At 46.1% G+C, this 71733-nt stretch overlaps 3 protein-coding genes and 3 non-coding genes across 6 annotated transcripts; 2 read left to right on the top strand and 4 right to left on the bottom strand.

Annotated features, from left to right (window-relative positions):
• Nucleotides 1-1491: 1491 nt before the first annotated feature.
• On the bottom strand, nucleotides 1492-3825 carry LOC135384319 (uncharacterized). The gene is made up of 5 exons (XM_064613525.1): nucleotides 3817-3825; nucleotides 3154-3310; nucleotides 2252-2693; nucleotides 2037-2120; nucleotides 1492-1786 (listed from the first exon to the last, which is right to left on the bottom strand). The coding sequence occupies exons 1-5, from the start codon at nucleotides 3823-3825 to the stop codon at nucleotides 1492-1494; spliced, it is 987 nt and encodes a 328-aa protein (XP_064469595.1).
• Nucleotides 3826-31644: 27819 nt separating this feature from the next.
• LOC135384318 (uncharacterized protein K02A2.6-like) lies at nucleotides 31645-32619 on the bottom strand. Its single transcript, XM_064613524.1, has one exon. The coding sequence runs from the start codon at nucleotides 32617-32619 to the stop codon at nucleotides 31645-31647; it is 975 nt and encodes a 324-aa protein (XP_064469594.1).
• A 14095-nt stretch (nucleotides 32620-46714) lies between these two features.
• Trnas-gga (transfer RNA serine (anticodon GGA)) lies at nucleotides 46715-46785 on the bottom strand. The gene has a single exon. It is a non-coding gene; the product is annotated as a tRNA-Ser (tRNA).
• A 324-nt stretch (nucleotides 46786-47109) lies between these two features.
• On the top strand, nucleotides 47110-47180 carry Trnas-gga (transfer RNA serine (anticodon GGA)). The gene has a single exon. It is a non-coding gene; the product is annotated as a tRNA-Ser (tRNA).
• Nucleotides 47181-47420: 240 nt separating this feature from the next.
• Trnas-gga (transfer RNA serine (anticodon GGA)) lies at nucleotides 47421-47491 on the top strand. Its single transcript has one exon. It is a non-coding gene; the product is annotated as a tRNA-Ser (tRNA).
• Nucleotides 47492-54461: 6970 nt separating this feature from the next.
• LOC135384317 (neprilysin-1-like) lies at nucleotides 54462-58726 on the bottom strand. The gene is made up of 3 exons (XM_064613523.1): nucleotides 58547-58726; nucleotides 57715-58017; nucleotides 54462-56454 (listed from the first exon to the last, which is right to left on the bottom strand). Exons 1-3 carry the CDS (start codon nucleotides 58724-58726, stop codon nucleotides 54493-54495), a joined length of 2445 nt encoding a protein of 814 aa, XP_064469593.1. The 3' UTR covers nucleotides 54462-54492.
• Between the last annotated feature and the right edge of the window lie 13007 nt (nucleotides 58727-71733).

The raw sequence follows: 71733 nt of genomic DNA, 5'->3' as shown, positions 1-71733 counted from the left end.
GGTTTTTTTCGACTCCGACAGTGATGACGAGGATGACCACATCGTTTTATTAGGGATGGTATGCGAGGCTTTGAACCGGCACAAGCGCAACCGTGTTCATGGATATTATGAGTCGGTAGTAAACAGTTACTACGGCTTTGAGTTCATACGGATGTTTCGGATGTCACGCGGACGTGTGGCAGAACTGTCCCATCGCTTCGAAACATCTGTGCACTTTCCAAAGTCAACTGTCGGCCGCCCAAGAGTGCCAGCAGAAAAGACGTTCCTGATCGCTTTAGCATACCTGGGCTCGCGGACACCATTCGTGCAAGTGGCAGATAAGTTCAATGTCACTGAGTCGGCAGCTCACAAGTGTGTCCTGCGGGTCTTACATTTCCTGGAGGATGTAAGTGGACATGTCATTACTTGGCCGGAGGAAACGACACGCCGCCAGCAGACTGCGGCAAATGAAATAGGCAAAAGGATACCAAATGTAATAGGTGCCATAGACGGGTCGCATATCCCGATCAAAACTCCCCAGGAGTCTCCGGACTCATACTACAATAGAAAGAAATATCACTCTATTGTGCTGCAGGGCATCTGCAATGAAGAAAAAAAAATCATCGACGTTTTTGTCGGATGCCCTGGAAGGTCCCACGATGCGAACGTACTTAGACAGAGTTTCTTTTACCAAGTGGCATCTACTAAATGCGAAGGTGACCGAATATCATACAGCCGCACTACTTTTAATTCTGGGAGATATTGAAAATACAGCAACTTTTGGAAGATACTTCATGTAATGCAAGTTCTTCTGATAACATTGTTTTAGTGCAGGGTATTTTGCTTACATTTGAGGGCATCTGAGGTTGATAATATACCTTCATATCACACAGGGAATCTAATGAACGTGGTGGTCATATTTCAGGTGGGTACCTGCTTGGAGACGCAGCCTACCCGTTGCTTCCTTGGTTGCTGACCCCCTACAAAGCGTCGGGACAAGCATTGCCGCAGTGGAAGAAGACGTATAATTATATCCACAGCAGACAACGTGTCATTATTGAAAACACTTTCGGTCTTCTGAAGCAACGTTTCAGAAGACTGTATGGTGTCGATGCGGACACCATAAAGAAATCATGTCTGATCATACTGGCATGTTGCGTTTTGCACAACCTGTGCAGTGCTGAGGATGACTTGACAGCCTTCCAATCGCTCTCCACGAATGAGGAAGATGAAAGTGAAGCGCCCCTCCCTGTGAGCAATGCTGCTGTGCATCGTGCTGCGGAGGAGATCAGGAAGCAAATAGCTGAGGCTCTATTGTAAAATGGTGTTATGTTCATTGCAGAGATAATTCTATTTATTAAATTCATTAGCTACTTTTCTCTCGTGTATTCAGTACAGGTGAATGCCTCCAGTATATTTTGCGAAGTTTGCCTGCAATTCGATGGAATACATGACAAGAGCCGTCTGCACTTTGTATAAAAAAGTTAAGAACGTTTATGAGACTAAGGGGTTTTATAATGTTGTTCTTTTTGAGCTACATTCAGTACAAACTGATGCTGCCACAAATCTCTCAAGTAGTGCAATCTTCTCTTCATGACGCTTCTGCCTGGCTTCCTCGATCGTTTTCAGTTGATTAACAAGCTCCCGCAGAACTTCTGTTGCACTCTCCCTGGGTGCTCTGCGCCTCCTGTGTCTGGTGACTGGTGTTTCCGACGTCTCCTCCTCCCCCTCCTCCTCGGGTAGTGGTAGCTGAGGCGGCGGAGACTGCGTCGTGCTGTGGCTCGTGGCCTTGGCTATTTTTGTGGACCTGCTGACCAGAATGTACAGGTGGAAGCATTGTAGCAGGTCAACAAAAACTTACTTTTGATTGATTGACTGGTAAAAGCTATTATATGGAATGGTTATGCACATTGCCCCTTTGTCTTTTTGATACTGCATGTATGTGCATGCAAAACAACTTTTCGTTTTTTTTTTCTGTGATGCTACCAGAGTATACTGGACGTGCAGCTAAGTATACTTTTACACAGCTGCAGTAGAGGTTGCCCTGTTTTGCTTACCCACGTTTGATCACGGTTTTGCCAGGTGCCATCAGCACTACAGGAGAGATGTGATGCTGGCTCTCCAAGATGTCATGCAGTTCTCTGAACACAAGAGACCCACCATGTGAATAAACCCATTGCACTGCGCATGCTGAACAAGAACAAAATAGGTCTGGTCGGTCTGGCTGGTATATGTAATTTATCACATATGTCAATTTGTGCTCATTACTTACTCTTCATATTCAAATACCACTGTGCCACTCCCAGAGGTATTGTTCTTCTTCTTCGCATTTTTGTATGCCCTTTCTAAGGACTTCCATCGGTTCTCAACTTGAGTGGCAGTAAAGTTCTCCTTGAACTCTTCGTTCAGGCGGTCTGCCATGGTGGCCCACAGCATCTTTTTTGTCCTGTATCCACCCTTCTTTCCAATTTGGAGTCTGTGTTCTTTAAAACAGTTTATAAAAAAGCGAGTTCTGCTCGCACTCCAGAGTTTTTCTTCTGTCCCATCCTTCATTGTCTCTCGTTGTAGTTGTGGTGTAGCTCCTTTGATTTGTGAGGCTTCACCTTCATCCACAGTCAGCGGCGGAGCTGGCGAGAGTGACGTCCGCACCTCATGTGAATCTTGCTGTTGGTGGATCGTCACCACCGCAGACGGCATGTAAATGCGGTCCCCAGCTGGTGAACAAATAAATGAGTAAATAATTATATGCCTATAGGACGCATGACGGATAACGGTATGCGCGGTGTAGTTATATTTATTTCAGTCGCTAGGAACTATATCGCAAGTTAGAGCTCGGATGTCGTCATACAGAAATATTTTACAGAAAGAGATGGATTGATTAAAAAATAAAAGATATATAGAGATAAAGAAAGAAAACGAAATATAAACCCCGTTTTCCGATCAAACCCCGCCGCCCCGCCCGTTCAATAGCGCATGTGATTGAACTCGTCCAGTTACCGCTGCTATGCACAGCACATACAAACGTGCATTTTTACGTTCAGAACTTCTACAAGTTACTGCCGTGCGTAAAACAGGGCTGCGCGAACTGCTTTTGATGGGCACTCCGCGAGTTAAACGAACATTTTCCCCAACGTCAGTTTTTCCAACAAGATTATTACATCAAAGTTTACTTACTGGACGTCATATACAAATACTCCCCGTCATTCATTATATGTTCACCGGTATCTGATAAAACAGGCCAGGCGATCATCGTACTAGCTGCGGTAGCCATACCGTCGTCTGCTAACTCGCGCCCCGCACTTTCTGCGACACAACAGCCACCTGCCATCACCTTTTTCCAACAGAGTTATTAGATAAACGTTTACTTAGTTGATGCCATGTACAAAATACCCCCGTCATTCATTACATATTCTCTAGTGTCTAATAGAACAGTCCAGGCAATCATCGTGACTTAGCAGACGACGTTGTTGTATGGTTGTTGCGAAGTGCTCTCCGCCATCTTGTCGTCTGCTACTTTGCACCCTTCCCTTGCACGACCAGGATACGTCGTGCAAGGAAATCGAGAACTAGTGCAGAACCAGGTCAGCACTTCCCCAAAAAGAATGGGGACGTGCAGGTGCAGTGCGAGTGCCTGGCAAAAAGAATGCGACAGTGTTGCACTCTCTGCACTAGTTCAGGAGGTGCAGGTAAAAAGAATGGACCTAGTGTCTGTCCAAAGGGGACTACCTCCATAGGTAGCTCTCCTGCTTGATGACAATACACACACATCAAACGGTGGTCGGGGCAGCATCGCTTGTGTTGCTGTTTGCGGAAGATTTTCCTACTCCCCACACATACCTTATTCATGGTATGGTAACGTTATATTCACGGTATGTTCACAACTCTATGTTTGATATGTGATATGCAGGGAAACGTTCGCTTGTCCCATCCTACAGTTGGCAATACCAAGATTCTTAAAAGTATTTTCGTAAAAATACTGTCTGCTCTTAAAAATCCAAAAATTACTATTTTTGTAACAGAGAGCCTATGTCTGCCTCGACAAGGGTTTTTTGTCTGCCTTGGTGGAGCGCGTCTTGGAATACGTCTGTACGGTCGCGGCGCAGTATTGCTTGCAGTACTGCTTCTGTTGAGCTCTCATCACTGTAGGTAGGTCCCCTTCTTGATGACAATACACCTCAGGATTGCTCGCCTGGTATGGCGACGTGCAAAAACAATCTACCCTTGGCAGCGTTATTTTCCACTATGATAGAGTTTCCGTCAGTGTAAAGCGGACAACATCCATAGGTAGTTATTCTAAGACAATACACACTTATATGAATATGGCCTCGAGAAAGAAGAAGAATACCAAGGGTAAGGTCGCGCTTTCTCTGTGCTCCGGATTAGATTCAAAATTGATAGGCTTAAGCGAATTTGGTGTTATCCTTTCCGTTTTCATTTTTTATTTTTTGAAAGGAGGAGTCGAACGTTTCACAGACGTCCTCCGTAGTTTGCATAGGCAGATGGAGGCGAACGGAGATCGCACAACACCGATCGCGGAGAAGTCCATCAAGGCAGATTACACACACTTACGCCAGTGTGACATAACCAACAGGCCTGAGGAGACAGTTACCATGATCAGCGACGGATGAGGTGCCTTCTCTGGGACTCTTCTCTGCGGTACTCGCGGCACTTAAGGCAATTGTCTCTGCATTTTCTGGTGCGTCGCAACTGCCCGAGGTTCAAGCGTTTCCTGCAGTGCAGCCTTATCTTTGCCTCAGCACGAAGGCATTGTATAGAAACGCCATAGCGATGCAGTGGAATCCACGAAGCCTGCGTAACAAGCTGCCTCATTTTAAATCACGTCTACAACAGTAAAAGTTCCTTTTCATAGCTGTATCCGAACATGGCATGGATGCTGCACATCGTTAATGTATAAATAATCTATCAGTCTCACCAATCCTCTGAGTCAATCCACAATCCTCGAATTTTGCACTGGAAGCAATGGAAAGTTCCGGTTCATCCGCACCCCTAGTGACAGATGTGTTAATGGCTTATACCACCTTGTGTACGAAGCTGGGTACAAGGTGGTTCTCGAGTGGGTTCCAGCCCATTGTGGTGTCGTGGGGAATGAAGAGGCCGAAAGTGTTTGCAGTACTCCTCCTGGAAAGATTGTTCTTAGTCTTTCACCACCATAGGTGGGTTCCCTTCTTGACGACAACACACTTTTGGATTGTTCACCTGGTAAAATAATCTCCCCTGGGGAGCGTTATTTTCCATACTATGAATTTCCGTCTGTGTCATGGGAACAACTGGAAGAAGAAGAACAGTCTCTGTTCGAAATATCGGCGGCTTCTGTCCTGAGGCAACTCCCTTCCAACTTCCATAGGTAGTTCTCCTGCTTTATGACAATGCACACTAATATGCATTTTCCTTAATCGGATATGGCGGCGACCTCTACCTGATGACAATACACGTGGGTGAGCCCATCCTACGGTATACTACAGGGTGTCCCACCGAAAAAAGGCCAGCGGCTAAAGAAAAAACGGAGTGCTCTACACAAATGGAACCAACTGTACGTGCTTGGCAGTTGTATCGTATATCCAAATTTTTTTTTTCATCGCACCTTGTCAATTTTTAGCGGTAATTAATTTTCAAACTTTTGATTATCGGTTTTAGCTCTCAAATGTCAGTGAGGAAGTTGTAGTACATGCCGAAAAAGACAACTGAAGTGGTTCGAGGTCGCTATGGCTTGTGGTTTCGTTTTTTCCCAGGTTTAAAAGCTTGTTGCAGATGCCGGGCGGACCGCAGATCGCTGCCCACAGTCCGGCACCCGCGCGCGTCGATTCCAGCGCCTCCGGCGTACGTTGACCTTGAGATTTACGCTTGGAGTCCATCCTTGGACCAGGTCACACAATAGGAAGATATTTCACCTGTTTCACGGCACACCTATCAGTGTGCACTGCAATCGTCGCGCGCAGGCGCCAAATTATGGGGAGCACTCTGTGGTGCGCGCGGCTTCCGAAACCAATTTTTAAATCCGGGAAAAACTAAATCACAAGCCATAGCAACCTCGAACCACTTCAGTTGCGTCTTCTCCACATGTACTACAACTTCCTTATTGACATCTGAGAGCTAAGACCGTTAATTAAAAAGTTAGAAAATTAATTGCCGCTAATTAATTGACAAGGGGCGATGAAAAAAAATATTTTTGAATAGACCACACAACTGCCAAACACGTACAGTTGGTTCCATTTGTGTAGAGCACTCCGTTTTTTCTTTAGCCCCTGGCCCTTTTTCGGTGGGACACAATGTATACTAGGGGACCACCTCCACAGGTTGGTTCCCTTGTTGACGACAATACACGATCTTAATTTGTCTCATACAGGACGAACCAAACCTTGGACACATAGAGATCAATCACTGAAGCGTCGTAAACCTGACAAGCAACAAGAAATAAACGCCTATTTACTCAAATGGACTATCGCATCAGGAAAACGTTTAATGACTCTCAAATTAGACAAACATTTATTTAGGAGTGACACGCTTATCCTGGATATTCATGATATCAGCACAGGAGTGACAAGCATTATTCTTCCACTGATATAATGAGCGTAGAACCTGATGTGTTTGTAGGATATGAATAGGTTTCGGAAAAAATCGGAGAAACAGACATGGAAACAAAACTCATCAAGTAGAACACATCAAACATCCAAAAGAGAAGACATCAATAATTGAACCACGGCAATGACGTCTCTACTCTCAAAAAGTTAGACAAGTACAGGTTACACAAGCGCAACATCAATATCGGACAGTATCACCTTTAGCTCAGGGAAAGAAATCCGTTCTATGTCAATGTTGAGACCATGCAGATAGTTAAGAAGACGGGGCACGACTACCTCTAATCTCTGCAAGCCATAGTTAGACCGAGAATAGGGTACGTGGAATATATCTGAATTGCGAAATGTGTAGCACCTCGTAATCTCTCGCACCAGAGCTAGCATGGAAAGATCGTTTGGTTTTCTCAGACGAAATGTATATTGACGAAAAATCGGTAGAACACTGTGCTTACGAAAAAGCGGCTCAGTAGTTGCATCAAAAGCAACCCCCTCGATGACACGAAGAGCTTTTTTTTGTAGAAGATGAAGTTGTTGGAGCAGGGTTCTGGAAGCTGTACACCATACTAAGCTGCAGTAGTTTAGGTGCGACTGAACAAGCGTTTGGTAAAGTAATCGCTTGCTCCAGGTTGGAAGCATATATTTATGCTTTTGGAGTAAACCAATAGTTTTGCTAATTTGAGATGCAACATAAGAAATATGATTATGCCACAGTAGTTTGTTATCGAAAATAACTCCTAAAATCTTGATGTGGTCAACTAACTTGATCTTTGAATTACCGATAAACAAATCATGAGTGAGAGTAAAGTTAGGGCCACGAGGGGCAAAAAGAGTGCCAACAGTCTTCTGAACATTAATATTTAGCTGATTGTGAGATTCCCAAGTGGCTACGCTGGAAAGCACAGCATTGGCATCGCGAAACAAGGCATCGATAGATGACCCAATGACCAAAAGTGACAGTTCATCAGCATAAAGCACAATTTCAGGATGTCGTGTAACTATATCGTTGATGAACAGCAGGAAAAGTAAGGGGTCTAAAATGCTGCCTTGTGGGACTCCGTAATAAATGGGGAGTGTAGCCAAAGTGGTAGCTTCATCTAAGTAGACGTATTGACGGCGATTAGATAAATATGATTCAAAGAAAAAAAGGCTTTGTCCACGAATACCCTAGTGACCTAACTTGGCCAGCAGCAGAAAGTGGTTCAGGCTGTCAAAGGCCTTTGCAAAATCAATGTAAATACCCAGGCTAATTTTCTTGGCTTTAAAGTTGCTCAGTATAAGATCCTTCTGCCGTAAAAGGGCTAATTCCGTGGATTTTCCTTGTCTAACGCCGTACTGTCTTTGCGAGATAATCGCGTGTTTATCGAGGTAGCTAAGCAACCTATTACGGATAATTTTCTCAAATACATTTGAAAAGTGATGTGGAATAGATATCGGTCTGTAGTTTGACAGTATAGCGCGATCACCTTTCCTGAAAACGGGAATGAGCGCGCAATTTTCATCTGCTCAGGGGATGAAGAATGTGCGATGCTAATATTAATAATATGCGACAGTATAGGGGCAATTATGTTGGCAACGTGTTTAGTACTCTTCATGTCCAGTCCAAACGGATCTAGAGCATTACTCTTTTTCATGGACAGAATGATCGAGGAAACCTCATCTGCGTCGGCGGGCCTCAGAAACAAGGAGGACGTTGGGGATTCATCATAAAATATGGGCATACTGAGGTTATTACCGTGGCGTATTGCACCGACAAAATGGTCATTAAATGCATTCGCCTGGTCTGCACCACTGCGCTCCTCACCACTGATGACCAATGACGAGCTGTTATTCTGAGGGCCGCTCCTTTCTAGTAAAAAATTCAGATTCTTCCACAACGACCCTCTGTTTTCAATGTTGAGCTTCGCATTGATATAAGCTAGCTTACTAGAACGTAGTTCACGATTCAGCGCGTACGGAAGTCCTTGTATTTCTTCCAGTTCTCATCCGTGCGGTGCTTAAGAAACTGGGAATAAAGCATATTACGCTTCCCTATCTTGCGTATGTGTATTGGAAGCATCCAAGGTTTAAGTGCACGCTTGCGCATTTTATATGTTTTAACAGGAAAAAATAGTTCATGCGCCTCTTTATAGCGGCAAAGAATTGCTTCAAAAGCAGCGTCTGGATCGTGTGGCGTAAATACGTTGCTCCAACCGGTATGGGCAAGGTAATGCTCAAAGTTAGTCAAGTCTGCGTCCGATATCACTTTTCTCGAAATCGTGGGATTAATCTTACGGTGAAGTCCCCTTAGTTTGACACACAAGAAAACGGGAAAATGACCACTTATGTCAGCTCTGATTGTACCAGCAGAAGCTGTAGACACTCCGCAGTTAGTTATTACAAGGTCAAGTAGAGTAGCAGTGTTTTGTGTTATTCTTGTTGGAGAGTTGATGGTGTTTGTGAATCCGTAACTTAGGAGCAACTTAAGGAGTCTGCAACAGTTGATTGTATTTGCAAGAACGTCGACATTCAGATCACCACGGATAACAGCATTGAGCTTATTGTCACCACAGTATGACAATAACCCTTCTAAGCAGTCAAGAAAGCTTTGCATGTTCCCGGAAGGCGGGCGGTACAGAGCAACGAATAAGAAGTGCATACCCTTAATGGTAAGCACTTTACAATCTGTCGTTGAGGGGGTTCATTCCTGTCACCTCTGGCAAGCATTCCGGTACGAGAATTTCAAGGCCACCCCCAAGTTTATCGTGTCGATTTAGGAAGAAATGCGAATAGCCTGGTAATCTATAACATTCCTCATCTGTAGTGAACCAAGCTTCACTAAACACGAGAATAGTAAACTTAAATTCAAGTGATTGAAATGTGTCGAGATCATGTTTATTACGCAGAGAACGAGTCATATTCAGCATGTTGCACTGCGTTCAAAGAAACAAGGGCATTCTGCACCGTGAATGCGGAACCTAGATATGTCTGCATGTTTTTCATGAGACTAGTCATGAATAGGACAAGCACAGACGGAAATGTGTCAAAGGACCTTTCCGAGATCTGCGATGCTATTAATACTAAATATTTTATCTGCCTCGCTCCTCCTCATGAAAACTGTGCTATGTTTGTGCCAGACAAATTTAAAATGAAATTGTTTACCAAGCATACGTGCTCTGTAAAACAGATTTCTGTTGGTAGCAGTCAGGTTTTCATCGATATCCACGTCTAGGTTATTGATCTTCTGAGATCTAAGCCTAGATTTGTGTGCGAGCCGTTGTTCACAGATCACACGGTTAGTGAACCTGGCAATTATGACTGGTGTCTTTCCGGGTCTGAATGGAAGACGATGCATTGCATCGATATAACTTTTTTCCGGTTTAGTTACCTCAAGAGCTGTTGCAATTTGATCAAGAATGTCGGATAGATTCTCGTTCTCTGAATACGGGATGCCATGTATCTGAAGGTTATTCCGTCTTCCGTATTGTTCAAGATTATTCAGGTCAGGACTGATGCTAACAACTTTGTCAGCCTGTACGGCGACCCTTCGAACCTTTCAACTCGCATCCGTAGATTGTGCAGATTCTTGCATCTGGGAGGAAAGTTCTGCAGGTACCTCGTCGTACTTGTCTGACATCATCTGGAGCGAATTTTCCAGTTGTACAAGCGTTTCATTCATGGTATTTACTCGTTCCGTTAGGGGCGTAAGGTTTGTAGGCATGTGAAAAATTTTGTCTAGCTTGTCGCTGTCCTTGTCGAGCTTCTTATGTTTTGACGGTTCCACCTTACAATGCTGGCATGTCCAGTTATTTCGGTTTGTGCGAACGTTGGAACAGTCCCCAACATGAAATGGGGCATTACAATCCTGGCAGAAGATGACAGAGTTACATGCCGTCAGTATTTTTCCACAAGAATTTTAATAGACTCCTAAAATTATAGTCTTGTAGTAGTAGTTTTTCTACACTGCAATGCAAGATAGAAAATCATTAATATGGTGTGAATGCCATCATCTTCCCATAAAGGCGTTCTGTCTTGTGCTTTGTCGTGCGCGAATGAAACTTTGCCCCCGGCTTTCGCGCCTTTTTGCTCGCAGGTGTAGCCTCAGACAATGAGTATACGAGCATAGGAAGGGTCATGCATTACATAAGCCTGGTGATGATGTTGAGTGGTCTCACTTATTATTTTAAAAGAGCAGTGGTAGTTTACTGGTGTTGTGATTCTAATGACCATGATGAGCCTTTGGGGTGAAAATCGCTAATATGCACAGTGCTTTTTTTGTTGAATTTTATTGTAAAAGTGAACGTCATTAAGAATCGGACAAAGGAAATAATCTTGCGATTCAATAAATAATAGGAGTCTTTGTCTTTGCCGCCATCTTCTTCAGACAGGATGTGATGACGTCACGCAGTCTGTAGCAAAGCATTGACCGTTACGGGAAAAAAAGTGTAGCAATAGAAAAATGGGTGTGTATGATTCTAATGACCATGATGAGCCTTTGGGGGTGAAAATCGTTAACATGCACGGTGCTTTTTGTTGAATTTTAATGTAAGAATGAATATAATTAAGAGTAGGACAAAGGAAATACTCTTGCGATTCAATAAATAAAAGGAGACTTTGTCTTTGCCGCTGTCTTCTTCAGACAGGATGCAATGACGTCACACAGTCTGTAGCAATGTATTGACCGTTACTGGAAAAAAGTGTAGCAATAGAAAAATTGTGTGTACTGCCCTGGACGGATTTATGATGAGCACTGTTTTTGAATAAGAGGAGTGCGTGTGCTTAGACATAGTTTGATGCTGGTTTTCTTCTTCTTTGTTCAAGTGTTTCTTCTCGCTTTTTTCACCCTTGTTGTCTGACAAACTGCGCTGACATGCCTGGGCCTGTTCTGACATGCTTTCCTTCTACATGTAGTTTTTTTTTCTTTTTGAAAAGAAACATTCTTGACGATAGTGCTGCCCTGAATGGGAGTAGTGCTATTCTTAATAATTTTGTGATTCATTTAGTTCAGAGAGTAACCGCGAGGGGGACAGGTGTGTGACTTTATTCAGGAGGAACAAAGCGTCATTATTCAGTTAGAAGCCTGGCTCTCCGATGGGATGGACATGTCTTGCTGAACCATTATTTTGTTTTTTCCTGTACAGTAAGAATTTGGGAATTAAATGCTTAATTCCTACCATCTCCTCTCATGTATGGTGTTTTTCTGCAATAGTTCCCTATGCAATCATTATAGTAGAATAAAGGAAATAATCTTGGGATAGTGATTCAATAAATAACAGGTCCCCTGTCTAGAGCGTAGGCATCCTTGAGCCACGCACCTGCGTGATGACGTCATACCGCGAGACTATTGTTTCAGGATGACTTTGTCTAGAGGAGCATTAGTGGAAAAAAACAGTGTAGCCCTGAGACAATAGGATGACGTCACAACCAATGAGAACGACCTGCAGGGGGCGCAAGGATTCACTTCTCTCTTGGACACTGACGGGTGTGGACACGCTAATTCTGCTCCTGGCAATTGTGTTGGCCATCAGTGGAAGAGCGTAGCTTCGGTGGGGTTCTGTCTGCATCTGATGGGGTGCGGATGTGTGGTTCGTCACTGGTGAATGGTGTCCGACGATGCTGGTGGATTTTGTGACGAACGGATTTACAATGAGGGAATGCTGTGAACGTGAAAAATGATGGTAGGTGTCTTTTTCACTCTGTTCAAGTGTTTGTTTTCCTCTGTTGCCCAGCAGTCTTACGTTTTGTCCTGGCATGTCCTGACATGCCCCGACATGTATGCTTTCCTTTGTTGACGCTTTGTATTTTTCTTTTTTGACAAGGAACATTCTTGTCTCGACGATGTCGATAGTGCTGCTCTGAATGGGAATAGCGCTATTCTTAATAATTTTATGGTTAAATTAGTTCAGAAATCAACCGCAAGAGGGATAGATGCATGACTTTATAGAGAAGAAAAAGCATTACGATTCAGTTCCGTGCCTGGCTGTCGGATGGAGTAGACGCATCGTTCTGCGCTCCTTGTTACCCGTACTCTGTGTTGATTTGTTGAGTGCCTAGTCCTCTTATTAGCCATTGATGGAGTTACGTGTTAGGATGTTTTGTTCTTTTACAAGTCACATTTAGTAAGACTTTGGAATTGCTACGATTAGTTTTCATGCATGCTGCTCTTCTGCAATAGTTTCCTATGCAATCGTTATAGAAGAATAAAGGAAATAATCTTGGGATAGTGATTCAATAAAATAGGTCCTCTGTCTAGAGCGTACGCGTCCTTGAGCCACGCAGGTGCATGATGACGTCATGTCATGGCTTCATTGTAGATTGAACTTGTCCAAAGGAGCATTAGTGGAAAAAAACAGTGTAGCCCTGAGACAATAGGATGACGTCACGACCAATGAGAACGGCCAGCAGGGGGCGCAGGAATGCTCTTCTCTTTTAGCCTCTCGCAGGTGGTCGCTGCAGAGGGCGCTAAGAGCACGCGCGCATGCGTAGCAGCCGCGGAGCGGCGTCCCAGTCAGTTTCTCGCTGGTTGTCGCGGAGAGCAGACATGCGCTCGGTTGCTCGCAGTCCCCACGCTCGCTCAGTTTCTGGCTGGCTGTCGCGGAGAGCAGACGTGTGCTCGGTTGCTCCGCAGTTCCCGCGCTCGCTCAGTTTCTGCCTGGTTGATGAGCAGTCGCAGGGGAAAAAGGTGGGTGATTTACCGATGTTTGCGCGTTGTTTTACCGTGCTCGTGTTAAGCCTTCTCTCGCTGTATGCGCATCTTTAGACTTGTTTAGGGGTGTCCCGTAACAAGCCTGTTGACGCACGTTTACCGTCGTGTGGCTAGTGGTTCCCGCCTTGTGCTAGCCGCGTAGTGTTGTGACGCTGTGGCTAGGCCTAGTCGATTGCCTTTTCCCCGATGTGTACCGTTTTCTCCGTGCTGTTTCGCAGTAGCGGTTAGATCTTTTCTCTTGCATGCCTAGACTTGTTAAGCAGTGTTGCCATTTTTACCTGCCGCTAGTGTCTTGTTCCGTCTTTCTCGCATAGAGCTACGATGGTGGTGCCAACTACCAACATGGCGGGCGCTGGTCACTCGGACGTTTCGTAGCGGTTTCTTCGCCATGGCGTCGTTGATTTTCGAATAAATTGTTTCTCTCCACTCTATTTCTATCTATTTTTTTCTTTTTTATGGACTCAGGTTCCCGCCAACTCACAGCTTGGTCTGCACATGCTCCCCAATTAGTGTGGTGACACCCTGATTAATGTGAGGGGTCCCAATTAGCTCTAATTGCTAATTAAATCGTGTTTAGACGAAGTTGTGAGTTGGCGGCAGTCTGTGTCCAGTCCATACTACTAATGACTGTTCTATGACAACCGCTTCCTTTCGAAAATTAGTCGCAAAAACGTCAAACTTTGCGAAAAACGCCAGGTTTAAGGTGTATTATGGCAAAAACTACTGCATTGACGGCTTTGAAAACTAGCTGGCTTGTAGAATGGGTCCTCATGAAGCGCCACAAAGGTTTCAAGGATTCCAGCTGTTAGGTAAAGTATATTTAAAAAATAGCAAAGTCGCAAGAAAAAGCGCCGATAGCCGGGGCCTTTTAGGGCACTAAAAGTTGAAATTTCCGATAAATTGCTTCTTCAGCACATTTTCCGAACCCAGTCGTCTGTTTCAGCACCACAATTATGCGTGTAACGCGAGTGATGCACCCGCGCGATTATTTCAAGCATACTATGTTTTTCCTGCTTACCGAAAAATGAAAGGGGCTCAATATTCCGCAGTAAAACTTTGGGAAATGTCTATTAATACCATAGGGTATCCATGATAATTTTTTGGTCCAGAAGTGCGGGGGGTCGAGCAGGACCTTTGGATCATTTGGCGTGGAATGACCCACCTGTAATGACAAAAAATAGATCAGTATTCGACCAGAGCGGTGTCAAAATTCGAAAATTCCAGATGAAGTACAGTACACAATAGAATACAGATAACTGCAAACAATTTCCCATTACTCATTTTCTGCCGTATGCTGCAGCCGCAATACGAAATATAAACGAAATAGTCAAAGAAAATGCCAAAGCTGGCTTACTGTTGAAAAAGTACTATGTGTGCTGTACAGGGTCGGACACACATAAGCGTATCGCGGGAGCGCATGACCTGCAAGTATGCCAGCGCCGCGCAACGGACGTTCCTGGGTTTGAGACCTCGCGCCTAGCGAACATTCGCCACCTCTCGGTTGGGTCCGTCATTGCTCTCGTGGCGCCGGCGGGCGGGGCCACCCACCTGCTGTTGCTATTCAATCTCTGCTGACGATGTTTTGATCAGTGCGTGGCGCGGCGTAATCTTTGTCTTATCGGAATCAAGAAGAAAAGTGAAACAGGCGCATGTCGTTGCATACTTGCATTTATTGTAATGTATAGTTATCTGTTCGTTTGCGAAGGATGCATCGTATGCCATCACATCCGTCTGTTTCACTTTCCTTCTTGATCCCGATAAGACGGTGATGTCGTAAAAGATTACACCGCGCCACGCACTCATCAAAACATCGTCAACAGAGATTGAATAGCAACAGCAGGTGGGTCTCCCCGCTCGCCGGCGCCACGAGAGCAATGACGGACCCAACCGAGAGGTGGCGAATGTTCGCTAGGCGCGAGGTCTCAAACCCAGGAGCATCCGTTGCGCGGCGCTGGCATACTTGCAGGTCATGCGCTCCCGCGATACGCTTATGTGTGTCCGACCCTGTACACACGACGCCATCTTCTTTAACATACCTTACTGTATATGCCTTACCAGCTGCATGCATTACCATATGCTACTGCACTCTAGCGGCTGCGGAGGGAATCTCTAGGTTCCTGCTCCTCTCAACAGTGGGAAATCTCGGGCAAATTTTTCCACTGTTGTGACTGAGGAGGGAGTTGAGTGGTGAAATAATTGAGTGACTGACATGAAACCTGTTTCTCGAGTGCTTGAGAATATCTACTTATGTGATATGCACTTACCTTGGCCTGAGTGGGGTTGAAATATTTTTAGTAGAAATTTTGCATGTAAGGTTGCTTAGGACAGTAGTTGTATTTCCAAAATGTGTCCATTATGTGAACAAAAAATGGAGTGAGTAAGATGAAATTCATTTCTGGATTGCTTCAGGGTTTCTACTTATCAAAACGTGAACTTATCTTGAGCCTGAGTGAGGTAGAGATATTTTTAACATTTCAAGGAAATGGGCAAGCGCTTCGAAACTGAGCTATGCAGCGAAATTTGTGGGGGGAGTGACGAAAGGAATTGGGAAATAAGGTGAAATTGATCTTTGGAATGCATCAGAATGTCTATTTATAGATTATGAACTTACCTTGAATATATGTGAGGTCGAAATATTTTTAAATTTGGAAAGAAATATCAACAGGTGGTTCGGAGGTCGTGCCCTGGAATGTGCAAGTTGAGAGGTAAATGTTGAGACATGAAATTTGCTTCTAGAATGCTTCAGAATGTCTGCTTACAGGGTATGGAATTTGATTGCATTGACTATTGAATATCAGTGGGGAGAAATGGAAAGAAACTTCGCAAACTTCTGCAGACGCGCGCAGTGTTTTCAAAATGTGGTGGTGTTGGGCCAGCTTGATACACTATAAAGATTACGAAAAAACATTGAGGAGGCAGATCAGATGTTTATTTTTTTAGATGTCCAGTCAATGCACTGTTTCTTTTTTTGCACCACTTTTTGCGTGAAAACATCCTTCAAACACACCTTTTTGTGCTAAATAGCGCGACGTCCTCTTATTAGCGATTGATGGAGTTACGTGTTAAGATATTTTGTTCTTTTGCAAGTCTCATTTAGTAAGACTTTGGAATTCCTACGATCAGTTTTCATGCATGGTGCTCTTCTGCAATAGTTTCCTACGCAATTGTTATACCAGAATAAAGGAAATAATCTTCGGATAGTGATTCAATAAATAATAGGTTTGTTATGCGGTGAAGTTGTTTTAAGATTAATAAAATGCAAATAAAAGATTTATTCGGTCAAATGAATGATTAAAATAAGACTAACTAGATAGGTTTTGAAACATTGGTTTTGGGGGCAAAAGTTGAGAAACAGCAAGGAGGTGATACCAACGAAGTATACTTTATTTTTTTCAAGATGCTCAATGGTGTTATCAGGAGCGTGGCGGAAAAGGTAAGTGCAGTAGGAAGTTCCTGACCTTACCGAAAACGAGGCCATTGGCATTTCTATAGATGTGACCTGCAAAATATCGCGACGGAGGGTCAGAAACCGCTCGAAAAGCAATATGAAATGCAATATGAGATGTTTAAAAACTGCATTGTTTCGCATACATACCTGTTTTGTGAGCGTATCTGCCGCAAAGGCTGTCCACGGAAAGTATTCCACGTTCGTCTCCTGTTCCACCTCGTAAGCAAAACGTTCTTTGTCCCGAAACGGCTCGGTGGTTTTGTGTGTCTTCCGATTAGAAACCCGAGTTCGGCCTGAGTCATTATAGAGACCTCCACGACAACCTCGTCACGCAAAGAAAGCGCCCTATATTCTGGGCCCTCATGCGTCTCTGCGAGAGGGTACCGCTAGGGTGCAGAATGGCATGCAGGGTATCGTTCTTGAAGTCTGCAAGAAATGTTTGGCAGGCACTTTCGTGCGCGCGGCAGTCTGGGCTCGATGATTTCAGGCTCATGGCAGTGCCTGCAATTCGCATCATCCACACAGCCTCAATTTTGAGAACCAACGAGTTAGTGAGCGCTGACCCGATTCGAGTCCTGTGGATCAGTTAGCAATCGCTGACCCGCTTCACACCCTGCGGATCAGTTAGTAAGCGCTGACCCTGTACGGAGCCTGTGGATCGTTGTTTGGATTTTCCGTGGGGTCCCTATCATTGGGAGTTCTGACCGACGATTTACCATGATATCACGGATGCCACTCATTACTTAACTTTTCAATTAGGTAGTTGTTTTTGCATGGTTTTCGTTGGGCCTCTTGGGCGCTATCCGTGTAGGACTTGTAGGTAGCATGTGTATAGGTGTATTGCTGTAAAAAGAAAGTGAGGTTTGCGTGGCAATTTTCGAAGTTCACTTGACTGAAAAAAAATTTCCTGCAATTAAAAATTGTCCAAAACCTTCCTCGATGGTGGCAAATGTTTCCAGAACTGGTAATTACCGAAAGTCCCGCAATGCTCCAGCGCCTACGTCGCCAGTTCCAATTTTTTTATCACTGTAGTGGCCTGAGAGCAAGAAACAGCTGATCGAGAGGAAGACGAAACGTCGTCAGCTGTTCTCGCGCTCTTCAGCACCAGCTAGTAGGATCAGCTTCGTCTTCGATCGTTGGCCTCGACGGGGAAGCTTCGCTGTCCACGGTCTCTCTCACATGCCCCATTAAACCGTTTATTTCTCCCTGGGCCTGGTATCTCAATCACTTTACATGAAACACCCTGTGTATGCACTAGATATTAAAACATAAATGTGCACTGTAGCACAAACAAACTACTAGCGTGACCTCCAAAGGTGCATATTAACTGCAGTGAGCCTAATTGGGTGCTCGAACTCTAGCCAAACTTTACCTACTCCTAAAATGAATAATTCAAACATTTAGCTAGTTGACTAACTCCGATATCGTACAGCTCCAGTTGTAGGGTCCAACGCCAGTAACCTAGGGGCAGTGATGGTATCTACCTGAAATATATAATTTTATCTTTAGCTGCAAATAAATATTTGTATTAAGGAAAAACCCTGTACATTAACCTAATGTATGCATGTTTACGCATAATCTTTGTATACGCTTTATGTTCATTATGACAGAGGTTGGACGATGGCTCAGATAGGTGTATAAATATTCCACATATCTTGGAGACCCCCACCCATCCCTTCTCAGCAAAATAGACCTACAGCACAAAGAACTGCTTAGCAACTTCTTGATGACTCCATCTGTCTTCTCTCTTAGCAGTGGTGGCAGGAAGCAGAACATAGCACTGACCAGGGCACCTAATGCGATGGGCAAATTACAATGGCGACTAAATATGTGACACACCTGTATTATTCAATAAATTGAGATTTTGCAGTGTCATACCTTCAACACAGAGCCACTGCTTCCTGACCAGCAGACACCTTCATAAATGACCACAGAAGAAGGTGTACCACTGGGGAGAAGCAGGTGTTCGCATGGTTCTGGTGTACTGAAGAATTATCTGAACTGCTAGAGTAGAAAGGTGATGAGGTGAGGATTACATATGCATCTAAGTTCTGCAAAGCAGGTGCCAAGGACAACAGCAACAAAACCATGGCTCCAGCACTCTCCTCCCATGTATGGATGTTGGCACACGCTTACTGTGCTTCCATTTCAAAGGCAAGGAGCTGGAAAAAGATAGATGCTTAATGCATCAAGATATAAAACGCAATCTCAGCTGATGTGGTGTTCTGAAGTACAGATCAGATGGAGCTGTATACTGCGCAGAAATACATGCTTCACACACACACACAGAAAAGCTTTCCATAGGAACAAAACGTGCACAAAATCATAACATATCTACCAAGTGCATTATATAAAAATCAGACATTATGTGAAAATTCCGTCCTGCGTTGAACTGCACAAATTCCCCAACCAGTCTGTCTTTCACCTGAATAATGGAAAGGCAGACAAGCACATTCGAAAAACGGGGGGAGAAAAAACAACTGATTTGTATGCTCAATTACACAGCAACATGAAGGCAGACGCGACACTGTTTCAATATCTTCTAAGCATGTGCGATTGTACGATCTACTTTTGCGTGTACCCTTTGACACACACTCTTCCTCACACAGCACAACTGTCCCTGTATTCGTTGTGCAAAGAAGCGCAGAAAATGCATGCAGTACAACGAAATCAGAGATCCATTTACTTGTATCAGGAGTGTGTCCGTTACGGTATCGAAAGCTGGAGCCCCGTAATGCTTACTTCACGTCATCTGCACGGTGATCGCCTCCCACTGAGATTTTGCTTCGTCGACGACTTGTATTTCACAAACAGAGTGACAGTCGTGCTATCCTCACGCAAACTTCCCTCGTATTCGATACCTGGTCAACAACTGCCGAGAGGTAAGTCATTTGTCGTTGCTTGTTGCCTTACAACACCGCATTCACTTCGTGTATTGTGAATAAGTTGCTTAACAGTTACCGGAAATCGGGACCGGATTACGCGGTGACCGAGACAGACAGCTAGCTTTGCAGATACGATGGTAGACTATATTTCTTTTTGTGAAACAATATCATCTAAATGTTATGATTAAATACCCGTTCACGTTGTACTGTATAAGGGTATGACGCTACTGTAAGTCTGATTCTCGGTGATTTCACTCGACAAGTTTCGTCCGACGCGTTGACTTAGTAGCTGTTCTGTACGTAGCACCAAAGCTAAGATTGTCAGGCTAATCGGTCTGAATATATCATTGTGAAGTAGCGCAATAAAAGGTATTTTTTGTACTAAGGTCACTCATCACACCCCATGGCTGCGAGCCTCTCAGAACCCTACCTCCGTTCTTATTTTTCGCGTTCAATAGCACCTTTATTCTTTCTATTTACATTGCAACTTTCACATGCATAACAGTATATCTGATACCAATTTTTTTCATCTTGCAGCCACTGAGCTCCAGTTCCCAGTAGCAGTCCTTGGCAAAGGCAGTCCGACATTATCAGGCTTCTTCAAGCAAATTCTGGAGCAATATTAATGTCATGTGGTGTACGCCTTGCTTGTATAACCGCATGTCGCACAATACAATACTTCATGTGACAAAAACAACCAAGGCTTCGTCGTTTTCCTGTAACTCCCACTGCATTCCGACAAACGCGAAAAAAAAGTGCATGGAAGAAAAAAAGGAACAGCAAAAGAAGACTGGAAGCGGAGCAGAAAGGAGTAAAGTAGTGAGAGAGAAAAGGATAACACGTCATTTACGTCATTCGCGACATAATCAAAAAAAAAAAAGAAAAAAAAAGAAAAAGAATAGGGTGGCTAGTCCTCAGTCATTGGTCCAGCTCAGGAGGCCACGTGAGTTTTCAGCTACAATAGAGCTTCGCGCCCCTGGCGTTACTGCATGTTTCAAATTCGTTGACGGGATCCAAAATGTGGAGCAGCAAATCCCGTAGCCTCAAATATGAGTTGGGAGGAGCATTATGCGTGTATGTCCATGTTTTCACTTTTTCGTGTTACTTTTTAGTTGTCTAAGCGGTGCACAATCATTGTTTGTACACGGCACATTAGCAGAGTAAATGTTTCACCTATGCGTTTTACTGCATGCGAGCTGCTGTTTCACGCAGTCTCACGTTTTGAGGGCACTGCTAGCGGCTCCCACTGCGGCTCCACGGGTCCACTCTCCTCTCGTTCTCGCACGCAAGATTCCGCTCGAAGGCGTGCGAGAAGGAAGGGGGGAGTCATTGCCAGAGAAACAGCGACTTGGGGGTCAGGCGCGCATCTGACGCCTCGCGACTCCCCTTTTTTCTTAGAGTGCTCCGGCCTACGAGGGGGGAGCTCCCGTGGCGCCACCGACGATGACGTTCTCGTGCCGTGCCGGCTATACTTTAGGTGAGGGAGCGCGCGAAATAAAACCATTCACTTTGTTCTGATCAGCTGGCGGCAACGGACCTTTCCTATTACGCCCTAGACCAAGGACCACACAAGTACAGTATTTTCTAGGATACGCCGCCAGGTGCTTCCTAGAGATTCCCGAGCTTCGTCCCAGGATGTTAATACTCCCAGCTTATTTTAGTCATTGCGTTGCTGTTGTGCGACGCTTGCTTGTCCAATGTCCAGGTGAAGATATTTCCTTGCGGATCGTCTGTGATTTATACGCCACCTACAGAGAAATGCGACCGTGCCCCGCAACACCAGCAGCGCCAACAAAATTCGCCTAGCGGCGTATCATAGCAGGCTAGCATGATGTACGGCGCTGTAGTCTCCAGTGGAAGCTGGCCCACGGTGTACTTTCACTGCGTGAACGTTTGTACCGTTTTCGGATATGTCGCACGGGCAGTTGTCCGTCTTGTGGCATGTCTGAGACTACAGAACATTGTTTTTTTTTTTTTTTTTTTTTTTGCGATGATATATTCCGATTTTACTGTGAAGTAGGGTGGCGCAAATATTTGTGCTCCCAGCTGTCGATTGGGGCACAGTAAGGTACCTGGAGCCGTTGCCGGTCGTACGCGCAGAGCGGAAGCAGTGATCATTGCTGATCTCGGAAATCATCTTCCTAATTTGGATTCGCTGGTGCCGGTTGGCCTTCGGTGGACCAGATGTTGCGAGCATGGCTATTTTCGAGGCAATAAGCATCGGGCTGCGTGCACATATCATCCGTGAGCAGTCATTATTCAGGTCTGTGTAGTGCTGTCGCCGCTGGCTTACAGCGACTCGGCTCTTTGATCATCATCAGGAGGGAGTGGCATATCAAGTTCTAGTAAGCCCACTAGGACTGCACTGCCCCCGTAGCGACTTTTCCGGAGTATCAGGATTGTTTGCACGGTATGGCACGTACAAAAAGGAATATCCCTTTGGAGCGTTATTGTCTGACATGTAAGATAGACTCTGTATTAAAAGGGCTACCTCCAGAGGTAGTTCTGATGCACATGACGTTTTGTGGTTGGCCTTCCTGCTTTTTAATGCCAATACACGCACTTTGATCCTTGATGGGCCGTGAACATGATTAAGAACGCAGAGGGACAAGGACGGCATACACACGGTGGCGTGCACACACGGGTCGTATGCTTGAACGCGCGGCCAATAACACAGGCCAACTGCGCACTGCTGACGATGGCCCAATAAGGCCGAAACAGCTGTTGCTCTCTCCCTTCGTATCCGCGTTCTTTCATGTTCACCGGGGAGGGAGACAAAGCAGTAAGAGCCTGCTCTTTGTTTTGAGGACGAGAGCAGAACTATTTTTGAAGCTTGATGTGGGCAGGCATTGTGGCTTGGCCCATCCTGCACTTTGCAATAGAAACGCTGTCGTGGAGGCAGCATTCATTCCGGTGCTGGTAAATAAAATGATTTCCTATATTTTCCTAAAATGGTCCTAAACGCGCGGCCTGTGGAACGGTCGTTTGTAGGGTGTGGGCAGTACTATTATTGAAGCGTGATGTGGGCAAGCTTACGCTTCTCCCATTCCACAGCTGGCAATACGAAAACGGTCGTTGGGGCAGTACCTCTTGCGGTGGGAAGATTTTTTCCTAAAAATTATTCTAAACATTTTTCATAAAAATACTGCTGGAAGATTTTTCTGGATCATCCAGAATAAAGCGAGTCAGCAAATGAATGACATAGGAAATAGTAGGCCACAGTGATAAGCATGACTCACTATTTTTGTGACAGGGAGCCTGAGTCTGACAGTCCCTTGTCTGCCTAGACAAGACTTTCGGTCTATGGTATGCAGACGAGGATGAAGCCTCACAGTGTTCTGTTCTCCTACGGAGCGGTCGTCTCGTACTGGCTTCCTCTCGATTTCGTACACGCTCGACTACGACATGGTGGCAGCGCTCCCAATCGTTCAGATCGCTTCGCTCTCTGCTTCACTTCGACTTCCGCCTCAGAAGCCACTGCCGTGACCGAGGAGACAGCTCCAGAAGAGACGAGAGAGATCATTAGTGGGCACGCCATCGCCATGCCCCCGTTCAACCCGTTTGCAGTGGAGCTGCCAGAACGCTTCGACTTCCGACACCCAGAAGGTTGGAAACGGTGGATAACCTGTTGCGAGCGTTATCGGGTCATATCAGGGCTTTACAAGCAAGTCCGCTCAACGAGTATAGCAGTGTGTCGTCATCAAGTGTGTGTGTTTTGTCATCAAGTAAGAGAACTATCTATGGAGGTAGTCGTCTGTACACCGACTCTCATATTACATTGGGAAAGGAGGGCTCATTTAAACACGGGGTACACTGAAACCGTCAACTTTTCTGGTCCCCTTCTGGCGGAAGCAGCTCCACCTTTCGACGGTAGCATCGTTCCTCACTTCTGCTCCATTCAAAACAGCTGCGTAGAGAGGATCGCCCCCGAGACAGCAAAAGTGGTTCCAGGCCTCAAAGTAAATTTTCTCCGACTACACTTATTGTCTGTGTGCTCGAGAATGCTTGCACAAGAAGCACGGAAGTTGGGACGTACTTGTAAGCCCTGCTTTCGCAGTCTTAGCTTCCCAAGCTCTAGTAACATATGGCGTCTCCCTCGGCTCTCTCAAAATGGCGTTTACCGCCCAGTCAACACACATGGTGCATGGAATGCAAATTCAACGTTGAGTATGGTTGTCGAATGTCAAATGCAAAGTTCCAGCATCAGATTTATGTAGGCAATACACGAAATTTCAACGCGTGGACTGTACTGCATAAATATCAGGCATATTCGTTGCTGACCGAACAATACCAAAGAGGGGAACGTTAGCGTGATGATGACTCTCTGTACAAAAGTTATACCACAAGGAAAATTGATTTCACAACGTTTTTTCTGCGATAGTTTTATATCCGAATTTCGGTTGGCAAACCCCGACCACACAAGGAGGTCCGAGAAACATCTCTAAGACGTCACTTGGGGAAGACGACGATATCCCTATAACATCCGAAATACAGCCCAAAATGATCCCTGTCACGTAACAATGGCACACCCTGATATGCCTCTGGGACGTATCTGGCAGGTCCCAGGGGCTTTCTTTGGGATTAGCATGGTACACAAATGGGATGTGCCCGAAGGGCGCTCCTCCTCTCCTACCCCCTCCAGTTTTCTGTGTTGCTTGGCTCCCTTACAAAAAAAAAAAAAAAAAAAATGCGCACTAGATACTAAATGCGCCTGCGCAACGGTGATTGAAAATTTGAAGCAGCGAGTTCAGAAAAGAACTATAGTTTATTCTTACTACTGAGACTCGCAAATGAGTCTCGCATGTGTAGTTCTGCATACATCCTTTGCATGCAGAATTGAAGCACTTGGCATAACAGTAAATCACAATATCACAGTATATAATGAGCAAAGCACAGTAACAAACTGTATATCACAGATCAGCTTTGTTGTGGTCTTCCTGTTGTACCTTGGCGTTGTCTTGTTGCACTTTGGCGTTGTCTTGTTGTTGTACAAGTACTTTTGCAAGTATTCAACTAGAAATATAAACTGTGTAACGAAGCAGGTCACACAGTTTGCCATGCAACGAAACACAGAACACGCGGGGTCAAAATATACCTATATTTGGGCACAGTGTACTACACACAATATATTTATTCACTTGGGGCATTTTTAGGGATGATAAATGGAACGTCACTGAGCACGTTAAAGAGGATAACTTTACCAACTAATGTAACCATAAATATATGCAAACAACATAATATGAGGAGGGGGCACATAGGGCACATGCCTGACTAGATCAGACGTACTATATGGCCTTACAATAACAGACTGCTCTGCTGGAAGGGAGATGCTCCAAAATGTTTATCAAACAAACAGCACAGTAAAAAGAGAAAGCTTAAAACATAATTACCTAAAATGAATCACTGGGCATATCAGCTTACGAAAGACCTGGCTAGAGGGTGTTCCTTTCTCTATGTCACATAAACATGAAATTATCATATAAAAATTAAAAATGACCATAAACATTGCATGGCACCAAAGACTGCAACACACTACAAGGTACCCACTGAACAATCTGTAAAATAAACAGAAAATACCACCTTTCATATTACCCTGGCATTCAAACAATAAGAAAAGTTCTAATGAAAAAGAGGCTTGAACTTTGCATGAGCATGTTGTGTGAATAAACGCAACAGTGTGTGAATAAAGGATGGTACTTAGGCGATGGCAGGTTCAAATAAGACAAGGATATCTCAAAGTTCCAAGTACTGCGCACTTATCAACATGTACAACACATGAAAGGCCATAAAATACTGTCTTGTAAAATAGTGAGAAAAAGAGTGTAGGTAGCCATATATGGAAGCACCTATGATACTTCAGGTACTAAAATTGCAGTCCGTTTTGGAAGTGTGGTAATGAAAGCCTCATGTGCTGTCGCTCCCATGGCTTCTCTGCTCCTTGATCTGCTGCCTCTCGTCTGCCTGTGGTGCATGACGAAGCCAGGACATGGCTGCGTTCTCCACGTCTTTCATAGTACCCTCATTGGTAGCACCGGTGGTATTCTCTGCCAGGCAAGGTCTTTTCGATGGGGAGAAACAGAAGGTATCTTTTAGGACAAGGGCTGGGACATATGAAAAAAAAGCGACGGTGCTGAGAATCTAGCAATAGGGTCATTGGCAGCCATTATGAATTTCTCCTCCCCACGGTCTTCGAACTTATATAAATGAGTAGTGAGCAGGTTAGGCAGTTTACTGCAGCTTTACAGGGCAGTTTCTGGTGGACACAAAGCACGGGCCATGAAGAGAGCTGCAGACAGGAACAGCAGGCTGTTCGCTACATCATTTCTGAGCCTATAAGTTCCAAGAAAGTGCAAAAGCATCAAATCCGTGTTCTGAAAAAGCTGAAATCCAGAAAACTATATCAAATTACAGTACATCACCATCGATCCCTATGGGCTCAATGATTAAACTCCGCAAAAGCTTGTTAAGCATATAGAAAGTGATAAAATAATGCAATGCATAATGGACGAAATTACCAGGTCACCACCAGAACATTACACTGGCATGTACTTTGGTCACAGTCATAAGCCTGGGTTGCTGCTACGTGCCATTTACACATGATGAAATTTGTAAGCAGTTTGGCAGCACGGAAATGCTCTATTTCCTGAAGACATGAAACACTTCCATTTCATGCGGACTGCATGCAATTTGACATTGGATTGTTGTTTGGTATGCTCTCTGTCCAGACCAACTGATACGTGCAAGTAGGTCATTATTATTGCCAAACCATAAACCAAATGTTTCAAGAAGTACTGGTTTTTGCTGTGGCCACGCAAAATTGCAGAACTGAGGCAGAATCCTGCCTTTTCTCAGCAATTCCGAGTTTTTTTAGTTGGCTAATCACTCGTATACTCACTGCATGTTATACTTCACGTTTATGCCCTTGATAACAAACAGCCCCGGCATTACTAACTCATTGTAGGAGGCTGGCTGACGTCCAGTGTTGAAAAACAATATTCCAGCTAGTCGAGGAGAAGTCCATCGATCCGGCAGAACACAAAATGAAAGAAAGCCTCAGTGGAGAGCCGGTGATATTTCGAATAGAGACTGTAGCTTTTGACAGCCGGCTCGGTGGCTCTCCACTGAGGCTGCCTCTCATTTAATGTTCGAGCAGGGTATCCAAACTTATTATGAAAGTAAATGCAGGAAGGAAGATATGTTCAAATTTTTCAGCAAAAAGCCCACACCCCGACAAAAAACCGAACTTCGCGATCCTTCAGGAAATTTCACATCTCTTTCTTGGCCCTGTTTGAAATGCCGACAAGACGGATTTTCCTTAGCTTGCCTTCAGTCACTTAACATGATATGTCTCCGTCACCTCTTCCTCGAAATTATAAGGTTATCAGCCATAGGCTTGCTACGTAGATTGCAGATTTGCGCGTAACAAGCGTGCACATGCTTGCTGATCACGTTCCCCGAGACGAACTACACCGGAGTAGGACGATAGTGCTTAATTCATACGGGCAGCCCCTCTCCAAGACCGGTTGGCCTAGTTGTTTCCGCAGACAACTTGTCCCCAAAGCATGCTAAGGAAACAACCTAAATCCATCATCCCAGGACATGTTTACTTTTGAGCTACTTACAGCACAGAACTTTCCAAACTCTCAAGTCGCAGAATCGTCTCTTTTTCTTTGAACCGTACAGGCTGAACTCTCTGGCGACACAGGGGTCTAACAACCGTGACAGGACTCTAAATGTCTTCTCTCGGGTGCTGCTTCCAACAACAGATTTCATGAATGCTACCTGTGGCATAAGAGAAGAGCAGTGGAAATGTCATAAGGCTTTGAGAAGCATAGGACGGCAGAAAATAACTCTTTCGCTTATATAAAACAAAATCTGTACCAGTCTGTCCCTTTTTTCCGCACTTTGTTCGAGCTCTCTTTCAAACGCCAAGAAGCCTGCTAATGACTTGAATGGCTCTTCAATTAGAGCACGGTCAGCTGTTGTCGTAGGTCCCCGGCTCTCCAAGATAAGTTGTAGCTGCTCACTGTGAGACTGTTGCGTAAGCTTTATCATGTGGAGAAGCCTGATCACCTCCTTCTCGAACCCTGCAAAGGAAATGCATCCAGGGGATGAGGAATGTGAAAGGTAATATTGTCTGCATGGTCGCCTCTTACCGGACCTAGGACCGTCATCATTTGGGACAGCTCCCTGCCTTAGCCTTCCATGTAGGTTGCCACCTTAAATTGCAATGTTGCACGTTAAAGAAATCTAGAGAATTCCATTGAGAGACATAATCCGGAACACACCACCACCAACAGCTGAGTTAATGCACTTTTGCCACTTGGCTGTTTTAGGCTCCTACAGGGTGCTTCAACCAAGTGCCTCTAAAGAATCAGAGAATAGTCGAATCCGCCTCAAATCTTGCATTCTGGTAGTCATTTGTCTGGATGCATACAGTAAAACACAGGGACTAGGGAACACGAAGGGACAAACACAACACGAATGCATCATCTTCATCAGTTTGATTGCTTCCTAGCCATTTTTTCATTTGTCTGGAGTTTGTTGGAAACCCCTTCTCCGAGAAGGAACAGGAGTAGCCCACTCCCGGAGAGGGCCCTGTCCGTTCAGCCGCAGGGGAAGCACAGCAGAGACAAGGGAATACCCTTAAACCATTTATTACCCAAACGACTTGTCGAAGTAGAACCCGAAACAGCGCTCCGAACAACCCAACAGCCAGAAGCCTCCCGAAGAAGCCAAAAGCCCCTCGTGACGCAAGGACGCGTCCTTTTAACCCAGCACTCAGCGCCACCTGGCGCATAAAGGAGGACGAAGCAGGGCCCACATGTTTCACTGGGACTTATTGTCCCATTGTACCTCTGCCTATCTCACTGAGTGGCTACCATTTTTCGTTCGTGCACTTTGTGCTGCTGTTGGAATCACAACGTGCATACCACCAATGACTACAATTATAACGATTTGTGGCTTCTGACCATGTCGTGCTACCCATCAATGCAATATCGAAAGGTATCAGAATTCGTCGTGCATAGCTTGAGCTATCTCAAATCTCAATAGAATACCACTCTTCACCATCTCAAGGAACGCAGACTTAAATGGTACTAACACTCTCATTTCGTGGGCATGGCTTCCAAGATGGCTTACCCATGCTAATTATTATCATAAAGGCATTCCTTACTGCATATGCAACAATCTGCAATGTGTATTTCTTATCTAAATTTGTACTTGCATTTATACTTTATTCACCAATTTAGTGTCACATATACTGTTGATAGTAAGTCAAACCTTCTGGTCACAGCATACTACAACAGGGGAACATACCACTGATAGTCATGCCTGCATGCTCGCGGTGCAGTGCTTGACGTGGTGTATGCAGATGCGGAGTTGACAGGGGTCTCAGGGGAGCACTGGTGGAATACACGTCTGACGATGATGCCTGACAGTGAAGTGATGTGCCTCTGACAGACACAGAGCCCCACTGGCGCTGTTCTGGCAGATGATTTGGTAGGTATGTGTTCGGAGACAGCATGCGTCTAGAGGCACTTGGAACTTGACCCACTGCAGTGTGGGAAAGGTAAGTGGCTGCAAACAGGGGTCAAAGCAGCAGGGCCCTCTCAACAATCATGCAACATTCAGACATTTCATGAATTCTAGTCGCATGCGTACAAATGGCATTACCAGCTTCAATGCAGTACAAGTAAAAACAATTATTTCTCAATGATATAAACTAGAGGCAGTCAGTGCGAGCACTTCATGAGCTACAAAACGAACTGATCACATTCAATATACGGTGTGTACAACATTAAGCTTTCCCGAGCGCTTCATAAACACAGCGATAAAATAAAACCCGATGCCATCTTTACGCTACTTGACTAAAAAACAGGTGGCACTAATTATGTAGCAGCAGTTTATTACTCAAGTAGAAGACAAATAGTGCCTAGTTTTCTTTTGTCCGCCTATTTATGAAGCGCTCGTGAACGCTTAACTTTGTTCACCCCGTATAATTCGCCTGCTGGAAACAGAAAAAGTATGGGTCATAAATACGGTGTTCTTTTTTTTTTCTATGGAGACAAATCGCTTCACAAAGGGAGCGAAAAAGAAAATCTGCAGTTGTAGGCAGGTGCTACGCTCTCCCGTGCCCTGATACCCTCATTCTCCCTTGTCTCCACCTTTCTCTCTCTCAGACAGATTCTATGTTTAAGGGAAAAGACACAGTACTGAACCGGTTTGAAACCGAGGTGTTTAAAGAAGCAGAAAAATTAATAAACAAATAAATAAATTAATAAAACAGTTTGAACGCTCCTACTAAACTGTGAGAGCACAACCCCAACTTAGGTGTTACTGTGAGACCCCGGGCCAAACCAAGCACGTAACATTTCCAGTTCAAGCCTCTGCTAATAGTAAAACATAATGTGAAATTAGGAATTAATGCAGACCCCACTAGTTCCGGTAAGGAATTTCAAGTATAAGTAAGTAAAAGGCACAGGGAAGTCGTGTAAATTACAGAGTTGCAACATATGACACTTCGGGGTTGCTTTCGGCGAAATGAAGAAACCGAAATTTTTGTGCACACCACGGAACTTCCCATGCTGAAGGTCGCTGAACGCTCGTTTGACTGTACTGCTTGCAACATACTTGTTTGATATCTCCAACCCCTGTAAGAACGGGTTACCGAACCAAGTTGCTGTGCTACCGTCGCCTTCGCCTCACTTCCTTTCCCCTGGTGGCGGCGGGGCTGCGCAGTGCCACCAGACGGGAGAGATGGCGATCCGATAACCGCGCGTCATCTGCTAGCTCCAAATGCATCGACGGGGCTGCGCTTTCCTCGGAATGCGGAGTGGAATGGGAATTGTAACCGGTTTCCTTTTGTTCCTGTTTACTGTTTTTGAAACGTAAGTATACCGGGATTAGGCCACATTTGAGCAGTTCCTGCGGTCGTCAGGACTTTTTGTGAAAGGTGTCACAGTAATGCAAGTGACCACGGCTGCTCCGTGAAACTGGCACAAGCGAGGGACTATCTCATTTTATTTACTGGTGTTATGCGCACCAAGCAAGCCTCGCTTGCTGGTTAGGATAAAAAAAGAAATAATAAACTTATACAAAATGAGGAAAAGAAACGCTGTGGAACACGGGACCCCAGTAACGCGTTGGTGCCCCTCCGCTCTCAATGACTGCGCTCACTCGCATGGGCAGGGAAGCGTAGAGGGCGGAACAACACCTTAGGAGCAATCGAGAAAGTGTTGATAAGCTTATCAACATTTTGTCGATTGTTTCCAATGTGTTATTCTTGAGGTCCATTCATTGGTCCATGCATTCGCACTCCGCATTCCGAGGAAAGCGCTGCCCCGTCGACGCATTTGGAGCTAGCAGACGATGCGCGGTTATCGGATCGCCATCTCTCCCGTCTGGTGGCGCTGCGCAGGCCCGCCGCCACCAGGCGAACGGAAGTGAGGCGAAGGCGACGGTAGCACTGCAACTTGGTTCGGTAACTCGCTTTTACGGGGGCTGGAGATATCAAACAAGTATGTCGCAAGCAGTACTTCTTCTCCTCACGCTATTTTTTTATGATTAATTTTTGTTCCGTTTTGATTTGTAGCCAGATCAAATGCATGATAGCACACTGTTCACCCAAGATTACATCTGTTACCACCCTTGATATTTCTTTCTTTTATGTTGTAATGTTTGTACAGTCGTATGACGGTGCTCTTACTGGGACCGCCACAGGCACAAACACAATGGTGTTCACTAACCGGGCTGCTGCAAGCTGCTCATCTCAGGGGCTTCTTGTGATCAATATTGTGGTGTCGGTCGGAAGGAAATAACTACCTTTGTAAGAAAGAATCCAACTTCCATGGAGCCTGCATGACGCGACAGTCCATGAGGAGATCAACTTCTTTATCTTTATTTTTCGATAACCATCGTGCTGACGATCTGGTCCGCATGCTCATGCCGATATGGCCGTAAGAACACAACATATTCTCCCCCCCCCCCTACAGAAAGTCCTTGTGAAATACCCAACGCACACGTATACTGAAACGCGACAATTAAACGTGGATGTTAATGACCGACGGGGTCCCCGTATCTTTTGGGAGGACGTCTATGTCTCGGAGGCAGCAGACGGGTCTTGCTCTGTTGCTGATGCCTGCGCACGCGTTCACGTAGATTGGTCATTGCTGCAGCAGGATCATCCTCAAGTAAAGATGACGGTATCCCAACGATGTCCAGTCGTGTCCGTGGTTTCCTGCCATGTAAAAGTTCGGCAGGTGATTTTCCGGTAGTTGCATGCGGGGTACATCTGTACAGTCCCAGGTACTCGGTGACTGTTTGTCGCAGTGGTCTTCCTTCCAAGAACGTGGCTTGAACATAGTTTTTCAGAATTCTATTAAACCTTTCAACAAGCCCGTTTGCACGTGGATAATACAGAGATGAAAATGAATGTTGAATGCCTCTATCCCTGAGGAACTGTTCAAACTGATGTGAAATGAACTGGGGTTCGTGATCGGACACCAGGTTGTCCGGATAGCCTTCTCGTGCAAACAGGAAGTCCAAAATTGTTGATGCTGTCACATTCGCGCAGGACTCGGCCTCTGGCCATTTAGAAAAATAGTCCACCATCATGATGGCGTACCTGCAGTCAGGAGGAGCTTTTTCAAAAGGGCCCATTATGTCCACGGCTACCTTCTCCCATGGCCTGCTCGGAAACGGAATGGGTTGCAGTGGCGTATCAGCCGTCTTCGCACTTTTGTCGGCGCCTTGACAAATATTACACGACTTGACAGCATTCTCAACTTGTTTATCCATCTGTGGCCACCAGTATTTCTCCCTTAAACGCTGCTTGGTGCGCACGATGCCTGGGTGCGATTCATGGGCTAGCTGTATGAGATGTCCCGTGAACGCTGGTGGTACCACTATGCGATCTCCACGTATTAGGAGGTCTTCGAATACCGTGAGTTCCTCTTGAACTCGAAAAAGTGGCTGACGACTCGGCATCAAGTCTTGCTTTAACGGCCATCCTTCCATCACGAACTCCATGACTTGTTTCAAGATCGGATCATTCCGTGATGCTAATTCAAGGTCTGTCTTCGCTACAGACGTTTCGCTTTGGCCAACAAAGTCGAATTCCTAATTAAGCTCTTCAGTCTGGGCATCGTGTGACAGAGGCAATCGCGACAGCGCATCTGCTATTTTGTTGTCGGTACCCCGGCAGTACTCGACTGTGAAATTGTAACGAAGAAGGCGCTCTGTCCATCTGCTAAGTCGCAGTGGACGTCTTCCTGTGCCGCGTGCCGATAGCAATGTCACCAAGGCTTGGTGATCTGTGCGAATAAGAAAAGGACGACCCCAAAGGTAGACGTGCCAGTGCTCGCACGCCCATAGGCATGCCAGCGCTTCTCTTTCCGCTACAGCATACTTGCGCTCTTGCGAAGAAAGGGTACGTGAAGCAAAAGCAACTGTCCGATACGTATTGCCTTGCAGTTGTTGCAGAACAGCTCCTAACCCGTACGAAGAAGCGTCTGTCGTGACGATTACTGGCAGTGTAGGGTCGAACGGGTGGACGACACGGTCTTCTCTGAAGAGTGACTTCACAGCATTGAAACTGTCATTGACAATGTCTGTCCACAGGAAGGGTTGATTTTTTCGTAGTAGGGCACGCATAGGCTCCACGAGCATAACAAAGTTTGGGACGAACTTTGAGTAAAAACCTACAAGTCCCAAAAACGAACGTAGGGTAGCAACATCGTTTGGTGCTGGTGCATGTGTAATTGCTTCTACTTGAGAACGAAGCTGACGTAATCCATGAGTGCTTACGTGGTGCCCTAAGAATTCCAGCTCCTGTGTCTCGAACACACATTTTGCATTGAGCTTCAATCCGGTTGAGCGAATGACGGTGAGCACTCTTCGAAGATTTTCTTGATGTTCAGCTTTGTGTCTCCCAAACACAATGATGTCGTCGATGTAACATAATACTCCGGAGCAATCCTTGAGTATCAAAGACATCATTCTTTGAAACATGGCGGGCGCAGATGAAAGTCCGAAGCAGACCCGTTTCAATCTGTAGAGTCCATCATGGGTAATAAATGTGGTCAAGCTCCTACTTTCAGGATGCAGAAGGACTTGATGGTACGCTGACCTTAAATCGATTCGAGAGAAGTACTGAGCTCCTGCTAGCGCATTCAGCAGCTCTTCTGTATGTGGAAGAGGGAACAGGTCTGGTATGATGGCTTTGTTCACCTCACGAAGGTCCACACAAAGGCGAATCTTTCCATCCTTTTTTTGGAATTACTACAATGGGGGAACCCATTCTGACGCCTCAACCCGTTCTGTTATGTCTTCCTTTTCAAGGCGACGCAGCTCTTCTGTAACAGCGTCGCGAACTGCCAATGGAAGTCGACGTAGTTTAGCAATTACGGGTGGGACACCTTGACGAACTTTCACCTTGAGGGTAAATCCGTTAGCCAAACCCAGCTCTGTTGAAAATAGCTTTGAGAAGTCCTGTGCAAGTGAGTCTGGTAGCATTGATGAAGCGAAGGACGTTTCATAGCAGCTGAGTGTTCCACCTTCAATATGTATGCAGAGTCCTTGGATGGCGTCAAGTCCCAATAACGTTGTTCCTCTGGAAACTACGAAAAAGCGAACAGCATGGTGCTTGTCTTCGTAAGTGACGGCAGCCTCGAAGCACCCCTTTACATCAATCTTCCGTCTTGAGTAATCCACTAAAGCAGTGCGTGGTGGAACCAGAGTGAAACGATGAGCGAAATGTCTCCTGAAGAGATCTTCTTGCAGAATGGATACTGACGATCCCGTATCAATTAAGAACTTTACCGGTACAGTTTCAAGACGCGCTTCGATGAAGAGACCTTGCCCTTCCTTTGAAGGTACCACGACATTTAGAACTTCATCCTCCCCTGTAGAAAGCTCCTGTACTTTCGTCGGTGTCTTCGACGCTCGACAAACTGTGGCGTAGTGACCAACCTTGCCACAGTTGTTGCAACGCTTGTGAAACGCTAGACAATTCGAAGCATTTGCGAGATGCCGCGTTGACCCGCACCGATAGCAGAGTAGTCTTTGCGCTCCGTTCTTGCGCTGAGAGTTCTGGGAATGATGCAGCTGGCGCGTTTGTCCTTTACTTTGACGCCCTGGGGTCTTCGACGCCGGAGCGTTGCCGATGGCTTGAACGACATCACCATGTACGAAGGACTGGGTTTCGTCCGATACCCTTTTACAATGCTTGGCGATGTCCACGGCACGAGAAAACGTTAGAGCCGATCCGTCAAGGAGAAGCCTCCCACGTATTTGCTGCGAAGATACTCCTTGTACAAATTGGTCTCGCAAGTTGTCTTCAGTTTGGGCGCCAAAGTTGCATGAAGCGGATAACTCCCGTAAGGCCAAAACAAAATCGTCAATGCTCTCGCCCGGTAGCTGAGTTCTTCTCCTGAAGTTGTGGCGTTCCGTCACCACGTTGATGGTGGTAGCCAAGTAAGCATCTAAAGTACGTAGGGCCATTTCGTACTCGTCAGGGACAGGCGTCACTGTACCTGACACAGTACTTGTAGACGGTGTTGCGCCGGCTTCACGTGATGCAGTTTGCGTAGCTTCGTGTACAACTTCTGGAAGCGTATTATAAATGCGACGGCCTTCTATCCCCAAGCAATGTAGAAGGATTTGTTTCTTCCTTTTTGATGTGAATTCCTCAGCTCCTGAGGCTCCCAAGAAATTGCAGAAAAGTTGTCTCCATTGCGTCCATGGAACGTTAGGCTTGCCGGGAGTGGATAAGAACGTGGGCGGAGGCGTAATACCGCCGAAGCTCATGATGAATCTTCAACGTGGTGCAGTTCCTTCTCTTCTCAAAGCCCTCGTCGCCAATGTGGTGTCGGTCGGAAGGAAATAACTACCTTTGTAAGAAAGAATCCAACTTCCATGGAGCCTGCATGACGCGACCGTCCATGAGGAGATCAACTTCTTTCTCTTTATTTTTCGATAACCATCGTGCTGACCATCTGGTCGGCATGCTCATGCCGATATGGCCGTAAGAACACAACACATATCCCAAAGCTCCTTGCATTTCGAAGGGAGTTACACCTGTGGAAACGTTGAGCAGCTCTGGCCTACGTATAATGCCTCAACCAAAGCCAGTGATGGCAGGGGATTACTGCTGCAAACATGGTTCCAACTTACTGTGCATATGTCCTTCTTCATTATAGCCTTGCATCAAAAACGGATCATGCATTTCTATGTTCTGTAGTGCTGATTGCTGGACTCCTGGTAACAAATAATAGATTGAACATTATGTCAATGAAAAAAAAAAAAGAATGAACTGGAGTGCATTATCTTACAGTACGTGACACTTGTGTACCCGAACAGCAATGCAAGCGGTGATTCATGATAGCAACAAAACGGAAAAAAAAAGACAGTGACTCAGTAATCAGAAAATATCCTCTACCGAGAATAACAGCAAAAGTGCTCACGGACTAACCGTAACACATTTCAAGTCCCACATAATCTCAGAAGCAGAAGTTATCTTAACTAGAACACTATCAATCCATTCTCACGCTGTAATGAAGACTCCGTGCGGCCCGTGGAAAATGATGAAGAGCCCTCTTGCCTGGTAGGCATTCCTTTGTCCACCTGTTGCTGCCCAACTGAAGCTGGAAAAGCAAGGATTGATACGTGTGGAGTGATGCAATTCGCAACCTCTTCAGCCACTGCCGTCTTTCCAGTACGGTACCTAGGAGAATGGGAGCGGAGCTGGCCGGACCCTTGTTAGTAAAGCCTGGTTACTACAGTAAACTCTCAATAACTCAACCGCTTCAGTATCCACCACTGTTTGCTTGAGTTAAGCAGTAATTTGAGTTATTGAATGCATTTTACAATGGAGTAGATATACAAGGAAATAATGGTAGGTTTGAGTTAAGCATAAATTTCAACTTAGAGGGAGTTCACTGTACCTCGTTACTCATACACAGTAGGCTATGCTGCATTGATATGAACTTGTGCAGAAAATGCTCATGCCTACTCTCACATTACTGATATCTTTGCTGCTGTGTGCACAGGGTGTAATACACAATAAAAGCAAACTCTCGAGTTACATATGCAGAAAGGTAGCTCACTTCTGAGTGGCGTTAGCGTTGCATACGTAAGTGATGTAGGGGGCCTGGGGTACGCAGGCGGTGTCGGAGGCCTTGCATGCGAAGGTGGTGTAGGGGGCCTTGAGGGTAGGGGTGGTGGTGTAGGGGGCCTTGGACGACAATAGCCATCTGGGTCTTCTGCTTGGTCGGGATCAGACGATAGGTAGTGGCACTCTTCGTCATTTCTTTGGGTTCTACGCTTCTTTCTTTTTCCCCGCCCCAGCTCCTCATTGCCGCTGCACAGGTCTGAAGTCTCTTCCGCTGCAGCCAGTTTCGCCCTGGCTTCCTCATAAGTGGCTTCATGGTGGTGGAGGGAGTATAAAAAATACAACTTGTCAGTGAAGCATTCGACACTGTACTGTTCTAATATTGCCATACCAAATGCACATAGCTTCACAAATCTGGAGGGAATCCATGATGGTTCTGGTTTTGCCCCAGATCTCGTGAGCTGCTGCAGTCTTCTCGGATTTTTCTCGTTAGGCCACATGCAGATGCCGTCATTTTCCCAGTTTGAGTGCACAACTGCGACACTGTCATTATCTTCGGAAAATTTCCCAAGTACAAAGTTCTTCATACCTAAGAAAACACACTTACATACAACAGCAACATATTTGGTGCATTTCCACAAGCAGTTTTCACACACCCCTTATTGGCAATGGAGCAGTGGCATTATGGCAAACCGATTTCCTGTTGGAAGCCTTACACATTTCTTCATCACTTCGTTCAGCGGCCAGAACCTCAACTGCGAAAGTTTGCGAGCAGCATGAATTCCCAGCAGTGAAGATTTGCAAGGGTTACTGTACAGGTCACAAACATAGATATTTCCTCCCAATCACAACAAGACTTCCCGAAGCACAGCTGTGCGCAAAGTTCTCAATAACCACAATTGATCCGCAAGAGAGCATGCAGGTGTTGTCCCGCTTGCGTGTGCGCAATGCGAATGTGCCTGTTAGTACAACTTTTTTGTACTGCGGTGCGGTGCAACCTGGTGGTAGCGGTCCAGCTCTGTGGGTCATTGAGCATTCAACTTCATTTCGTTCGTGCCTCAAGCTCGCCAGATGGTTGTTCCTTTGCTCCATGAGACGATTGTATAGCTGCTCCAGCGGTCTCTCTGGCTTCCGTATAGCTCCTTTTAGGTGCCTCATGAAGTTCTCAAAAGGAAATGCGGAGAACTCGTCTAGTGTACCATGAAGACGAACGTCGTCACAAAGGTGGATGAGGTTATGTACGTTATGGGATACGTTATAAGATCCATAGAGAGAGATAAACACATCCACGAAATGACGAAGTAGCCTTTCGGTATAGTTCACATGAAGTCGGCACAACCTGGGGCTGCATAGGATGACTAGGGCACAATGGACACCAAAAAATTGTCAAAGAAAGGGGCTGGTATCTTAGACAGCAGCGCAACTGGACCAGTATATAGCACAAAGAGTCGAAATTCGCTGGCCTTCCATTTGTCGAGCTCCGACAGGGTCCTTGGACGCCTCCCAAAATCGGAGCACAAGTATGGCTCAACCTTAATGCAGGCTAGTGAAATTTCGTCTTTCACACTGCTCCCCAGACGAAACGATCTATCACCTCTGAACCAGAGGGTTAGGAGCTTATGCACTACACCGAGGCACAGCAAGTGCATGTAGTCGAGAGCGGTCTGCTTTATCGTGTCAATCGGGAGCTCAAGCATAACGGTGTCAGTTACATGGTGTTGTTCATACGTGTGGGCTCGAAAGGCAGCATCAGTCATGAGTGGAGCATCTAACTGGGGAAAGCACACACGGCCCTGCTCGTACACGCCTTCAGTTGAACACTTTGTGCAGCTATAGTAAGCGTTGTGCGATTTCACACCAAGTACATACGCCTTGGCAGGGGCATCACAAACAATCGCTGCTAGCCTCAGTGTGACATGTTTGCGGTTGATTTCGAGGCCACTGTCCAAGAGCTCTTTCATCTCTCTAACGAAGGGCTCAAGAAACGTGCTAGCACAGACATGCTTGGCCTTCCCATAGTAAACACCAATCGGAAATGGATGGTGTTTTTTGTCGCCCTTTATCTGGCAAAGAACTGGCCAAAATTGGTCTATCGAGCTTTTCGTGAGAGGGAGCCCGTCGACGTTAACGTTCACAAACACCTCATCAGGAACACATCGTGCACCTTCGAACGCCGACAAAAGTCCGTTTGCTAATCCAAAATGGCAGTACTTTCCGTCTCCCATTGGCACTACATCAACAGCACACCAGGGGGTTTTAAGCAAGGTCCTTGCAGAAGCTGGGAGGTCAGCAAACTGGGGCTGGGCCCTGAGTAACTTCAAAAGGTTCGTGAGGTCAGTGTGCGAAACAGACGACCCAAGCGCCCATGCTCTAAGCCCATCCTCAAAAGAGGTGGGAGAAGACGCCCCGGCGGCAGCCGCTTCCTCCGGGTCAGAAGACCGTGATGCAGTCAAGTTCGCACTTTCAATGTCACGAACCTCATCCACAGCACTGCTCCCGTGATCGCCAACAATTGGATCTACCAACACGGGACGTGGCTCATGATCAGTAGGAGAGTTCATCAACATCGAAAGCGGATCGCTTGGCTGGCCCACAAACATCGAACGCCGCCGCCGTCACCATCGTTGCGACAGTCATCCGATTCTCCCCCATTCATCACGCAAAAGCTTCCCGCTACAGCTTGGCTCACATGACGATGAAGTGTTCGCCTTGATGTTCGCTTGCTGCGTCTCATGACTCACACACTTTGAGGAGTAGCTCACGATGTTCCTAAATCAAAGTTAAACGAAGAAAAACGCGCGATGAGCATTGCAACGCTTTGCAGGCTTACAAACTACAACAGCAAGCTTCACTCTTGATTCCGGATAACGCACCAACAAAAGTATACTTACAAGTCGTTGACATAACGTCGTTGTTGAGGGCAGCCACATCGACAAGGCCTCTGGGAGCACATGCGATCGCAAGAAGACCGTTGAAAATTGAACCCCAAGCGTGTAACACGGCAACGGTTAACCGCGGCATAAAAGAGTTCCCGGATGCGAGCAGCCTTTGACTTGTTCAGTACATTGCATCAAGTGTGGCGATTACTGATAATGTGGATGTGTATTTTTCAGTAGGTGTGAAGTGGACAATAAGGATTATTTCAAAATGTGGTTTCTGTGCACGTAATCGAAGGCATACTCACGAGATGGCGCAGTCAGCCGTCTCGCCCTCCTCCTCTAATCGCCGTGCCCCAGTTCCCCCTCCACTCGTACGAAGAGGTCTCTGACATGCTCTCATGGGGCCGTTTTTCGGACCTCGTTGCACGACGTAGCAAGTATAAGTTCTGAAGGCATCCCCACGGATCCCTCAATCGAGCCAGCGACGTTGGGATCTGTTTGGGACGTCCCCAAAAGGATACGTGTTGTCGGGGAATGTACTCATCAAAACAACGTTGATTTCTTATAGGTGAGGCAACAGCCTTTTTGTATGGGTTTCTACAAAGCATATTCCTTGCTGACCGTACAACAGCAAAGAGGGGAACGTTAGCTCGACGTTGCAGGATGTAAACCTATCGCAGGAAAAACGTTGTGCAACGCACATTCGAATGTGCATTGCACAACGTTTTTCCTGCGATAGTTTTACATCCCAATTTCGCGTGCCAAATGTGCTCAAAACAACGTTGATGTGTCTTATTTTGTCCCATCTGTACGCGTTTGCGTTACTTCATCAGCATACTGGTGTACGTTGTTTCAATGTGAGTCTTGTGCGATGTCGTTTTGGAAGTTCTCCAAGCTAGAAACAGCGAACTTGCCTCTATGGACATTCACACCATTGCAAGTTTTGCATTACGTATTGGTCAACAGTCGTCGTCATACCTCTGTGATGACCGTGTGCATTCCGGACGATGCCAATTTTGTCACGAGGACGAGGCCTGATCATGATCGTCGAGTCGAGGTAAGTCAGCGGCGAGAGCAGTCCACAGGCCCAAAGAATGGCTGCTCGCTGAATATATGCGCACGCAACCCGGCTCTCACTGCCTGGAAAACAACCACGCTCTAACATCGAAGCCACCGAACGCAGCCGACACTGTCGAATCCAAATTTGGAAGTTCCATACCAGATGTTCAGATGTTACGCGCAAGGTTTGTATGACCAGTGTGGCGACTCTGGCGACTTGGCAAATTGTGAGTAGTAAGTATTCAACTCAATATTTACACGGAAAATCCACGGCAAGTATTGCACTTTCTACTTTAAAAATATTTTAAAATTACATTAAAATATATTTAAAAATGTTAAAGTGCTCATTTTAAAATAGCACATAATCTGACTCAATGCAACACTTATCGTGGATTTTCTATACAAAACTGGGGTTGTAGAAAAAAAAATATCTAAATGGAAATAGAGCAGACATAGAGAAATAATTTATTTGAAAATCAACGACGCCATCTTGAAAAAATCACTCTGGTGCGGGCGACTGGCCATCGTTCGGCACGAGGGTTGCAGAGGCAGGTGGCAAGCTAGTTGCAAGGCATCAGACCAGATGGCACAACCGTCATGTCGATATGTGTGTAGGAGAGAGACAACAACAAAATACTAGTGGCGGGTAAAAATGGCAACAAGAAAGGCACAGCTAAACAAGTGTCAACATGCGAGACCATGTACAAAACACTGCTCATCATGTGGAAAAAGGCTTAAGACGAGCACGGAGCTAGGCATGGGGGCGCTTATGCCTAACCGCAGTGTTTGGGCTCATACCTGTACACGTGGAACACACACAAAAAAGTACTAGCTGCGGGTAAAAATGCAACAAGACACTGCTAATCTACTATAAACATGTGGCAGTGTATACACTGTCATGCGGGGAAATTAACTGCTAATCACACTCTTAATTGTTTTACACCCTTTAGGGTGTATTAAGGGTGAAACCCAAAAGTGCGATAACTCACTCCCTTTAGGGTGCAATATAACACCTTTTCCACAGGCTACACCCTCGAGAAAAGGGTGTAATTTTCCTCTTCAAAAACTCATGCTATAACTCACTCCCTTTAGGGTGTAACTTAACACCCCTGGTAATATTATACCCTTTCAAAAAGGTGTTGATCCTTTGTCAAGTAACGCATGTGTTACTTGACAGATGACATGCTATAGTTCTCACAAATGCCAGCAGCCAGGAACTGTGAATCCATGCACATGTACGCATTCCAATAAAGGAGGAGTTGAATTATGCATACACTATTAAGGGGAGTCCCTCGCTGCTAATTGCTGTGGACATGAAAAACTTCTACGAACGCCAAATGTACAACCACTGCAACGTTTGACAAATGCACCTGAAAAGAAAACTCCAGGCAGTGGTTAAGTATACAGCTTCTTTATTTTATAATGCTTGGGGTCCAATTGCTACTGCAGTTACCCAAAGACTACAATCCTTTGTATTGCTAATGAGGCCAAACCAGACACACACCACATATGAATACTATAACCATAGTTACAACCAAAACTATACATGGCATGAAACTCTTGCTGGCCATGATCCAAACCACCTGCTTGGTGCATTGCTTAACAAAGCTCGGTCTCCCCTAGTTTTGGGGTTTTAAGAAACATTCAACTAGATGATGTAAGGTTTTTGGTTCGGGTTCGGGTTCAGTTCGACAGCCTGGTTTTTGCTTCGCGTTCACATCGCCACACGTAGATGGCGCTACTACGGATGACACCGACACGTAGTGCCGGTGCCGGAGAATGTGACTGCAGTTTCGCGCGGTTCCTGCTATGCGTATCAACCCAAGAAATGAAGCACGAAGATGCGCAAAATCTGTTGTCTTGATCCGTTAAAACCGATTGCATTCAGAACATATTCAGCATGTCGTCTGCTGCAAAATCTGTTTATGGTATCGCAAGTTTTTGAACCGTCTGCAATGAGCCTTGTGTCGTCTGCTTCAGTTTCGCTTCATTCCGGACCGTCCAAACAGCTCGCTCTATTACTCTATTGTACGGACATAGTTAACTTAAGATACTGTTATGGTGTACATTAGATACAGAGTTCCGTTTTGTACAGTTAACTATTGAAGTGTTTTCTTCATGCCTCATGGAACCACGAAATCCTCCACGTTGAAGGAGCATGTGGCAATGGTAAGATGGTACAGTGAACTAGTGAGTGTGACACAAGGTCGCCGTCGCTTTCAGAAATAATTTCGAGAACGACCACCTAGCAGGTCAACAAATTGGTTCAACAGCTTAAAACCGTAAGAACCGAGTCAACGAAGAAGCGGGACTACAAGAGATTCTGTCTCACAGGTAAATGAAAAAGTGCATTGTTTGGGTGTTCCAATACCATCAGCATATTTCCATGACAAGTGCTGCACATCTGTTTGGTGTTTCACAAAGCACCATCAGAGAATCTTGAAAGGACAAAGACCTCATCCCTACAAAGTTACTGTGGTGCAAGCCTTGTATGCTGGTGATAGGGAACGACGGCTAAAGTTTAGCAAAGATGAACTGTAAAGAATCAGAAACAACTGTTAATGTTCATCATTTTTTGCCCACTAGGCTGTGTTTCACCTATACGTTCGGGTGAACTGGTCGGTATTGGTCTACGGCAAATCTCCATTATGCAGTGGAACCGAGCACGCATGCAGAAAAAATAACGGTCTGGTGCGAGATTTGCCGTGAAGGCATCATTGGCCCCTTCTTTTTTCAGGAAACAGTGAAGGCATCCAAGTACCTGCGGATGCTGAAGGAAAAAGTTTTGCCATAGCTAGAAAAGAACCACATGCAAAATGAAGTCTGCATTTTTATGCATGATGGTGCCCCCCCCCCCCCCCCCCCAATTATACTCTGCGTGTGTGGAAATGGCAGAACAAAACGTTCCCTGAGAGATGAATGGGTCGCGCCTCAAAGAGCATACCGTGGCCAACAAGATCTCCTGATGCTCGCGTAGTGCGATTTTTTCGCATGGGGATACGTGAAGTATCTTGAGTACAAAGACTGATGCTCCGACATTTCTACGTTGAAAACAAGAATCGAGTCTACTTTTGAAATTATCACAGATGAAATGCGTGGGCGTGTGTTTGACACCTGGAGGCGCGTTTGCAGGAATACATTTCTGGCACGGAAGAGCACATCGCAAGTGATAGAAACCCCCAGTGCGAGGAGACAACGAAAGGGACAAAGGACGAGGCAAACATAGCACTATATGGGGTTTTTATCGCTTTTAGTATGGATCACCAACCCGTCCGGATTTTAAAGGTCAGCTCCGGAGGTACCTTGACTTTTTGAAACTAGCGATATTCTGGAAGCCACCCTGTCCGAAACCAACCTTCATTTCCAGAAAATAGCCCGATATTTTAAAGAGTCATAAATTAACCATCCCTAAACACACATGGGGGCCGCCATTTTTATGACGGAATTGGTTTAGGCTGTCTATACCACTGACGTAAGTGGTATATGAGTGTTCTTCAAGTCATCCCTCCCTCTCTACGGAGCATGTGGGAATGTAGACAAGCGACGGCGGCAGGGAGCGTCTGCTCGAACTACGTAGCCTTCTTGATTGCAGTGTTTTTTTATTTGTGGGGTAGTTTTCCAATGTACCACCTGTAGCAGCTAGGATTCGTGCAATTAGGCTGTCGCGTTGCCGGCCTGCGGCTAACTGGCGAAGAGCACTATGAACGCCATGTATTATTAACCGAGCTGTGCTACGCCAACTATTGCTTGCTTAATTGCGAGACTTCACTCTCGTATCCTAACCGCTGCATCACTCGCTGCTTGCGAAGTCACACACTACGCACATATCTCTCTCTCGAATGCTTGGCGTTTGACCAGGAACAGTAATTAATCGTGTGAACGAGGCGTATTTGGCAACGACGTGGTATCGTGTACACACTGTAGGTACGTATGTAAGAACAGGACATGAATGACAACCCTAGCGGCAGATTCCTGATGAACGTATTTGCTGGAATTACACTTTGTCCAGAGAGCAAGCACCAGATACAAGAACAAACAAGATACATGACGGCATACACGGCTGTTGAGAGCTCAAGAGCAGGACAAAAGAAAGAAAGAATTGGAAAAAGTAAAGGCGTAATACATTGCACAGTACAAGTACACAGTGAAAGTGTAATTATCAGGCATATCTTTGCATCTCACTGGTCCACAAGACCAATACAGACATGCCACTGCACATTAATCAACCACTAAAAAAATTATGATGAGTTCCTTGCATACATCATCTGGCTACATCATTATTACATCTGGATGTGGATATTGGTTTCAGTAGCCAGGTTACTTCTAGTGCCAATGCACATTTCTACACACTTCACAGATACTGTAGTTTTACACGTAACACATAATTTATAGCCATAAATAGAGATCAGAGAGCTGCCTGACTGACCTGCATAATGCTCAAGAAGGGTGAATAAGGACACTGCAAGATGGACAAATCCTTGGTGCAGTTGAGGTGTTCTGTGGTCAGTCTTATAGCTAAATTGCGGTCATACCACCACTAATTAGTAATAGGTGCTGCAACACCATCATTCCACATGAACATAAGAGACGTTTCTTTGTACCAATGTATGTCTTACAACGAGGGTGGGAATAGAACTGTATACAATGCAGGCACTGTGAATACCGACACAGCCCTGACGGCTACCAATGGGATTGATTGTAGCAATGAGGTCTGTGGCATTTGTGCTTTAGTCGGGCATCTGCTCAGCCATCTGTTTTATCTCGCGAAGTATGACATGTAATTTTTCTTTTCTTCAGTATTATGGTGTGGAAACCTACACAAGCTGGACAGCACATGTGTATTATGACGGTGTAGACTACCAAGGAAATGTGGCTTATTACCTATTGCGACATGCAGCGCGTTGAAGCCATGATTCACAGATGAATGAGTGTTTTTCATGGAGGATTTCACCTAATGTGCCTAGCGATGATGAGCATCCTGACTGTCACCCCTTGCTGGTCAAGGTACAGCTCCAGTCAACCTTAATAATAACACTGGAAAAAATGTGGTCTCGTTCCCGAGCGCGATTACAGCAACCCTTGGGGCTATCAGGAAATCTTAATTGAACAAAATTATTATGTTACTTTAACGCAAAGATTTTGTTCATTTAACATTCCCCCAGTGCCACCAGGGTGGCTATTATCGCGCTCGGAAATGAGACCGAATTTTTTCCTAGTGTTATTATTAAGGTTGACCGGAGCTGTACTTGAGCACCCTTTGAAGGCCTGCTACTTGCTTCAGTGGACTACAACGCAATGGAATTTGTGGCATGTCTAAACCTTACATTACAACTTGAACATACAGCACTTACAGACACAGCATGGCTTTTAAAGAGGAACAATAGTGCTGCCATGTAAGAGAGATGTGGTGCTGTTCCATGGTTGGGAAAAGGCTGAGCGCGATCATACAGAAGTGAAGACAGACACAGAGTGTCTTAAAACAGGAAGCCTCAAGTTGTTGCTGATTTCAGCTGCTGTTACTGTTTCGTCTTCGCTGTGCCCAGGCCCAGGCTTCTGCAAAAACTCACATAATTTCGCAACCAACTTCTCTGAGAAACTGCGTAGTTTTACATGCAACCGCGGACTATAGGGCTTAGCAGCCCCATATTAGTTGTCCACGTGTTCATATTGTGTGCAAGCCATAGCGCAAGTTCGTGCGGAATCTCACCTGCAACTTCGGTCCTTTGGTGCTATCCTCTCTGTCGTCGTCGATCGAGGCAGGTGCAGCATCCCTTTTCAGCGACTTCTCAGTATCCCTTTTCAGTATTATTTAACGAACATGCACTTTTCGAGTCAAAATCGGCCATCAGGTGAACGACCTCGTAATATTCAAAATGCAAAATGCTTCGAACACACACGACTGTTGTCTTTATAAGTTCAGAGCACTCAACCACGGGTTTCGTACCACCCAATCACGCACAACATGACCTGCTAGACAACGAGAATTTGGCCGAGGCAGACCACACTTAGGGACGACACAAACATGTAAGCCTCATACGCCTGGAATCATCGAATGCAACAACTCAGGGAAAAGAGGCGCTGACGCCAGGAATCGAACCTGGGTCTTCTGATTTCCGGTCAGATATGCTACCACTACACCACACCAGCACGGCGTTTCCCATGAGCCATTGAGTGCCGCAAGTAGGGGGGGACGGACAACCAATAACGCTATTCCCATTCTCTCTTACATAGTTCTCACTCACTCTCTCATTCATACACGGCTTACATGAGGTATGAGGCTTACATGTTTGTGTCGTCCCTAAGTGTGGTCTGCCTCGGCCAAATTCTCGTTGTCTACGTCGTTTACAGATCGCCTTGGCCGTGTATGAATGAGAGAGTGAGTGAGAACTATGTAAGAGAGAATGGGAATAGCGTGGTTGGTTGTCCGTCCCCCCCTACTTGCGGCACTCAATGGCTCATGGGAAACGCCGTGCTGGTGTGGTGTAGTGGTAGCATATCTGACCGGAAATCAGAAGACCCAGGTTCGATTCCTGGCGTCAGCGCCTCTTTTCCCTGAGTTGTTGCATTCGATGATTCCAGGCGTATGAGGCTTACATGTTTGTGTCGTCCCCAAGTGTGGTCTGCCTCGGCCAAATTCTCGTTGTCTACGTCGTTTACAGATCGCCTTGGCCGTGTATGAATGAGAGAGTGAGTGAGAACTATGTAAGAGAGAATGGGAATAGCGTGGTTGGTTGTCCGTCCCCCCCTACTTGCGGCACTCAATGGCTCATGGGAAACGCCGTGCTGGTGTGGTGTAGTGGTAGCATATCTGACCGGAAATCAGAAGACCCAGGTTCGATTCCTGGCGTCAGCGCCTCTTTTCCCTGAGTTGTTGCATTCGATGACCTGCTAACTTGGTACGAAACATCCTTGTTGTTACTGTACCAGCTCGTACGGAGCGGAGCTCGGCATTCTCACAATTCACAATTCAAAGCCGAAGCCCAACCCGCAGAAAAAATCCTGGATCCCCCACCGTACACGATACTCGTAAAGGACAGACCAAGACAAAATGTCGGGTTATTCACCGAATAAAATGAGCCATGAATCGCATAGCAACGATAACATAGGCCCCGCCTCATGTACAGCGGTCAAGCGGGGTGTATAGGATTCCGTGTCATTAGGCTTCTTTCATTTTTCTTTTTTAATGTTCATTTGCATGAAAATAACGATTAGTCTGATATGCCTCATAACGTTCACCTTGACTGTCAGCAGGGTTATCGAAGAAGGCCTGGCGCTCCGCGTTGAAGTTCCAAGGGGGGGGGGGGGGGGCGCTGAGGACCCCAAGTTCCAGTTACAGGTTTGGGTATCTTTCGTGTAAGCGATTTTCCCGCAGTTCGAAACGTTGTTGACAGCTAGCTGAGCTAACATTTCGTGCCTCGATTATAAACCCTGCTGCCCAGTTTCACGTCAGTTCAGGCAGGGAGGTCCCATCGACCTCTTGGATATTCATTATTATTTTATATTTAGAAGCTCATCGTACATGATGATCAACGTCGGTAAAATGAATAATGTCTACCGAATAGTTTTCATGCAAAAAAAAAAAAAAAAGAAAGCGTGAAAATCCGGCTTCAAAATCGAGTGTTTCAGTTTTGCCGTGATTGCTCGCGTACATCTCCTGAGTTTTAAAAGATATTGGAGTGAGTTTTTTTGTGCTTTAGTGTGCCTACAGACCAGCAGTCCGAACGCAAATTTTGGCGTGCAGGTGCAACGCTCTGTGCCATAAAAAATTACGAACATGCTCTCTCGCACAGTTTTGTTCCAACTTCGACGAGTGATTTCTCTGGCTGTAGATGTCCCTCATTACCACACTTGGTATCATTTCACTGAGCTCCCCCTGTTTCCCACTTCTTCCTGCTGTCCTCTCTCCGTCTGTCTACATCTGTAAGCCGCTCTAGCCACAGTTGCTTCACGCCGCTAACACGCAATCAAAAAAAAAAAAAAAAAAAACACTGAGCCTTTAATGCTCTTTCATCTGATATATCTATCGTGCGTATACCTTTTAAAAGTATCTGCTGAAACAGGTATCAGGCAAATGTTTAGGCACATCTCGAAGAAACAAGGATTTTGCGCGTCCGTTTCTCAAAAAGGCCCCTTTTGATTTCATTTATATTTTGCCAGGGCATGGCTCGATGTTAGACCTTTCATCTGACGAAAAAAAAATTCTGCTTCAAAAGGCGTACACTGGCGATTAGCACGTTAAAGGAACGGTCTCGTTCCCCCTGCCCCTTTCATATAGTGTACCATTCGATTGCCCTTTGTTGATAATGGAATACTGCTAATTTACCCGACAAAACACGTCACAGTTATTAAATAACCGAATTAAATTGATAAAGATTGCAGAGCATGCCGCGATCTGTGTTGGCAACAATAAGAGCGGCCACGTCACCCTGCGGGTATGGTGGGCTAGAAATACGGGTGTGCCAATCGGCAAGTTTTTCAGGTACCCAAAAATGAAGGATGCTCCAGGGACGCTGAAGTCCGCGATAGGGCCGCGCTCTGGCGGATTTTCCTAAGTCACGTGATGTTCCACTACAGTTTTCCCAAGAGCGCTGGTGTGCGAATGTCAGTGCTTGGGATGCGATACGGACAAACAAGGACACGAGTCACTCGTTATCAGTTGTTTCGATACAGGTATCACCGCGGCTGGCCTTCACTGCTTTTTTATTCGTTTGCTTTTGAACTGACGCAGCCCGACGAAACAAGAAACTCTATACAGCAATCTATTCTATCAAGCATTAATACAGTACCATATGACGACAGTGGCATGTCTTGTGACTTATGACTTACGGCACGACGGACAGGTTTCATACGAAACGCCGCAAAACTGTGACAAAGATTCTCAGCAGGTGAAGATAGGCGAATCGACGATACTTTCGAGTCGCTCGTATAGTATCACAAACTGACGAACAGAGTCTGTTGTGGCCCTTAGTGCACTGCGAAACCACAACAGGAACCATTCTGCTGTCTACTGATCTCACTCTATGTTAGAAATGTTAGAAATATTTTCACCAGTGGAATATTATTCCACGAGAACCCCTTCATTTTACGTCTCTCGAAGCATGAAGTAGACGAGATAGCGTTTTTTCTTCCTTATTTATTTTCTTGTTCACTGAACTTGGGAATCAAAGCATGTACACGCCCACGCGCTTTACTGATAAGGTGACGAACGAACATCCACAGCATGGCATGTGTTATCACATCGAGTCATTCAGGTGCGTGCCATTAGGCACACCCGTCTGCCGTTGTCACGTGATGACTTCGACGTACTGTCCCCTAATTGACAACCATAAATGCAAGCAGAAGGAACAGTTGACGCTGAAGAAGCTTCGACAAAAATGTTTTATTGGTTACACGGAGACACAGGCGGAGACTTAGTTTTCCTTTGTAGTTCGTGGCGAATCCGCATGGTTCGCTGCGAGCGACGACTCGATCTATCCTTCATTTGAGGGACCCCCCCCCCCCCCTTCCCCATGCATTGGATAGGCCGATTGGCACTCCCGTATTTCTAGCCCACCATACTGCGGGTAAGTCCGTGATAGGATACAGAAATCGTCTGCTTTTGCGCGCGCTAGTGCATCGAACGGGTATTCACCCATTCGGTTTCAAATTCGTGAATGTTTTCAGTTCTAAAGCAACTATTTTTCCAATAATCATATGGCATAGTCATTTTAATCTTCGTTCTGTGTCTTCTTCGGTCCGCTGGGATTGAGTAGGGTGCTTTTATTATATACCTCCTGTATGGCATCAGAAGGCGTTTTTTTTTTAAATAAATTGTTGCGAAGTTCATCGTTTCCTTGAGCTCCTCAAGGCCCAGTCATATCTGGACGTACTTTGTCTAGAGCGAAGGGCGGTCCGTGAAAAACCAGTACTTCTACAAGGAGTGCCTCGGTAAGGCAATAGCCACAGACGGACAGGCGCATGTGCTGTTAGAGATTTTGACAGTTGCGTGTTTGTTGCGTGTCTACACTCTTGGATCTGGAGTATTATGTTTCGCGCTGGAGTTCTAATGCGACATCATGAACGTTTCTCGTTCGGTGAGGGGTGAAGGGCAGCAGTGTATATGTGGTTGGTCGTTTCTTGTTTTCTTTTTTGCATGGCATAAAGTTAGGCAGAATTCTGTGGTGTGGTTCAATGGGCCTTCTGTATTTTGTGTGCACTCTTAGGTGGTCTGGAGCATGATCTTTTATGCATGATCTGTTTTGTGCACGTTTTGCATTTTCTGTTTGGAGTTGTTTGCTACCTGCCGTCCTACCTTCAATAAATCTGAGTTGCACCAATTTGGTGTTTTCTTTCAATATATAATTTTGGAGAGATTGTGCTACATTGAAGCACTAACAGCAATGGCGTGAGATTTGGTGTTCGTATCTTCAAGCAGAAGCTACCTGGGGGACGTCCAACTGGGCATTTCTGGGAGACGGCCGGCATTAAGTCTCGAAACTAAAGGTAAACTTATACTCGGAAACTCATTTGTTCGTGCTCTTACAATTCAATGGGGCGTAGAACAGCATGACAACGTACGTCATGTACTCGAAATTCATAACGACGCCGCATATCATAGCACAGTTCGTTAAATATGAAGGCAGTGAACAAGAGCTAGTTGCATTTGGGTGATCTTCCTAATCAGTGTTGACGTTGAATTACGAATCATTGTATGTATGACACCAGCTCTCTTGCTTTCAAAGTAATTGAAAGGGAAAACATGGTGAGGTAAACGGGTATCGCTAAAATGCCGTTCGTTAACGCGCGGATGAGCATACCGCCGGTTTGCGCTGAACACCGCCGCCGACAAAAAAAAAAAAACGAAAAAGAAAAACGGCATCGACGCACGCCAGTGGAATGCCAACTGTAGCTTCCACAGTTTCGCCACGAAAACCACCCTTCTCCTTGGCCACGTGATCATCCGTACTGAATTAGAGTCACTAAATAAGCTACGTAGCTACTAAATAAGCTACGTAGCTTATTTAGTGACTCTATACTGAATCGCGAAGGTTGAGCCGGAAAACGGTCCCAAAAAGCGCGCGCTCACCTGATCGAACTGCGCATGTGCCCGCTGGCAGGTAGGGAAATGCGAAGCCACATAATGGAAACAGTTTTCTTCTGTTCACATGGCCACTTGTAAGGAAAGCTCTTCACGGAGCTGTGTATCAGTATTTCTTAGCTTCAAGTGCTGCCTCACATGCCTCTACTATTTCAAACTCGCAACAGGTACACATCAGCTGCGAAAGGCTAGGCAGATTGATGACCATCGCAATGTTAAATGCACTCGCCGATATCTTCTTCGTGGAAGTGTAGCATCGCATTATTCTATTGCGCACATTATTTCAGATGCACGGTGCTATATGTCCCAGTGCCTGGGCAGCGAAAAAGCAAACAAAAGAAACTTCTACGATGTCACATGCGGGAAGGGAGCACTAATTCTCTGACGTTCCGGTTTCTTGGTTACTAAGGTTCGACGTTTTCAGACTTATTGGAAAAATGTTAAATCATACACCGCTAAAATTTGAGGCAATTACAAAGACTAGTTGCCACAAGCTGTCCGACAAGCTAAGACGAGCTAAACAAAGTGCCAAATTGGGCCTGTTGGTCACACATGATAAAATCGCTAAAACAGTGCTAAAACAATAAAGACGACACAGGACGCATCCGTAGTGCGCATCCACAGCAGTGCGTCCGTCCTGTATCGTCCTTATTGTGTCGTCCTTATTTTTAGCACCGTTTAAGCTGTGGAGGCGCCAGTAGCCGAGAACTCAGTAGTGCTTTGCTGTCTGGTTGAGAAAGCTCGTGTCCTGTTACGTCGGGACTGCACATACCTTTGCGTATTCCCTAGCCCTGCGACGAGGAATTGTGGTTGTCTTGGGGCTAGATTCACTGGGAAGTCTTTCACCTAACAATGCGCGAATCATCTATATAATATAATACACAAAATTAGTAGTCCGAGAGGTTCATATCGCGAGGCAATCGTGATACAGACGTCGTTGTCTGCAACTTGTGGGGTATAACACCAAGCATTTCGCAACGCAGATTCTCATTCCTTTTGGGTCCTTCGTGTCACATCTGTCGCTTTGTCTTCGAATTTCCAATAGTAACCCAGTCGAAGGAAATAAACGCAAACAAAACATCACATACACGGGGGAAGAAAACCCCGAAAAAACGCCATTCTCGGATAATAAAATAACTCTCAAACCCCCGGAACTCTAGTTGTAACGTTGCGTTTTGTTTCTTTACTATAGCAAGCAATTGAGCATAAACTGCCCAACTAAATTGCGCACATAATGCTCCTTACTTTCGAGCACGCCAAAGCGCGCAAGTGGTAGGAAATCGCCATGTAACTTCATTCCATCCCACCCTAAATCATTCAACGCTGCTAATTCCACATGTGCTGAATTTGCATGATTTCAAAGCTGTCCATATCAGTCCGGAAGATAGTCCTGAAAACTTCCACGAAGGATTTACAGGGTATTCCTCTTGCATATCTTCGCCAGTATTTTGCCCATATTTTCTGATCGTGCATACTGCACATAGCGGATACACATTTGTCCCATCACACTTCCAATATTTTCCCATGTTCATCGGATATTTGCTGTACTAGATGCAGGAGATCCAGCTGTGTGTATTCTTTCTACAGGCATGCACGCAGTCACTGTTTTTGATGTCGCATTTCTGTGTCATACAGCTCACCAGTCATTTATTCAGATTAGAAAGAATAACTGAACCACTACTGCCGGTTCCAACATTTACTTGAACCCATTCATCCCACAAGCTGATGAGTGGGTGTTCCATGGCACATCATGCATCTCAACTGTTTTGTCACATTGACTCATATGTACCACAAGTCATGATACAGCGTAACGGGAAAGATTTAGTGACAACCGTTGTTCTGCTATGCCACTATTGCATAGGTAAATGATTATATTCGTATTGTATTTTATATATATATATATATATATATATATATATATATATATATATAATACAATACGAATATATATATATATATATATAAGTGAAATAATAAGACTTGGACTACAGATTACAGGAACGTTAACAAAAACTAATTTATTTATTGGGCAATTTAACACAGATTAAAAAAAGAATGGTCGACGTTTCGACAGTGGCACTGTCTTTGTCAGGACAAAGACTTTTTTTTTGTCCTGATGAAGACAGTGCCACTGTCGAAACGTCGACCATTCTTTTTTTAATCTATGTGTTAAATTGCCCAATAAATAAATTAGTTTTTGTTAACGTTCCTGTAATCTGTAGTCCAAGTCTTATTATTTCACTTTTATTCAACTTCGAAGCCGTCAGATATATTAACCTATTTACTATATATGATATTGCAGCGTTAGAAAAGATACAGCGAATGGCTGTTCGCTTTATCTCTTCTGATTACAGAAGGACTTTTTCTGTGAATGATTTGTAGTGTAAGTGTGAGCTTGAAACCCTCGCTGTGCGTCGTGGAAGGTCAAGGCTAAAATTTTTGTATTTGCTTCTTCATCACAAACTTCAATGGGACATTGTAAATTTTTAACTCTGCGAGTTACAGGATCCAGGAGACTGAATCATGCGATGCCTCTAGAAGTCCGGCCATCAAAAATTGACGCTCGCATGGTTTCATTTTTGCAACACATAGCGGGGGATTGGAACAGGCTGCCTGAGGAAGCTGTCCTCATCCAAGATTATAAGGGTTTTTGTTTGTGGCTTAAGAATGTCCACACCTGCTAGGTCCCACAACTGGGTCTGCAGTATGAATGAATAAAAAAATAAAATAAATAAGGGCATATAACATGAGTATATAAATATATAATATGAGTAGAGTTAAAACATATTACATTTCTTCCTTGGGTTCATTGGCTTTGACGTGGAACAGCTGAAGACATCAGCAAAGTACGCATTGTTCTGTACCGGGGCATTGCAGACATCCTCGCTGGTGGTACCACCACAACGAATGATACATGATGCGATGAACAGCAACTGTCTCGCATTATAAGTGACGCCATACACAGTTTCTTCAGTCTCAGGTTTCACGTTACGCCCAACTCTTTTTTCTTCCTCCACGATACTGTCGTAAGCTCTATACAATATATTTCCAGCCAGGGAGTTATGGATTGTATGATCGGATAGGCCTTCAAGACCACTTGTCGTTTCTTGCAGGCATTGCTTGCTGTCTGTCAGTCGTTTGTGAATTTGCGGTGTCAAACGCTGAGCCGCATTGAAGAACAGATCCTCCATTATGGATGCCAAGACAAGAGATCCCAAGCCACCAATACGGATTGCAGGTACGGAAGTGAATGAATAAAAAGGCAATGTCATCAAAGGAGGACAGATGGTTGTGACGTTGGTTACAGTTCGGAAGGGGGTGTAACATTTGGTGCTGTCCAAGTAGGTGGTACTGTATTCGTTTGATGTGCGGTTTCTCCAAGCTGCGATGCTATTCAACATATTAACCAAGAACGAACTCCCGATCTCTGAATACTGCGAGTAATATTCCTCAATTTGGCTCGGACTGTTATCGTATCCGGAGAAGATGTCGCTAGAGAGCCTGTCCTCCATGTATGCTTCGAAGTCGGCATTGCTATTAAATACCATGTGCTCCTGTAAACGTCGATAAATTCCTTTGAAAATTGTCTTGATGTTTTGAAACGAATCTCGGGGAACCTTCTCTCGCAGTATTGGAATGGCAACGGCCAAGCTCATGTACTTCTCCACGTGAAGAAGGCAGCGGTAGTTGAGTGTTTCTTTTCGTTTTTCAGCTGATTTATACGCTATGGACGTCATGTCCGGCAGGAACAGTTGACCCAACATGAAGAACACACCCCAGCTGAAGAACTTTACCATTTGGCGTTCACCTTCAGCAGCCCTGATGAACTCCAGTTGTTCAAAAAACGTCGCTGGACGGACGGCGATCACGGTGGGCTCTCTTGGTGAGATGCGAAGGACGTCTTGGAAGAGTTTTTTCCAACGGTGTGCCTCTTTTTTATGTCGAAACTCGCTGTCACTCAAAAGGGTTGTGTCGTTACTCTGAAATTTGCTGCTTAAGCTTTCCATGATTCGATCTTCGCGTGCCTTGAACGTATCAAATGCGGATCTTGGTGGCGTTGATCCGTTCATAAACTTCCAAGCCTTGGTGTAGTAGCTGAAGTAGCTCTCTTCTTTGATCATCTGAGCTCGCGTTTGCTCCCAGACAGAAATGAACTGTCCGGGTGCCAACTCGATCAAAGAGCTACCGTTGGGTAATGTAGATAAGGAGATCTGCAATAATGGTGTGACATCCCAGTTGACGGCTGCATACGACATCATTTCAATTAAGTCAGTCTGGGCAGGCGGGTTGATCCACGTGATATTGGCGTTTATTAGCATTGATCGGAACTGTACCGCTTCACTGCTGGCTTTCGTGCAGGTCTGGTAGTACTTCGCTGCCTTCTCCACTGCACTTTGTCCTTTGATGGGAAGGCGACCAAGATCTTGCTGAGTTCTGTATATCAACTGTTCGTGGTGCTCCCAAATGACAGATCTGTTGAATAGTCTGCTCCAACTGCTGCACACGAACTGGTAGAAATTTGTGCAAGGGTCTGCGTTCTTCTCCACGAACCGCTTAAGGAGCCCAGCATAGGCTCTACAGGAACTGGTGTCGCATGCGTGACTGGCACTTCGCACGATAAAAATTCCTGACACCACGAGCATCGCAATAATCAAGCAACAACAGAAGCTGCTGGAGCAGATGAAGATGGTTCTCTTCAGGCAAACGGCCGCTGCAGAGCCCTCCGGTAAATCATATTTCTGCAGGAAGAAAAATAGGATGTGTTACAGCACAGAATATGTTACCTTACGCTGCTTGGCTTCGTTGCCATCGTTGACTTGACCAATGACCATTGAAAATACGTGTAGTGACACCAAGGATGTAACGTGTCAACTTCCCAAAGAGTATTGGATTCGGTGTTCCCCGACAGTTTGACACGTTATACGCTAGGTGGCGCTACCGCATTTTCAATGACGGTTGGTTTCAATCATCATGGAAGGCCTGACAGGCGTATTACTCAGGGCTGATTTTACGCGAGGATTTGATTTTATGATGTTTCCGTTGATACAAGTAAATCACCCCCTAAGTACAGCTTTCTTCGTTCTCTGTTCAGTGACACTGTTTCCTTGGTGGGCTTGCACCATGTCCTTTAGAGCTGAAGTAACGAAGCAAATGCGCATCGCGGTACTTTGGCATGACGGACATCGAAACCCATGCAGCTTTGACATCGCAGCGGTCGCCGCCGACTACAGGAAGGCAGCGCACGAGGAGTAACGTACTTACGGCTGCCATTGAGAATAGACGCAACGCTGAAGTCTGATCACGGAGTAAGGTCTGATGTCAGCGCTTTGCTCGTGAGTATGTTCGAGGGCTTCTATCTCGCTACGGACTACACGCAGAGGAATAATTCATTTTACAGCGGCAGCTGTTAACGGGAAGGTCTTGGGAAATCGATGTGGCTGTATCACAAAACCCTCGGTTTCGGGTTCGGCGATGCAAAACAAGTTAAAATACAATGCTCACAAAAGCAGTTTTGATATACCCAGAGAGTACGTTGTCACCGAAAGTGTCCCGATTTCTCAGCGTTTCCTGTTCCGCTTTTTTCCTAATTTTAGTAATAGTTTTGTTCCGCCAATCCCAGCTCTACACATCATCACTCAGATCACAAGGCAGCACTCGTGACCTTAAAGTAGTAGTGCATATATCAGCAATAAAAGTGTCAACATCCACACACAAAATCTACCGCTGAAATTCGTGTTACACAATCGTAATTTTTTCCTCAGTACACCGGCGGGCAGTGTTCATTGTTCCTCGAACCAATAACAGAAGGGACATGTCTTACAGCATGCTTTGGGATTAAACGCAACAGAATAAAGAAAGTGCTTGACGAGTGTTTAAAGAGTGCTTGACAAACACGATAATTGTGCCACTGACGCCTTCTCGTATCGGAAAAACAGATACCACGTTTTTAGCGGGTATTTTGCCGCGGAGCTCACGATACGCTATTGACAATCTCTTACCGACACTATTGGATTGCTGGGAGTGCCACGCCCACTTCCTGTTTTCCCTCTGAGGCTGTGCCGAAGGGTTTGGTCGAGCGCCCTGACCGGCGAGTATCCAGGACTGGTCTGGTTGCTATCGGGACCAAGTATCTTCTGCTCATTATGGCTGGGCGATTTTGATATACCATGACCGGATGGTTGAGTATCGGAGGCGAGAGCAGGAGGTGCAGAGTGGTGCATTAGATGACGCTCCCGACTGGTAAGCGGAGATATATAACCAGGTCCAGTCATTTCCCGCTTGCGTCCCATTCCCACAGGCTCCTGAGGGTACAGAAGAAGGCAAGGGCCTCAAGCACTGAGGTACGCTTGGGACGTTAGGCACATTTCATGGAAATACATTGTACCAGCGTTATTTAAACGAGTCTAAAATCGCCGTCATATCGAACACATAGAAAGTTTCGACGCGTCGAACGCATGCGCGTTCCATGATGAGTGCTACTCATGAAGGATATGATCCACCAGCCTTCTGTGGCTACGCGATTTTGTCTATCATTCATGCACTTGTTTGCGTAAACCCTCGGGTAAACTACGACAACGACACTTCGCGGCACACTACGACAGCGACACCGCCTAGCGCGTGTCAATCACAAGTTCAACTGATACCATACCGAGTGGTAAGCTGCATGAACCTACCTGCAGCTGAACTAACCTAGGTTCGATTGAACCCGATAATGGGCAAAGCCCCATATCGCCAGCGTCGCCTACCGCTACTTCCCGTTATAGAAGTGTCATTGCTGTAGTTCATCCAAAATCTGCTGAATCAAAATACACGGCCGTAACTAGTACTCACCACTATGGTTCGAAACGAGAGATAGCACCGCCGTCCTTCCTGACGCTGAGAGGAACTCGTCAGAACAGTGGCTGCCACTTGCACGCACAGTTCATTCGTAAGACGCTCATGAGTGTTGTCCTCGTCTTCCTCACCCAGAGCTTGCGAACATCTGACGGCCTGTGTAGTAACTGCTACCATACGTTATCAGAGCAGCAGCATAGCTGTCTGGGGGAAGCCCGGAATGGCTCGTTCGTTTATTGCTCGCCTTTTCTTACATGGTGGGCTTTGCCCGTACAACCGCTTTGTAGGCTGTTTATCAGTAGCCCGCTGCATATCAGCAGTTATTGATAGATCATCCTCTTTTTCAAGAAAAAAAGAGAGAAAACTCTGTGGGTATACAGGGTGTCCCAGCTAAATGCGAACATATTTAATATATAATATATATATATATCACTTTTTCCGAGACGAAATCAATTGCAATATAACATGTGCTGGAGCAGTGATGGGCAAAGTACCTGAAAGTTATACTTAAAGTAAAGTACAAAGTATCTGGCTTCATCAGCACTTCAAGTAAAGTGCAAAGTACTTCAAGTACTCCTCAAGTACATTGCCAATTTAATTTAGGAAGGGAGTTGCCTCAGGACAGAAGCCGCCGATATTTCGAACAGAGACTGCTCTTCTTCTGGGCACCGTCCTCATCATTGGCATGGTATTTAAAGGGTTAGGTGTGACGTGTTTAAAGGTTCATGCGAATTGTGGGTCAACAGCCCGGAGGGAAGAAAGGGTCCGTACGGGCTTATACGGCCGGAGTGAATGGCCGCTTTGTTAGAGTGTGGAGGGGATTATGTGAACATAGTGATCTAGATCACTATGTTCACATCTAACCCTTTAGGGTACAAACTTCATCATCCCATGACAGAATAGGGTACCTTTAAATACCATGCCAATGATGAGGACGGTGCAAGAAGAAGAACAGTCTCTGTTCGAAATATCGGCGGCTTCTGTCCTGAGGGAACTCCCTTCCTACATCTCTACCGGTTCGCTGGATTTCTACCCGTCTACGCCAATTTAATTTGTATCACTTTGCATTTCACTGTTTAGTATCTGTTTCTTGCTTTTTTGGCAAAACTTTAGCGAGTATTCTTGACAAATGTTGTGAAGCCATAAAGTCATAGGTTACGTGCTAACCCGTGAATATGAACCTAATCAGATGTCATAATTTGCAGTTACATGTAGAGAGGTAATCAGTCAGCAGTGCTGTGATTATGCAAAACAGTATTATACCCTGACTGATCTAAGATCACCCGCCTAATGTAGTGTTCCGGTACTAATCTTCTGCTATAAAAGGCTAGGAAATTTCAAGGGGAAATACAAGCCAACAGAGATTATATATTTTCTGAGCATTCCTTGCTGCTTTTTGAAATACAACATGTTTAAAAAAAGACTATGAAGTAAGTAAGAAAGGATGAAGCACAATGTAAGCCATCATTTTTATACAACTGTGATCTGCGGCAATGTAATCCATGTGACCAATTAAAAAAAACGCAAAATGTAAAAATTAAAGCATGTGTGTCTTTCAGAGTGTTCATCATGTAATGCAAGCACACATTGTGATATAAAATGATTATTAATTGCCAATGAAGGAAACAATATAAATAAGCATAGAACCCTGCATTGGGAGAACTCAAATGGCAATGGACCAAGTCATTGTGCTACCGGTTGCAGTGTCATAATGTGTGTGTGTCTTTGCATTCCATTCGTTTTACATAATCATGGAGGCGTTGATACTTTTTCAACATTTCAAGTTCTCAGCAGTAGATTTGCTTCAACAAATGTGCTCTTTAAAAGCACAAAAATCCATTTTGGTAAAATGTCAGACTGGGACTCTTGGTACTGCATCCCACTAAAAGCGCTAAAATGACAAGACGACGAAAACTCAGAAGTAGCCCTATCTGTGTGTTTTCGTCTTCTTGTGGTCATTTTAGCGCTTTTAGTAGGGTACATTTTTGATACTCTATTGTGATTTTTTGTCTAGAGTCCAAGTTTGGGTACTTGAGTACTCGATGGGAAAGTACTCGGAAAAAAGTACTTGAAGTACGGTACAAAGTACACGATTTAAAATATACTTAAAGTAAAATACAAGTACACAGAAATGTACTTAAAGTATTACTTGAGTACTTGGTACTTGAAGTACAGCCCATCACTGTGCTGGAGGGCTCTCCTTAGGAAGGCATGTGGAAACCCGGTGTTTCCACAACCTCGGGGCGTCAGTCCGTCCGTTCCGTCGCCAAGGAAGACACAGCAAACGAAAAGGTCCAAACAACAAGCAAGGATTTATTCCATACCTTACACAGCAGTTCGACCCGCAACCGCCGTAACAACCGGCAACCACCCGAAGACCTTTCCGCACGGGAAAACGCTTGCTTAAATACGAACGGCCACGCCCCCCCTACAACAGTTCCGCAGCCACAACAGTAGATAATGCCAGCAAATGATGATAACAACCAACAACGATAACAAAGTTCAGCCCGGCGAAACGTGAAAACAGATAAAGTCCTACAATTCCCCCTCCCCACAAGACTGGGCGACCCGCTCACTAACAGAAGATGAAGAGACGAAAAGTTCATGTGAAGAAGGACCAGAGGTCGACCTGACGTCTACAAATGGCAGTAGCCACCGGAAAGTCCGTGGGGCCTCGCCCCCGGAGGTCCCAACGCCGCACCAAGCGGCGACCAGGGTCAGGTAGTCGAGCGGTCCTCACACGTCGTCCGGCATATCGATGACGCAGTCCTCGGGAAGACGGGGTGGAGGGGCGGCCGGAACGTTCAGGAGGTCTGGGCGTTGGCGCTGGAGGAGTAGACAGCTGCCGCGATGTCGTTCGCCGCCGCACGCTCCCTGCGTGCTGCGCGTGCTGCATCGAGCCGGGACTGATGTAGGCGTCCTCGGCGATGAGCGGATCGGTGGATCTCCGGCACCGCACACATAGGGCAGAGTGCCCGCCGTTCCTCTTCGGACAAGGGGGAGAGAGGGTCCGCCGGATGCCTCTCCTCCAACGTAAGGCCCCTGAAGGGCCGAGGCACTTCGTTGAGGCCATCGCCGCGCAAGGGTTGGTGCTGGGAGGCCCAGCGCGACCGGGAGGCCCATGCCACCGGGTACCCATCCGCAACCACGGTCCATGTAGCAATGTTCCTCGGAGGCAAGCGTCGTCGAGGCTGCGGTGGCCTGGCCGAAGGAGGCGTCCCTGGAGGGGTGTTGGTGGGCCTCTGTGTCCTCTGGCGGGAGCACCCTCGGCTACTGCTCCGGCCGGTCTGGTTGTGACGTGGAGCCATCTTTAAAAAAAATGATAAAAGAAGGGAACGGTCAGGAGGGAACTCCTAGCCGAGAGGGTCTGTCCAGCCCTCGCACAACACTAATTATCGTAAACAGTCGTGAAAACGGAAGACAGACAGATAATTAGCGAAAATACCAAACCTAATCGAGAGCACTAGAAACTAGCGGCCGATGAGGTGGCATCACGTGCGCTGTCTACGGGGACGTAGGTTGTAGCGATGTCTTGCAGGTCCGGGAGGGGCTCCCTAGTCCGAGTCCTGCAGGGGAGGAGGCGGGAGGTCGGTCTCGTCTCCGTCCGGGTCCCGGAGGTGATAAATTTTCAGGTCCGAGATGTGAACTGGCCCAGTCTCTTCGCCGGTGTTGCAGCGACGAAGCCTGTAAGTGAGGCCGGAGGAGCACGCACTTACCTCGAAGGGGCCATCCCACCTATCTGCGAGTGAAGCTGCAAAGCCTCGTGACGCATCACTTAGCGGGTGAGTCCGTCGAAGGACGAGGTCACCGACGCTGTAGGTGAGATTCCGACGTCCACGGTTGTACTGGCGAGCCTGGTCCAACCTTGCGACGTCCAGGTTCTCCCGAGCCGTCCGGGCTGCATCGTCCAGTCGACTCCGGAGGTCCTCAGCAAACCTTGAATAAGGAGGCCGGGTAGGAACATCCCGGAGGCCCAGAGCATTCTCCACTGGAAAAGGGGCCTCTCGTCCCAAGTTCAGGAACGCCGGGGTGAAGCCTGTGGATCTGTTTACTGTTGTCCGTGTAGCGAACGCCAGTTCAGCAAGGCGAAGATCCCAATCACGGTGGTGCTGACTAGTAAAAGCAACCAACATCATTTTCAGGTTCCGATTAACACGTTCGGTAATGTTAGCCAGAGGGTGATATGGGGAAGTCTTCTTGTGCCGAATGCCTAAGACAGCGCAAGAATCTGAGAACACCTTCAGACACGCCGTCTTCCGCGAGGGACGTTAAATACGGGGTGCCGTGTGATGAGCTTTCATCGCACGTTAAAGAACCCTCAGGTGGGCAAAAGCAATCCACAGACCGACCGCTGTGGCGTCGCTCATGATCTCAGTTGTCTCGCGACGTAAACACCCAATTATTATTATTATTATTATTGAGAACACCTTACTTGTAAAGTAGGTGGCGTTATCTGTGATGAGCTGAGCAGGAAACCCGAACCGGCAAAAGGTGTCGAGTAGTCTTTCCCACACTCTCTGGGAAGTCAGCGTCCTGAGAGGAAACAGCTCAACCCATTTCGTGAAATGATCAGTAACCACAAACAAATACTGGTTACCTCTAGGACTACGTGGAAACGGTCCCATCACATCACAAGCAACTATCTGCCAGGGCCTATTACTCTGAATAGGCTGTAAGCGCCCAGGGGGTAAACCACCACGAGGTTTTGCTCTCTGGCATACGGGACAAGTACGAACATACTTTGTTACATCCTGCCTCATTCCTGGCCATGTCGCAACACTACATAACTTTTCGTAAGTTTTCCTGCCACTGCTGTGACCTGCCAAGGCCGAATCATGAAAGTAACGTATGAAAGACTTACGCAACTTCCGTGGCACCACGACTCTGAATGGGGATGAGCCGTCATCGTCATCCGCCTGGGGTATGTATCTGAACAGGATGCCATCCTCGCCCAGCAGATAGGAGTCGTGCAGTCCGTCAGTCGTTCCGGTGCCTGCCGAGTCCTGCTCAGCTAACCATTGAGACACCCGCTGACAAAGGCCGTCCGCTCTCTGAGCGTCTAGGAGCTGCTCTCTGCTCACGACCGTGCCCCAAGACGAAGATACGTCTCGTGCCACTTGTGCTGCTGCCAGGAGCTGGGAAGGCGCCTCGGTGCCTTCCTCTCCCCCCTCCGGTAGAGGCGCACGGGAAAGCGCGTCTGCTACCACGTTCGTTGAGCCCCGCCTGTACTCCACGTTGAAGGAGTAGCCTTGTAGCGTCAGGGCCCACCTGGCAAGACGTCCAGATGGGTTGTGGAGCCGCTGCAGCCAGGAAAGTGCCTGGTGGTCAGTCTGGACGGTGAAAGTGGTGCCGTCCAGGTACAGATCAAACTTCCTGAGAGCGAAGATGATCGCCAAGCATTCCTTTTCCGTGACGGAGTAATTCCGTTCTGTCGGATTCAGCGTGCGACTTGCAAAAGCCACTGGACAGAGAATAGCGTCATGCTCCTGCAAGAGAACTGCGCCAACACCATAATCGCTAGCATCTGTTTGCACTACAAACGGTTTGTTCAGGTCAGGCAAATATAGCCTGGCCGTATTAGCGATCGCGTGAGAAAGAGCTCGAAATGATCGTTCGTGCTCCTCTCCCCACTGCCAGGGTGTATCGTTGCGCAACAACCGGTTAAGCGGCTGCGCTAACTCAGCGCAATTAGGAATGAATTGTCTGTAGAAACCAACCATACCCAAGAAACGCTGCAAGGCTTTTACGTTACCGGGAACCGGATACTCCATGATCGCCTTTAGCTTGTCATCACTAGGACTGATGGTTCCTCCGTCCACCATGAAGCCGAGGAGGCTGATCCTAGGCGATGCCAGCTGCACCTTGCGGGGGTTTATGGTTAGCCCCGCCTGCTTCATCCTTGCAAGGACGATTGACAGGTGTTCCAAGTGTTCCTGAAAGTTTCTGGAAAACACTACGACATCATCCATGTACGCCATCGCCCATGTACGCCATCGCGAAGTTATACTTCGCATCTCCCAATACGGTATCCATTAGCCGTTGGAAACTGGCGGGAGAGTTAGACAGACCGAAAGGCATCCGTACAAACTCAGCTGCCAGCTGCACCTTGCGGGGGTTTATGGTTAGCCCCGCCTGCTTCATCCTTGCAAGGACGATTGACAGGTGTTCCAAGTGTTCCTGAAAGTTTCTGGAAAACACTACGACATCATCCATGTACGCCATCGCGAAGTTATACTTCGCATCTCCCAATACGGTATCCATTAGCCGTTGGAAACTGGCGGGAGAGTTAGACAGACCGAAAGGCATCCGTACAAACTCAAACAAGCCCCTATGACAGGTAAAGGCTGTTTTCGGGACATCCTCCGGGGCAACTTGGATTTGCAAAAACCCTCTACTACAATCAAGCGTTGAAAACACTGTAGCGTTGCCCAGGGAATACATAATAGACTCGATGGACGGAAAGGGGTAAGAGTCCCTTACAGTTACTGCGTTAAGTCGACGGTAGTCGACGCATAACCTAGCCGTACCATCACGTTTCGGAGCCAGGACGACAGGAAACGCCCAAGGGCTCTGGAACCTTTTAACTGCACCGGTTTGGAGCATTTCATCAAGAGCCGCGTCTAACAAAGCACGCTTATGCACACTCAATGGTCTCGGATTACAACGCCAGGGCCTCGCGTTACCTGTGTCCATGCTATGCTGTAACACAGACGACTTACCGGGTTTTTCCGTGAAGACACCGTCAAACTGCCGCAGTTCTTGTTTAAGCTGACGGCGCTCCTCCTCGGGACCATGGAATGACCCCAAGACAGTCGGGAGCGGGGACGGTTCGACGGACGTTGCTGCAGCTTGCTTAGCTGAACTGCTGTCCTGTGGCACGGCGAAAGGAAAAAATCCTGACGATCCGTGGTAGACGTATCCTCCATTGGGCAGGTCCAGCACAAATTTCTGCCGGATGATGAAGTCCCTGCCCAGGATAACGGGCACTGCCAGGCCAGGAAGGTGGACGAAGCGCTGTTTTCGTCGTCTCCCATCAAAGCGAAGCCACAGCACAACTGCAGTTTGTGCTGGAATCACGTCGTTGGAAGCAAGACGTAGAGTGACATCTGTGGATTGCAATTCCACATTCCGTGATGCGCAGTGCTCGTAAACACCATCGCCGATAAGGGAGACTGTAGCTCCCGTGTCGATAAGGGCGATGTAATCTCTCCCCAAAATTCGAACAGCGATGTTTGGTTCCTTGTCCTCGATGTTATCTCGGACAGAAAAAGCAAAAGGAGCTAAAGCGTCTCCTTTTATCTTGCTGCTTGCAAAGTCAGCTTCTGAATTATCAGGGTCACGGATTGTAACCGTTCGTTCGCTCTTTCGGCAGATAGCCGACGTCGCTGAGCGATTGTTTACCGGCGTCGGCTGCGACCGTTTCCCGTTGGCACATTACGGGGGTTTGGTCTTTGCTGCGGACAGTCCCGACGAAAGTGGTCCGGGCTGCCGCACGTCCAACAGCCGGCTGGCATTCTGCGTTGCTGCCGCGGAGCATGCCGTTGCTCCTGCGGCCTCCTTGGGGTTTCGCCAGCTAAATAGCCGGGTTGCCCATGATTATGGGACAGGACGGGTCTGCCAAGGCTCGTTCCTGCGGGGATCGCCCTCTGTTCATAACGAAAGGGATCGGGTGCTCGGCGTGATGGCTCCGCATAATAATTGCGGTTCTGCTCATCCAGTCCCACTGCAGGTGGGCGCTCAACCGAGGCTGCTCCCGCTGACCACGCACAGCGCGGTTCTAACGCCAATTCAGGCGGCGGCGGGGGCCGATACTCGAGTTCCGCTAAGAGGTCTCCTTCAATTGAGCGAGCCGCTTGCGCCAGCGCCTCAAGGCTATTAAAGCGATGGGCTCGAAGATAGGGCCGGTAGCGAGGATGACACTGACGGATAGCCCGCGTCACACGCTGCTCCTCTGTAGCAGTAGGTTCAGCTCTGCTATACAGGTCTTGCAAGGCCCGAACGAATTCTGCTAAGGTCTCATCTGGATGCTGAGTACGCTTATGCAGCTCCTCCAGGATACGATATTCGTAATCCGGTGGAAGAAATTCGCTCTTAAACCGCTTCTGAAAGTCCTGAACGGACGTAAACCTCGACTGCAGCCGAAGCCAGCGGGCGGCGTCTCCGATCAAAGCAACCTGCAGGATGCGTTGTATCAGGACTTCATCTGAGATTCCCATACCAGTCTGATAGGCTGTAAGGTCATCCAAGAAGTCTGCGACCGACTTTTTATCGGTGTACCCTGAGAAGGTAGGGACCGGTAAATTCAGTCGCAGGGGCGCTTGTGCCTGCGGCGGCGAAACCGACCCGGCATCAAGGCGTTGTGCCACCAACGAACATAACTCCGTCATGCGTGACAAGAGTTCTGTCGTTATAGCGGAGTCAAACTGCGGCACTGCAGGCACTGCAGATACCGTAATTGACGTACCTTGGGACGGAGGCACTGCATGTGCTCCTTTGCCCTCGGCTGCTCCTTTCGGCTCCGAAGGCGCCGAGTTGTCCGAAACCAGTCTCTCCTCTGAACGAGACCGCTGATGAACAGGGCCTTTGTTCCGGAGGTTGTATCTGCCTGCCGGCGAATGGTGCATCGGCTCCGGGGCTCGGGCACCGAGTGGGAGCTCTGAAGCACTCAAAACACACTCAAAACAACAACGCTAGCTCAAAAAGGAAAAAAAAAATGACACCCCGGAAAAAGAACACAAACAAACCGGCGGGTCCTGAATGAAAGAAAAGAAACAAAAATAACGTACCAAACGAAAAATGAACAACGCGTGCTGCGTCCTCCCCGCTGTCGAACGGACGAACTGTGACCCCAAACGTTGGGCGCCAGTTGTGGAAAACCCGGTGTTTCCACAACCTCGGGGCGTCAGTCCGTCCGTTCCGTCGCCAAGGAAGACACAGCAAACGAAAAGGTTCAAACAACAAGCAAGGATTTATTCCATACCTTACACAGCAGTTCGACCCGCAACCGCCGTAACAACCGGCAACCACCCGAAGACCTTTCCGCACGGGAAAACGCTTGCTTAAATACGAACGACCACGCCCCCCCTACAACAGTTCCGCAGCCACAACAGTAGATAATGCCAGCAAATGATGATAACAACCAACAACGATAACAAAGTTCAGCCCGGCGAAACGTGAAAACAGATAAAGTCCTACAGGCATTAGCGAACTCCTAAGGCAATTTCTTAATTAACTTTCAATAATTAGCTTTAATTATAAAAGCTACGAAGCTGTCCCAATGACAACATCTGGTCCCTTCGGTCATCTGATACCAGAGACGTTTTCTGTACAAAAATCCGTTCTATAGATCGTTCGCAAAAGAATTCATGAAGGAACACAATTTTTTCTTTATTTTGTTCATTGCGCATCTTAGGAGACGCGTCTTTCCTTCACCCCCAATGTGAGAGGGTGAGAGAGCACACTATCGCCTCTTGCGTCCTGGAAGAAGATTAGAAGGAAACGGAAAATGGAACCCAATATAAGGGAAGTTCCGATAGAGTCACCCGATACATACGTTTTTGTTTTGTTTCCGCAAGTTAAAGCTCACCTTTGACGCATGAGGCGGCACTGTGCTCTTTCACCCTCTCAGACTGGGGTGAAGGAAAGACGCGTCTCCGAAGATGCGGAATGAACAAAATAAAGAAAAAAAATTGTGTCCCTTCACGAATTTCTTTGCGGACGATTTATCGAACGGATTTTTGTTCTGAAAACGGTTCTGGTGTCAGGTGACCGAAGGGACCGTATATTCTCATTGAGTTCGTAGCTTTCATAATTAGAAAGTTAATTGTTGAAAGTTAATTAAGACATTGCCTTAGGAGTTTGCTAATGACTTCCTAAGGAGAGCCCTTCAGCATAACTGATATATATATATTGAAAAAAATATGTTCTCATTTAGCTGGGACACCCTGTATACATATATGCAGGGTGTCCGGTGAGAAAGTGTCATTAAATTTCTAAAAGTATCTTTTACTTCAGAAAAGTATGACTCTACTTGGAATACACACACACAAACTTTTGCCACAGATTCAGGCCGTTTGCATTCGCGTCACACATTAATCAAGCTAATTTCGCTAATTGAACTCGAAAATTACCCAAACAGAGGAAACGTTTTTCTTTATGAATCTGAAACCCAATGGCCATAGCACACTATTCCAATCATGATCACGCCTTTTTTTTTTCAGAACATTTCTACAAGAATTTGACAGCCGCAAAACCGTCCCCGTGCGAGGCGCGCTTGCTGATATTTACATTTGCGGAACTTTTCGTTCCATCCAATACCCTCCCTCCAATGCGAACAAGGACATAATCACGCCTTCTGCCTTTATCAACGTGTTTGCCTAAGTCGTCTTGATAAAGGCAGAGCCAGCATTTAGGCAAACGCAAATTTCATCGAGGACGCCTTGCCAAGTGACGGTTTGCGGCTACCATTTTTAAAAGAAATTTTCTGAAAACGCCCTTGATTTCGATTGAAATAGTGCGCTACGGCCATCGGCTTCGGAATTAGTAAAACAAATATTACCTTTGCTTCGCTAATTTTCGACATCAATGAGCAAAATTAGCTTCATTAATACGTGACGCAAATGCAAACGGCCTCAATCTGTGGCAAACGTCTTTCTGTGTGTATCCAAATACATGTAGTTTCATAACTTTCTGAAGCAAAACCATTGTCCACACCATCAACCTTCCCGAACCGTACTCTCTGGATCCCTTAACGCACTGGACTCTCGCCAGCCCATCAACCCACCCACCATCCACCCACTCATCGATCCCACCAACGATGTGCCCTCAAAGCTCTCTTCACCTTTCTGGACACCATAGGAGTACGATCCATATTGTGAAGGGGCTCATTATTTCATTCCCCGCATCACCACCAGTAATGGGGTAGAGTATCGCCCCTGGGGATGAAACTCCTCGTGCATCAACTCGAAATAAAGTTGTTGCTGTTGTGGTTGTTAAAGCAAACCTAGTTTAAGAAATTTAATGACAATTACTCACCGGACACCCTGTGTATACAGGGTGTTAGACCTAAATCGATAAAAAATTCTAACTGACGACGTACTCGCCGGAGGATTGTGGGACTTTCGGCAGTTACCTGCTGGAAACTGTTGCCGCCATATAGGAAGGCTTTGAACATTTTTTAATTGAGGGAAATTTATTTCTCAACTGAGCTCTGAAAATTGCCAAGCGAACCTCACTACTTTTTTACAGAAATATGAAGTCTTCCACGGATAACCGCGGAGCCAACAAAAACAACAACAACAACAAAAACAGATAAAAGAAATGCATGCAGCATAACGTATACCATTACCTACAGCCAAAATACATTATTTCAAATTGACCTTGATCTTGAGATGATGCGCACTAAGACAGAGTTTTATGCACATAGCGCATAACTACATTTAATAATTTTCCTGTCCGAATGTTTGGCATACAAGACTGTTACTGATATCCGCGAAACCCAACCTCAAACTTTTCCGTCTCCTTACTGTTGACGGATTGTTCAGTTTTCTCTGTGGTCTAGTGACGTAAATCCCATCGTAAGCGACCATTCAGAAAATTCAACCAGAGCCTGTCTTTAGAGCCTTTTCAGAGGTACTGCCTTTATTATTTCTCTTCAGCTGAGGTCCCGTCACCCCAACCCTTACCGACTCCAAGGACGGTGACCTCACCCAGACTTGACACAGCATTCCCGGACTTGACCTACTGACAGCTGCAAGGTGGCGGTGTCCCCGATTCTCACGTCACTTTATGCACGTACAAAAGCCCCAAGCAACCATTGCCACCCCTTAGTCCTGGCGGAGGCGGAGCTTACGCGGCAACGTTGACGTAGCCCCTTAATTTTCCTCCTGTAAATAAATAACTTCCCCCTTTTTACTTGCTTCCTACAACTAACAACTACCTAACGCGTGTTCAGTGGTGGGTGTGATGGCAAAAACGCTCAACATCGGTTGCGTACTTTTCATATTCACCCGATTGTGACGTGGTTCATATTCCCCACACATGTTGTTCATAAGAAGCTCACATAGCTTAGTGAAAAAACTTTAATTTCAGAAATGTCCAAAGTCCATTTTTCGGAGTTTCGTCCCTTTGTGACTTCATATTACATTTGAGATAGTCAAGTTCTGGTTTATAAGGTTTATTACGAAAGAAAGTTCAAATATCAATCTACAAAGACAGGAGTTACGCTCCGTAGGTCGGCATGAACGTTGGCCATACGCGCAAAACAAAAACTGAAAGCACGTACGGTCCCTAATTGATGTCAAACAGGAAAGGGGACAAAGTCTAACTGTGGAAGGCTACTTTCCTCCATGCACTCTTCGAAGTTTTTGCCGTGTACACTTGACGAAGACCATTACCTGTTCATCCTGCTTTCCCCACACATGTGAGGACAGTATTCCAGGAACGCAATGGAGGTGTTTCCATTCTTGATTTTTGGTTGTACGGTAGTTTGCGATGCCTTGCGCCGCACATGAAGCATCTGAATATTGGGCAGCTTCGCATTTCTAATCATCTTATTTGCCGGACATCTTAGGTTGTACAGGGTGGCATTGTGCTTAACCGACATCATCGCCGACATCATCGCATCGACTCTTCCCGTGTCCAATTGCAGCAGACACCCACTTTGCCACTAGGGTGAGTAACCCAAAATCCACCGTTAAGAATAAACTGCTTAAAAATAGAACATTTAGGAATAAACCGCTTAGAAATACACGGTAAAAAATAAATCGGTAAGAATAAACCTGTGAAAATATCCGCTTAAATATCACCGGTTAAGAATCCACCATTAAAAATAAACTGTTTCGAAATCCCCCATAATCTAACGTCGGCGGACTGATACCGGACTGTATCTCTACGCATAGGATAGGTATGATATTCACCTTCATAACGAACCCTGAGACTGGGTTCGTTATGAAGATCAATTATCACCAGCTCGCCTGCTTTCTCGCCGCTCTTTATGATATTTACCTCACAGTAAATTCAAAAACACCCTTTTGGGTATAAACCCTACGACTTCCGTCTGACGCTCCTAGGGATGGTAGTGCCACACTCCCGTCTCGTACAAATGCACAAGAATTTCCTGTACTACCCCCTCGATCTGCACCAGGTGAACGAGGATTGCAGAACACAGTCGCGGCTAAGCCTAT

This window comes from Ornithodoros turicata, chromosome 2 (genome assembly GCF_037126465.1).
Source record: "Ornithodoros turicata isolate Travis chromosome 2, ASM3712646v1, whole genome shotgun sequence".
Taxonomy (NCBI): domain Eukaryota; kingdom Metazoa; phylum Arthropoda; class Arachnida; order Ixodida; family Argasidae; genus Ornithodoros; species Ornithodoros turicata.
The sequence above is the reverse complement of the archived record's forward strand: the minus strand, read 5'-3'. Positions and strand labels throughout refer to the sequence as shown.

Excerpts from the sequence above, each read along its gene's own strand:
- LOC135384317 (XM_064613523.1), bottom strand. The coding sequence starts at position 58,726 with ATGGTAGCAGTTACTACACAGGCCGTCAGATGTTCGCAAGCTCTGGGT. Across the intron at positions 58,018-58,546 it reads TCTCGTTTCGAACCATAGTG|GAGCCTGTGGGAATGGGACG; the intron begins GTGAGTACTAGT and ends CTGTACCCTCAG. Across the intron at positions 56,455-57,714 it reads CCAGCAATCCAATAGTGTCG|AAATATGATTTACCGGAGGG; the intron begins GTAAGAGATTGT and ends TTCTTCCTGCAG.
- LOC135384319 (XM_064613525.1), bottom strand. Across the intron at positions 2,694-3,153 it reads GTATTTGTATATGACGTCCA|CTGGGGACCGCATTTACATG; the intron begins GTAAGTAAACTT and ends TTTGTTCACCAG. Across the intron at positions 2,121-2,251 it reads GTGGTATTTGAATATGAAGA|AGAACTGCATGACATCTTGG; the intron begins GTAAGTAATGAG and ends TCTTGTGTTCAG.
- LOC135384318 (XM_064613524.1), bottom strand. The coding sequence starts at position 32,619 with ATGGAGTTCGTGATGGAAGGATGGCCGTTAAAGCAAGACTTGATGCCG.